We start from the raw sequence: 72089 nt of genomic DNA, 5'->3' as shown, positions 1-72089 counted from the left end.
GGTTGTAGATTTCTGTCCAGACCCAGATCCCAGTGCTTCTTAATCCCAAAATAACTCACCCAAGATCAAGAACACAGTCACTCTTGTCACCTGTTTCATACTCTAAGTGTAAACAAGGATCCAAGGTGTAGGTTCTGTTGCTGTGACTGAGCCCGAACCACGATATGAACCATGGGACAGGCACCGCAGCAACAGCCAGAGTCCACACTAGCAGCTTTCACCCAGAGCTGTCCCCAGGAGGAAGGCAATAACAGAGCAACAGCTCCTCCGAATGGGCTTCCCCTCAAGTTTCAAATGAGCACTCAGGAAGAATAGGAGGTAAATACTTAGAGCATAACAGCATAGCAGGCTGGATTTCCTTTTAGATCTCTGCTAAGGTCTAACCACTTACAGATTTTGTCTGAATGAAGCAAATACCTCAGCGGGTAGATTCCATCAGACTCCTTATTCCCCATTAATTTTCTACAGTTCCAGAAAGTGGTCATTGACTGTAATGTCTGACACTCACGGAGTTCTGAGAATAACCCCTCCAACCTAATACTTTGTGCCCAGAAATCTCCCATTGATCCTTAAACAATCATATTAAACAAATCTTCATTTTATTTGACAAAAGAACAAACGCAGTCTGAACTAGGCCTTTAATCTCCTGACACCCTGGTGTCTTCTGACAATCTCACCAAGTCCACATCTATCATTTGCTTCCCAGGTCTCACTTACCAAATGTTAAACAAGGAAGCAGACTCATTTTTCACTAGTCCCTACAGACAAGCTAGTGTAGAACATTGGATGTGGATTATTCACCTAACCAGAAAGGAAGTGAAGTAAAATAGAAGAAAATGCACAAGTTCGGGGTCAGACAGACCTAAATCCAAGCCCCAGCTCTGCCACGTTATGACCTTGGGCAACTCACACCTCCAAACTTCAATTTCTTCATCTGTAAAATAGAGGCAATAATACCTACTTCAAAGTTAGCCTATGGCAAATAGTCAACTATAAATTATAGTTACTTCTCATCCCCTTCCTTCTCATGTAAATGACATGCAAAGTACCATGGCCAATAGAAAGCATTGTATAGGATCATACATGTGATTACATATATACATATATGTAAAGCGCTCTTCCATTAAAAAATACCCAATATAAATTTAATAACAGTAACACAAGTTTTTTTAAAAACAGCCATTCAAGAAGAGTCATAATGTTAATTGAATCAGCCAATTTCAGTAATCGAAACATGTTACACACTCACATTAATATGGAAAAGACAGTGGTGTGTTGAGTTCTTTGCTCATGTAATATATGAAAAAAAAATATTTGGATCCCTGGCTAGTGTGGCTCAGTAGATTACACACCAGTCTGTGAATTGAAAAGTCTCTGGTTCAAATCCTAGCCAGGGCACATACCTGGGTTGTGGGCCAGGTCCCCAGTAGGGGGCATATGAGTGTCAACTGATTGATGGAAACATCAGTATTTCTTTTTCTCCCTCCTTTGCCCTCCATCTAAAAATAAATAAATAAAATCATTTTTTCAACAAAAAGAAAATACTTGGCAGGTGTCCCTTCTAGGCCTAGAAGTTTCAATGTATTCTGCGTGAGCATTTTTTCCATTTTCCCATGTAAAAAAATCAGCGAATGCTGATAACTTCTAGTAATATTTTGACAGAGTAGATATCACAAAGCATGGAATAAATAACCAACTTACTCATAGTATAAAGTAGAGGAGGAAAGGAAGTATTTATGAGGAAGCTAAAGAGATACAAAGATAAAACATAAATGGTTTATACTTCAGAGTCAATTCATTGTAACAGTGATTCTGTGGGGTAAATATACTTACATAGAAGGAATATTTTACAAAAGTCAGTAAGTTTCAGACCTGTGCAACTTATAAAGCATCACATTCCTTTGTTAAGCTCAGTAGGCAGTAGCTTGGCTTGATCAGGTGATCTATTTTTTGCATAGAATCTATTTTTGCAATAGAAGAAACACTAATTGAGGAGTTACAATTCTCTGGACTTGTTAGTTATGCAATTTTGTGCAAATCCCTTATCCTCTGAGAGGCACCGTTTCATTATAAGGAAGATTATAGGGATCAGTTAAACGAGCATAAGAAAGTCTTTCTGAACTATAGTATTCTATACAAATACAAACTACATTTAACATATGTTCAACATAAAGAGCTATATTAATCACAATACCAATATGATCCAACCTTTTTAGGCCAACAAATAAAACTTAATGTTTCTGTGTTACCATATATTACTTAGGAATTATATTACTGGATATCAACAAATAGAGGAAGAAATTCTAGAAATTCTTCTATGTCGCAACCTTTGGAATAAAAATTAACATTAATTGTTCTGGTCTGTGTGGGTTGAATTTTGTTCATCCCCCTCCAAACCAAGAACAAAAAAAAGAAACATAAAAAATTCGAGTCCTAATTCCTAGTACCTCAGAAGATGACCTTACTTAGAAATAGGTCTTTACAGAAGGAATCAAGTTAAAATGAGGTTATTTGGGTGGATTCTAATCTAAAAAGACTGCTGTCCTTTTTTTTTAAAAAAAAAAAAAAGGAGGGGGAGATAGAATTTGGACAGACACAGAAACAGAAATGAATAAAGTAAAACAATGTTTAGGCACACAGAGAATAAGTGGACATCCTCTAGCCAAGGAGAGAGGCCTGGAATAGGTTCTTCCCTCATAGCCCTCAGAAGGAACCAATCCTTCTGACACCTTCATTTTGGACTTTGAGCTTTGAGAACTGTGAGACAATAAATTTGTTGTTTAAGCTACCCATTACAGTATTAGAAAAAAAACACATGGTGCTAATAACTATGTTATATATCATATATACTCCTCTGAAAAATTTTTTTGTGTTTAAAAAGCCTGTATAAACACAGGAGTATATCAATGCATAAATGTTGTTTATATATATTATAATGAAATTAAAATCACTGTTTAAGCAAATTTTAGAAAGTTCTTGAAGTTATAAAATAAACCATGCTCTACAGCAAGAGCTGCCAACCAGAGGAATATTTTAATTTTTTTAAAGTATTTTTTTCTGGTTATTAAAATAATGAATTCTAAATACAGAACTTGGAAAATATGGAAAAGTATAAAAAATAAAAATCATGGGCAATGCCATATCCCAGAAATATCACTGATAATATCTGGGTATATTTCCTGTCAGTCTTTTGCCTATGAACAAATATTTTTAACAAAATTAGATTGCATGTGCACATACACACTGTGGGGGACAAATTTTCTCTCCCCTCAAGGTTCTTTTGGCTGCTCTAATAATAAAATAAATATAAGATGGATCAGCAGGACAAAATAACCAAATTTAGTATATACATATGTATGGGAACCCTGCATACACGGGAGAGTCAGAGACCCTATATGCAGGAAAGGTTCAGAAAAGTGTGACGAGATATATAAGACATGCTGACAATGTCAGAGAAATGGTGGCATAGAGGTTCTCTTGGTCTCTCTCCTGGAAATTTTAACAATTTAAACAGCTCTAACTCAACAAAGGATTCCCTGCTCAACACAAATATCACCTGAGAGAGCCATTCATGGAGACATTTAAAGTTGAGCAAGTAGGACCAAAAGGTGAAGGCAAGTGCAGAGAAGGGCTCAGAGGAGCTACAGGTGCAGTCCTGCAACCAGGAGCTCAGGGTGGCTCAGCCCGAACAAAGGAGGAATCTGATTGTGGCTGGCACTCCCTTCAGCTGGGAGGAGAGAAGAGATTTGGTGTGCATTCCTGCAGCAGTGAGCAGTACAAGCTGTGGCTGAGCCCAGAGACTTAAGAAGGACCCAGCATTGGGGGTGCAGCCACAAATGTTGGGCAATTGGCATTCCAGGCAGAGAAACAAAGCCATTGGATTTCACAGTTACAAAAAAGAAAAAAGAAAAAAAGAAAAACAACTTGTGATTCAGCGCCATCTACTGGAAAGTAAAAGAAAGATTTCTATGCTACAGAAGTGCCTCTCATAAATAGATGCCTAAACAGAAGGAATCCATCAAATACAATGAATAACCAAGGTAGTGAGTCAGCTCAGAAAGAAAATTAAAAATATCCAGAAAACAAGCTTAAGGACATAGAAATATATAATGCAAATGACAGAGAATTCAAGATTGCAGTTCTGAAAATACTCGATGAGATGCAAAAAATACAGACATGCAATTCAATGTGCTCAGAAAACAAATCAACAAACAAAACAAGTACTCTAGCAAAGAGATTGAAACTTTTTAAAAGAACCAAACAGAAACTCTGTAGATGAAGAACTCAATAACAGAGATTAAGAATGAATTGGCAAGCATAGAAAATAGAGTGAACCAGGTTGAAGAAAGGATTAGTGATATCAAAGATAGAAACCTAGAAATGACACAGAAGGAAGAAGAGAAAGACTTGAACATAAAAAGAAATGAAAGAACTCTACAAGAACTATCTGCTCCATCAGAAAGAGGAACATAAGAACAATAGGCATACCAGAAGAAGAGAGAGAGAAGGGAACGAAGAGCCTATTCAAACAAAAAGTTGATGAAAACTTCCCAAACTTAGGGAGAGAGCTAGATCCTTGAATCCAAGTAGCAAACAGAACACCTAGTTACCTCAATCCAAACAGGTCTTCTCCAAGGTACATTATGTTAAAACTGTCAAAAATTAATGACAAAGAAAGACTACTCAAAGTAGCCATGGAAAAGAAGAAAGGAACCTATAAAGCCCATTAGGTTATCACCAGACTCTCAGTAGAAACTCTACAAGCCAGAAGAAAACAGAACCAAATATGCAATCTACTAAAAGAGAGAAATTACCAGCCCAGAAAAATATATCCAGCAAAGTTATCCTTTAAATATGAAGGAGAAATAAAGACTTCTCCAGACATATAGAAGCTGAAGGATTTATCACCAGAAAACCTCCATTCCAGGATATACTCAAGGGGGTTATTCTACTTGCAACAAAGAACAAAAGTTCACAAAACTATGAGTAAGATCACTAACAAATGTACAGAATAAATATGGATAATTTGTGACAACAAAAACACAAAAGGGGAGGAAGTAAAGGTATGAATTTGCAGAGGAGGATGGAGATCAGATGCATTCAAAAGAAAAAGGACTACTGTATACATGAAATTTTCTTTTCCATAAACCTAAAGCTAACCACAAAAAAACAAAATTGGAACATATAGCTCTTTTAAAAAAAGGGGGGAAACAGAGAAAAGAAGTATGGATACCACCAAACAAAACCAACAGACAGAAATACAAAGGAAAAGAACCAATGATAGCATAGAGATACCAGAAAACAAAAGATAAAATGGCTATAAAAAATCATTACATCAATCATTAACCTAAATGTAAATGAATTAACACCAATAAAAAGGCACAGAGTAGCATATTGAATCAAAAATAAAACCTAACTATGTGCTGTGTTCAGGAGACACATGTAAGCTGCAAACACAAAGTTAGACTCAAAATGAATAGGTAAAAAATGATTCTACAAGCAAATAACATCCACAGCAGGCATAGGCATACTTATACCTGACAAAACATTTCAAGATAGCAGAGGTAACAAGAGACAAAGATGGATATTTTATAATGATAAAGGGGGCACTACATCAAGATGACAGAACACTTCTTAATATATATGCATCCAACCAGGGAGCACCAAAATATATAAAGCAACTCCTAACAGAATTAAATGAAGAAACAGACAAAGACACAATCATAGTTGGGGACTTTAATATTCCACTGACAGCTCTAAATAGATCTAATTAGTCTTAAATGACACTTTAGACCAAATGAGCATAATTGACATTTACAGAGCCTTTTATCCCAGAACATCAGATTATACATTCATCCCCAGTGGATATGGAACATTCTCGAGGATAGCCCATATGTTAGGTCACAAAACTAGCCTCAACAAATTCGAAAAGATTGAAATTATACCAAGGACATTCTCTGACCATAATGCTTTGAAATTAGAAATCAACTGCAAAAAGAAAAAGGTAAAAAAAAAACCAACTAATATGTGGAGATTAAAAAACACACCACTAAAAAGTGACTGGCTCAAAGAAAAAATAAACGGTGAGATAAAAAATATACAGAGAGACAAACAAAAATCACAATACAACATTTCAAAACTCCTGGGATGAAGGAAAAGCAGTAATAAGAGGAATTTTAGAAGCTTATCTTAAGAAATAAGAGGTATCTTAGGTAAACAACTTAACATCATATCTTAAGGAACTAGAAAAATGAGAACAAAAGCAATCCAAAGTCAGCAGAAGAAAAGAAATAATAAAAATTAGAGCTGAACTGAATGAAATACAGAACAAAAAGAACACACATAAAAATAATGCAATGAAGAGGTATTTCTTTGAAAAGATTTAAAAATTGACTAACCTAAGGGTAGCCTCACTAAGGAAAAAGAGACAAAAAAACTCATATAAACAAAATCAGAAATGAAAGAGGAGAAATTACCACAGTCATCACAGATATACAAAGGATTATACTAGAATACTACACAACTATATGCCACCAAATTCAGTAACCTAGAAGAAATAGATATGTTCATAAACAAAATACTAGCAAATCAAATACAACAATATATTTCAAAAGTAACGCTTCACAATCAAGTGTGGTTTATTCAAGGGGCACAAGTAGATTCAACATATGCAAATTAATCAATGTAATACACCACATTAACAGAACAAAGAATCAAAATCATATGATCTTATCAATAGACTCAAAAAAAAGCATTTGATAAGATACAATATCCATTTATGATTAAACACTCAATAAAATAGGTACAGAAGGAAAGTACCTCAACATAATAAAGGCTATATATGACAAGCTCTCAGCCAATATCATACTCAATGGTGAAAAACTGAAAGCTTTTCCTCTAAAATATGGAACAAGACAAGGATGCCCACTCTCACCACTCCCCTTCAACATAATCCTGAAGTCCTCACCAGAACAATCAGGCAAAAGAAAGAAATAAAAAGCATCCAAACTGTACAGGAAGAAGTGTCACTTTTTGCAGATGACATAAGGCTGTATATAGAAAACTCTAAAGACTCCACCCAAAAAATACTATTAGAAACAAATACATTAAAGTTTCTAAATACAAAATCAATGTACAAAAATCCACTGCTTTTCTATACACTAGCAATGAAACATAAGAAATAAAAACAATAAAACCATTCATTTTGCAATTACAACCAAAGGAATAAAATACCTAGAAATAAACTAAACAAAGGATGAGAAGGATCTATACACTGAAATCTGCAAGACATGATTGAAAGAAATTGAAGAAGTGTCCTGGCTGGTGTGGCTCAGGGGCTTGAGCACTGGCCTGTGAACCAGAAGGTTGTCTGTGTGATTCCCTCTCAGGGTTCATGCCTGGCAGTCCAGGTGGTGCCTGAGGCAACCAACCAATGTTTCTCTCGCACATTGGTGTTTCTCTCCCTTTCTTTCTCCCTTCCTTTCCCGCTCTCTAAAAATAAATAAATAAAATCTTTTAAAAAAAGAAAAGAAAGTGAAGATGTTACAAAGAAATAGAAAGATATTTCATATCCGTGCAATGGAAGAATCAACAAAGTTAAAATGACCATATTACCCAAAGCAATATGTAGATTTAATGCAATCTCCAGCAAAAGCCCAAAGACATTTTTTTAAAGAAAGAGAACAAAAAGCCATACAATTTGTATGGGACCACGATATGCCCTGAATAGCCAAAGCAGTCCTGAGGAAAAAGAGCAAACCAGAGGTATCACACTACCTGGCTCCAAATTATACTAGAGTTATGATAATCAAAATAGTGTGCTTTGTTGGAAAAACAGACACACAGCCCAATAGAACAGAATTGAGAACCCACAGAATCCCACAGAATTGAGAAATAAAACCACATATATATGAGCAAGTAACTTTTGACAAAGGAGTCAAAAAACACACAATGGAAAAAAGAAAGCCTCTTCCACAAATGATGGTGGGAAAATTGGAAAGTGACATGCAAAAGAATGAAACTAGACTATTTGTCACCAGTTACAAAAAAATTAATTTTAAATAGATCAAAGACCTAAATATAAGATTTGAAACAATAAATTACATGGAAGAAAACATAGGTACTAAATTTATGGACCTTGGTTCTAGAAAACATTTTATAAATTTGACTTCAAATGCAAGAGAAGTAAAGGCAAAAATAAATGAATGTGACTATATCAAACTAAAAAGCTTCTGCTCAGCAAAAGAAACCAACAACAACAAAAAGAAAGACAACCAACTATAGAGGAGAAGATATTTGCAAACAACACCTCCAACAAGGGGTTAATATCCAAAATGTACAAAGAAATTATACAACTCAACACCAAATAAACAATCCAATTTTAAAATGGGCAGAAGACCTGAACAGACACTTCTCCTCAGAAGATATACAAATGACTAACAGATATATGGAAACACATTCAACCTCACTAGCTATTAGAGAAAAATGCATTCATATAATGAAAACTACATTCATGTAAAAAAATGCACTCATATAATGAAAACTACATGAGATACCACCTCACTCCTGTTAGAATGGCTATTATCAACAAGACAAGTAATAACAGTGTTGGAGAGGTTGTGGAGAAAAAGGAACCCTCATTTACTGCTGGTGGAAATGTAAACTAGTACAGCCACTATGGAAAGCAGTATGGAGGTTTCTCAAAAAGTTAGTAGAATTACCATATGACCCAACAATCCTTCTTCTGGGTAGCTACCAAAAAAACTTGAAAATATTTATTCACAAAGATATATGCACTCCTATGTTCATTGCAACATTATTTATGGTGGCCAAGACATGGAGAAAACCCAAGAGTCCTTTGATAGGGAATTGGATAAAGAAGATGTGGTACACATATACTGTGGAATATTACTTAGCCAAAAGAGAAGATGAAAGAAATACTGCCATTTGCACATCATGGATAAACCTTAAGAATATTATGCTAACCAAAATAAGTCAGTCAGAAAAAGCTAAGAACCATATGACTTTACTCACATGTGGGATATACAACTAAAACTCACAGTAGAATGGTTGTTACCAAGGGGGAAGGGGTAGTGGGAAGTAAAGGGAGCCAAAAGTATAGTGACAGATGATTTGACTTTGGGTGGTGGGCATGCCATGCCATATACAGATCATGTATCATAGAAATGTACACTCAAAACCCATATGATCCTATTAACTGTCACTCCAATAAATTTAATTTTTATAAAATCTACATGAATGATTTCACAAATAAACTTTAAAATAGTAAAACATACTAAACACAGAGGCACTCAAACATTAATATCCCTCTCAGTTTTTGAAATTGTAAACACATCATGCAAGCAACTATAAATATTTATGCCAAGACTGGATGTCCCTTGCATTTTCAAAATTTTCAACAATAAATTCCTTTTGCTTTTATTGTAAAAAATAAAAATAAAAATAAAACATCCTGAGCTGGGAATGAGGTAATGCATTTTGAGAGTTTCTTAGGGTCATCACAGGATGATAAAAAGAACAGACTTTTAATAAATAGAATTGTCCTTAGCTCAAAGTAGTCTGCATACTACTGAGGCACGTCATGGGTGGCTCGTTCTGAACTGCTACAACACAAATACATACGCACACATATTGCACATATTTGGGTATCCCAGGTGTTTTTAACTTATGTTATTTCCCAAGTATTTTTGCTTGTTAGTAAATATACATAGAATTTCTATCATAATGGCCTTAAAACATTCCACGATAGGAATATACTATAATTTATTGATCAAGTTATCTAGTATTAAATGTTTGGATTTTAGAAAATATGCTATGATAAACACCTGTGTACATAATCTTTAAACTTCCAATTATTTTTTAATTTATTTTTATTTTATTATTTTTTATTGTTGACACTATTACAGCTATGCCCTGTTTCCCCCCTCTGCCCTCCTCTACCCGGCCCCTTCCTCCGACCTCAGCCTGTCACCACGTTGTTTTCTGTGTCCATGGGCTATGCATATATGTTCTTTGGCTAATCTTTTCCAGTTTCCCCCACGCCTCTCCCAAGATCTGTCAATCTATACCATGTATCCATACCTCTCAATCTCTTTTGTTCATCAGTTTACTTTGTTGGTTAGATTCCACATACAAGTGAGATTATATGTTATTTGTCTTTCTCTGACTGCTTAGTTCACATAGCATAATACTCTCCTGGTCCATCCATGCTGTTGCAAAGAGTGAGAGTACATTTTTACAATTATGTAGTATCCCAGTGTGTAAATGTACCACTTTTTTTATCCATTCATCTACAGATGGGCACTTGGACTGTTTCCAGGTTTTATCTATGGTAAATTATGCAGTGATGAACATAGGGGTGCATATATTCTTTCTGATTGGTGTTTCAGGATTCTTAGGATATATTTCCAGAAGTGGGATCACTGGGTTAAACAGCAGTTCCATTTTTAATTTTGTCAAAAAATTGATTACAGTTTACATTCGATATTATTTTGTTTTAGTTTCAGGTGTACAACATAGTAGTTAGACAATCATATATTTTACAAAATGTTCCCCTGGATATTTCCAGTACCCAGCTGGCACCATGCATAGTTATTACAATATGCAATTATTTCTTTTTTCTTTTTATTTTATTGATTATGCTATCACAGTTGTCCCAATTTTTCCTCTTTTGCACCCCTTCCCCAGCACCCTTCCTCCCTCCAGCAATCCCTCCTCCTTTGTTCATGTCCATGGATCATGCATGTAAGTTCTGTGGAACTCCATTTCCTACATTTGCTCTTAACATCCCCCTGCCTATTCAGTAATTACCAATTTGTACTTCTTCTCCACGTCACCTTTTTCCCTATTGTCCCAGACAACCACTCCTAACTGACTACCATCCTAATGTTCTCCATATCTATGACTTTCTTTCTGTCTGCTTATTTGCTTAGTGTGTTTTTTAGATTCAGTTGTTAATAGTTATGTATGTATTGCCATTCTAATATTCATAGTTTTGATCTTCTTTTTCTTCAATAAGTCCCTTTGGAATTTCATATAATAATGGTTTGGTGATGATGAACTCCTTTAGCTTCACCTTATCTGGGAAGCACCTTATCTGCCCTTCAATTCTAAATGGTAGCTTTGCTGGATAAAGTAACCTAAGTTGTAGGCCTTTGCTTTTCATCACTTTGATTTCATCACTTCTTGCCAATCTCTTCTAGCCTGCAAAGTTTCTTTTGAGAAATCAACTTACAGTCTTATAGGAACTCTTTTTTAGGTAATTATCTGCTTTTCTTTTGTTGCTTTTAAGGTTCTTTCTTTATCTTTAACCTTTGGCATTTTAATTATGATGTGTCTTGGTGTGGTCCTCTTTGCATCCATCTTGTTTGAGATTCCCTGTGCTTCCTGGACTTGTATGGCTATTTCCTTCATTAAATTAGGGAAGTTTTTGTCATTATTTTTTTCAAATAGTTTTCCAATTTCTTGCTCTTTCTCTTGCCTTATGGCACCCCTATGATGTGAATGTTGGGACGCTTGAGGTTGTCCCATAGACTCCTCACACTGTCCTTGATTCTTTGGATTAGGTATCTTCTTTTTCCTTATGTTCCAAACTGTTGACTTGATTCTCACATTTATACACTCTGCTGTTGATTCCCTAAAAACTGTTCTTTATTTCAATTAGTCTATCCTTCATTTCTGATTGGATCATTTTTATGCTGTTGAAGTACCTGCTGAGTTCCTTGAGCATCCTTTTATCTAGTGTTAACTCTGCATCTGATAGATTGTTTTTCTCCATTTTGTTTAGTTCTTTTTCTGGAGTTTTGTTCCATTCTTTCATTTGGGCCATATTTCTTTGTCTCCTCATTTTGGCAAACTCTCTGCATTGGTTTCTATGTATTAGGTAGAGTTGCTAGGACTCTCTGTCTTGGTAGTGTGGCCTATTGTAGCAGGTGTCCTGCAAGGTGCAGTGGCACAACCTCCCTTCCCTTAAACTGGGTACTTGAGGTGTGTTCTCTATGTAGGCTGAGTACTCCCTTCTCAAGTAGTTGAGTCTTGATTTCTGCCAGTAGGTCAATAGGAGAGATTTACCCAGGCCAGACAGCTGGTAGGACTGGTTGTGACTATTGGCTTCCCTCCATGGCCTGTGGAGGTGGCTGGGTAGCAGTGCTCCAACACAGTCTGTGACTATCCACTGTTTGCACAAGCTCTGGGATTTCCTGGGAGATGCAGGTCATGGTCAGCCACCACCTGTGTTCTGTCTGGGGCTCCTTGGCGTAAATTATAAAGCCACCTGCAGATATCTGCTGTAAGTGCCAAGCCTAGGCCACTCAACAAGAGGTATGGGGGACTGGTCTCAGCTGTTGCTTTTGAGAGTCTTTAGGAAATTCTGCTGCCTACACCTGGCCCAGACATTCACATGGAAAAGCCACTGTTACCAGCTTGAGTGGGCCCGTAAGTTCGATGGGGCAGAGCCTTAGGTAATTATCAGGGTGGGGCTAACCATGTGAGCAGCGATGATGGAGACTCAGATTTGGTGCCACTGTACTGTGGTTCTGTGTGGGGGATAGCTCAGAAAAGGAACAATGGCACCTGTCTGCAGCTCTGTCTGAGGGGATGCTGTCCCCCAGCTTTCACCCTGGTACCAGATACTTCAGTTCCTCCCTGTATGCCACTGGTGTCCTTCAATGTGCTGCCCCATTGCTGGAGCCCAGAGATAGTGAGTCTGAGTAAGTCCATGTGTGAGGCCCTTGATGAGGAGAGGGCTCAGAATCCCATGCTTTCTGCTACTAACCCAAACCCCACAAGTTTTTGCAGGCAGAAATTATGGGGACTTATCTTCCTGGCACTGGAACCATTGACAGGGTGTCTGGTGTGGGGCTGGGATCTCTCGCTCCCCCAATATACCTCCATTTTATATCCACCACATGAGGGTTGGGACCAGTACATTCTGCATCCGTGTCTCCGCCCCTCTGCCCCTCCTACCCAGCAGGGTTAATGTGGTTTCCTTAATTCCTTAGTTGTCAGATTTCCATACAGCTTGATTTTCTGATGGTTCTGAGTGGCATTTGTTCTATATTTCAGCTGTAATTTTGCTGTTGCTGTGCCAGGTGAGCTACATTTACCTATGGCTCCCTCTTGACCAAAAGTCCAAATTATTTTTTTAGACCAGCTTCAACTAAAGGGATTTCTTGGATTAAAGAGTAACAATATATTAAGATTCATAGTAAGCATTAATTTTCTCAGTCAAATAATATTTTTGGAATCCCTACTTGTGTTGAAACCCAGCAGGTTCCCCTCTGCAAGTTCCCCTACCCCAGCTCCTCAACAAAGAAGCATGACTTGAGCCCTTAAGGCAGGCAACAAGCTCCACGGGTACTAAATAAAAAATGGGAATGTGCAGAAACACAACAAAGAAACCAATTACACCGGCAGTGTCCAACCTTTTGGCATCTCTGTACCACACTGGAAGAAGAACTGTCTTGGGCCATACATTAAATACACTGCGACATGTAATCACAAAAAAATCTCATAATGTTTGAAGTAAATCTACAATTTTGCGTTGGGCTGCATTCATAGACATCCTGGGCTGCATGTGGCCTGAGGGCCACAGGTTAGACACCCCTGAATTAAACAGTAATTAATGATAGCTTAAGCGCTAATCTGAGACGTGATACAGGGTCACAAACCTTGTAGCTCTTCCTTAGACAGAGGCTATGAATAGTGTCTTAACACATGCCTGGAGTTGTGTCTCAGGAACTAAGAGCCTCACCAGAGGAAAGCTGCTGACAACAAAGCACAGAACATTTTTATGAGCAGATTCAGATGTATCTTTTAGTTTTTCTGTAGTAAGAAGTCAAAATTAGAATCACTTACATTTATGTAACAATGTTTTAGTATTTTATTTTGTATGGTAATGATTTAGGTACTCAATTAATTTAATTAAAACACTAGCTATACTTAAATTCAGCTTTTAGTTAAACTTGTTAAATTAGCTCTCCTAAGAGTGGAAGCAGAGTTGGCCACCCCAAGATAGGCCTTTTGGGATACTGATTTTAAGCTGGTCGTTAAGGACCAAAAGACAGGAAAAGCCTTTGACTTGCTCCCTTTATCCGCCTAAAAGGAATTTAGATGAAGGACCTGCTCCAGAAGGGGAGAGATCACCACAAATAACTATAGTTTAATGTACACTAGTGTGTGACAGAGAGGAACCTAGCAAGGCCTTTTTGATCAAAGTCCTCTCTCTGTCCCATTGTTAAAGATCGCCCACTGTGCATTTGTTTACCAAACATTTGCTTCTATCTCCATGTGACAGCCTCCCTGCCCTTTCATGTCCCAAACCACAACCTCCTTTTTCTCCTTAGCTTCAGAATGGCATACAAACCTCAATTGCCCAATACTCCTCTGAGTCTCTATTGTTACAGCACCAGCAAGCATGCATTCATATAATAAACTTTGTGTATTTTCTCCTGTTAACCTCTCTCCGTGAAACTGATTATCAGCCCAGCCAGAAGAATTTAAAGGGTGGTAGGAAAAAAAAAATACTTTTTTAGTCCCCACAGCTGTCTCATTATTTCTAGTTAAAGATTAGGAAGGCATGTAGCCATGTCCGGAAACCTGCAGACGTTCCTGTAAGGCACGTTTCAGGGAACATATTGCTTGAAATAATGGAGAAATGTAATCTGTTGTGTACAAGATGGATAGACCTGTTTTTCGGCTCTTAAAGTAACATCACCGATTCACATTCCCAAGGTGTGTTGCTAACCTTTGGTTTGTTTGCAAGCAGGAAGACCTGTTGACCCCAGTAACAAAGAGCCAGCATAGGATGACATCGGGGGTAAATCACATTAAGGAAACCATTGAAGAGTGCACAGAACTAACCAGTCAACGTAGCCCACAACGCTGAACCCCTTATTCATGCTTTTTACATTTAAAAGACCCCATCTGTAAGCCACCAAGGAGTTCGAGTCTTTCAGCATTAGCTGCCTTCTTTGGCACCTTTAAAATAGACGCCTACTTTCTCTCACTGTCATCAAGGCAAGGGCAAGTTCCCCCACGCTCGTGTCAGTATAACTGACTGTCCACGCCTTGGGCAAACGACACCACTTCATGTTCTACAACAGGATCGGGAATTAAGCTAAACCCTCAGTATTCAATGATAAGACCCAGTGGCCTAATGAGAAGGAAGAGAATTTTAAAAGCACTGGTAGTCCTCGTGATAATTGCTATGGTAGGGAAAGTCCAGAGTGTCACTGGAAAGGGGCTGGGCCTCGAGCAGGTCTGCCTGAGGCCAGCCTGTACTGCGTGGGCTCTTGACTTCATGCAGAAGGGATTTCACAACACAAGTCCAGGGGACTTTGAGAGTACATTTATTAAAGCTGGGGACAGCGAAACAATGGAAGGGCTTAGAATAGAAGAAGCAATGGCAGAGAGCCTGGGAGGTGTTCTGCTTTGGCTCTCCATGCTGAGCCGCATGGACTCACTGCGAAGTAAAAGTCACAGTGACAGAAGTGAGCCACGGCAGGGCTGCTGTCGACTCACTGAAAAGTCAGAGAAAAGGGGGCTTTGGAGACAGATTCGAGGGATTAGCCTGGGATGAGTGGCTGCTGCCCACTGCTCCCCTTGTTCAAGTCTCTTTGGGACCCTCCAAGCTTAGGATAAAAAGTGGCAAAAAAAAAAAAAAAAAAAAAATAGACACACCTAAAAGACGAAGGCACGGACAGCTTTAGAGAGAGAGTAGGTATCTGCCCTTCATCTAGAGGGTTTTAAAGGTGGGGATTTCAGGGGAGGTCTCAAGGAAGGATCTCAATAAAATATTCACCAACTTTCAAGTCCTCTCATGTCCATGATTTATCAGATTGGTCGGCACTAGGGAGAGGGGGGTCCTTAGTCATTGCGTCTGGCCCTGATGTCAGCCATGGCATCACTCCACCTGGTTTTGTTGCTTTTCTGGGTGTGCAGCTGAAATTCAACTGAGGCTTAAATGTCATCTCTAGTTTGACCAAAACTCTGTCTCTATGGTCAACAGACCTGAGATTCTGTTCCTAAGATTATTTGATGTGAGCCAGTACCCCATTGTCCTGAGCGCCCAATGCTTAAGGGAGTGGTTGTGCAAAGGTTTGTACGGAAGTCCTAGGAGGCTACCCTCCGGACCCTTGTTCCTCCTCTAAGGGAGTCTACAATTACATGACTAGCAATATGCCAGGGGAGGAAAGGTCAGAGGAAGGTCCAAACAATACAACCAGCTATATGAAAGGTCTGGGGGTTTAAACTGCATGACTAGTGATATGCTAGGGGACAAAAGGTCACCCTGGGGGCAATGTCCTTGTTATCCCAGTTTTGCCTGTTGCTAGGCACAAGGGGCTTTCTTTCCTGGCGGCCTTCTGTACCTGACCCATTGTCCTTGCTTTGCTCAGTCTGTCTAACTGCCTACCACATAGAATACTGCAGGAACATACAGGAAGTGAAACTGCTTTGGTTGTGGGCCTCCAGGAGGACTTCCAAGCATGAGTGACACTTGAATAAAAGCCAAGGGGAAGAAGAAGAATGACCCAAGTAAAGACTGGACCAAGTAAGAAGAGGCAGAAGGAACAGCATCTGGACAGACCTGGAAGCAAGAGAAGATGGCACTTGGGTAGATGGGGGTAACTTTCCTCCTCAAAGTAAAACAGAAACAAATGACAAAACAGAACTTCTAAGGAAACATAGTTTCTCTGCCCAAGCCTCCTGGAAAAAATGGGGAAAATATAGATTCCCATTTCCTACATGACTCTCCTCCCACCAACCATCACTGATCACCACCACATGACAAAAACAAATTCCAGAGGGCTAGTCTTACCTTGGAGAGTCTTCCTGGGAAGGAAATATTCTTGAGAGATGTGTGTCTTTGAGTAAGAAATAGTTCCATTTGGGTAAAGAAATGGTATCAACACCTTTCAAGTCTGAGCAATTACTGGATGGGAAGATTTTGTTCATCATTGTATTCCCAATGACTAGAACAATGCCTGGTGCATAGTAGGAATACTACAAGTAAGTGTTAAATGAATTGGTAATTGAATGAATGAGTTATAATTGCATAACCTTCCTTCCCTTGTCAGACTTGCATAAAACCCATTTTAAAGTATGCAGAGACAAAACCAGGTCTGTGTTGTTGTGTGCTGAGAATATTCTCTGGGTATAAACTCCTTTTGGAGAGGAGTGGTGATAGAGGCTAAGGACTTACCTAGAGGTATGGCAAGTATATATTTAAATCTGAAATAAGGGTCATGGTTTTATGAACACACATGTTTTTCAGGCAGTAAAGCTACACAGCACTTGTCACTCACTGAGCCAGCAATGTTCCTGCTCTATTCCTGAACCCTAAAAGGTTCCACCTCAGGCAACCTCCAGCTGCTCCCACCCTACACCCTATGAGAAGTCCCCAGTGTCAAGAGGACACGATCCCCTGGACTCTAAGTGCCTCTTCTGGACCATGCTCTGGGTACCCGGGAGCCCAGAATTCCCCGCACACATGAGTCCAGATCCACTTCCAAGTTCTCCGTGGTCTTCTTTCAAGGACCAGCTCCCCAGATGCAGGCATCCCACCAGTGTATACCAGCCTAGGCCCCAGGATCAAGGAATGGCTGTTTGCAGGGGTTGTAGACATGTGAGCTGAGGGGTCCACATCCTTGTGTGTAAAGCCCCTCAGGTATGCAATGGAGTTAGGGATCAAAAAGAAGGGGAAGATCACAAGATATAAGCCAGAGGCCGGATGGTGACACTCCTTGAAGCAGTACATTCTGTCACAGAACTACAAGAATAGAAAGCTCAAAAATAGATCTGGTTATAAATGTGAATTTAGTATATTATAAATGTAGTATTCCAAATCTACAGGGTAAGGGTAAATTTTTTGGTAAGTGGTATTCTTACTATTGGCTATTCATTTGGAAAAAATAAACAAATGTAATTACCTATGTAAAAATGTATTTCTTTTAGGACATACTCCTTTGAATGAAAATAGAGCTGCTAACTTTTTGCAGGATCATCCCCTAGATATCATTAATTGTCCAAATGTGCAAGCCAAGCTGGGTTAATCTTAGGAGGCCACACCCACAGCCACCACTGGTTAGTCCTGGCATGAGCACCTGACTCACACTGAGTCAACCAGAGCTCTTCCCAGGATGTTCTGAATGGGTGAGGGGCAGAGGGGGGAGGAGAAAGAGATATCAAGTCCAGTCCCTCCTAAAGGTATGCATAAGAAGATATGAGCATAAACGATATAACCAGCCTAGATGTTTAAACTCTCTCTTGATTCATATTCTCCTCCTATTATTCTCTGTCTCTGTCTTTCTCTATGTCTCTGTCTCTCTCAAATACACACACACATACCCTGTCTCCCTTCCTCCTCCCTCTCTCCTTCCTTCACAGCTAAGTTACTCTACTCCCTCATCTCACATAGCGTTTTGTACAATTCTCTCTCTTAGCACTTACCAAACTGTTTCTGAGTTGCTAGTTTACTGTTTATTCCTATAGCCAATACTTTTTTAACAGGGACCATTTTGGAAATTGGGGTCACCCCATTGCTGAAATTACAGTCTCATACCTCAAGGATCCTACAGGCTGGCAACGAAATGGAGGGTTGAGACCATGCACCCCAGAGACTGACTGCCTGGATTTCAATTTGCCACTTAATGGTTTTGTTACTTGAGTGAGATACTTATATTCTCAGTGCCTTCATTTCTTCCTCTGTAAATTGAAGCTCATGGTAATAGTTGTGAGAACCAAATGGGCTCATAAATGTGTGGGACCATACCTAGCACATAGGGGTCAAGGATAACTTTTGTCACCTCTGTGATCAGTGCTTAGCACAGTACCTGGCACATAGGAATTAATAAATATTTGTCGAATGAACAAATTCTCTGGCTTTAAATTGTAATTCAGTTCTAATAAGTGACATAACCTGGAACCATACCACCCTCTTATGGAGGGATCAAAGGCTTCAGGGAAATGATGTTGACTGTACTCGGATTTGCGTTTAGCTCTCCCTGCGGCCCCCCATCACTGTGTCTCTCCCAGCACAGAAGTACACAGCAGAGTCACTCCCAAGAACAGATGATTTCTTCAGGTTGAAAAAGTTTGGCTCTTATTAAGTTCAGCCTCAAAACCAAAGCTTCCTTTAACAAGGTTCTCCCCCATGATGTATTTCAGAAGGAACTGGAGACCTTGGTTGGGACATACCCAAAAAGAGAAGGGCTCCCAGGAAGTGAATAGGTGCATTTCACAGTCTGTGGACCACCTTCGGTAACAGTGACCTCGTTATCTGGCTGACTCATCGACTGGGCTCTCACTCCACCTGTAAATTAATCCACATGGCATCAATAAAACTGCTGAAAAGAATGTAAGTGGATAATCAAGTGAAAAATGGGAAGGGAATATTACTCAGTGTGAATAGAATTTCAAGCACAGAGATGCATGCAGAGGCCATGGCTTCAGCTGAGTGGACTGGAGGCTCCTTTCCAGCCCACCTCAGCTCGAGACTGGACTCTTGGAGAGGGACCGGCACACCTGTGCCAGCACGGCGTTGTTAGAAGTGGGTCTTCTTCAGGGAACCTGGTGCTTCCTGGCACCTGTGTCTTTTCTCTGTTGAACAAGCTCTTGGTTTAGGCTCCTCAAAGCTCTGTGGGGGAAAAGACTGCTGCACTTCTTGCACCCAGAAAAAGCCTCACACTGCAGCACCTCCTAGAGCTCACTCACAGAGCTGAGCAGGGGACTACTGCCAAATAGCCAGTGTTTCTAAGTCTTATCACAGGGCCAGACCTCTGGATATTTACACATTCCATGAGGGACAAAAGGGAGAGTTTGATACTCTAGGAGAAGAACAGAAGTTTGTGAATCAAAGTGAAAAAAAAAATGCATGCTAAGAGGATCAAGCTTTAAATGATTTGTGCTCTCTTAAGATAATGTTGATACAGAAAAAAAGGAATGAAAATTTTAATGAGGAAACAGAAAGAAAAACAAAATGTACCTTTGGGTGAAGAGGGAAGAAAAATGAAAGATAAGAAAAGGCAAAATAGGAAAACAAGTAAGGCAAGAGGAGATAAAAAAAAAATGAGAATCTTGTTATTCTCCTTAAAAATAATTTAGAGCTGGCTTCTGCATAAGCCTCTTTGACCAACAGATAACTCAGGTTTTCCTCAAAATTGGACCTATTGGAGTCCCGCTCCATGATAATCTTTAGTTACAGATTTATACAGAAAATACTTGAACCTTCTCTTGAAACATCTTTAGAGAGAGAGAAGGAAGGAATGGTCAAGTGAGCATTTGTCCTATTAAACAGTACATTACAAAGCAAAAAAAAAAAAAACCATCTCTGTGAAAGAATTGAAAAATAGAGGTTCTCCATATGGAGAGGTTTCTTAAAACATTAGTGTTTGAATAAAGTGCACAGGGAGCCTGGCTTACCCACACTTGCAGTGCATCGCCCCCCGACTGCCATGTCTTCCTGGCCCATGTGAATGCCCTGCAACGCCTGGTGGAGCAGCTCAAGCTAGAGGCTGGTGTGGAGAGGATCAAGGTCTCTCAGGTGGCTCAAAGTTTCAAGAGTACTACATGCAGAATGTCTGTAAGGACGCCCTGCTGGTCGGTGTTCCAGAGGGAAGCCACTCCTTCCAGAAGCCCAGACATGTATGTTTTACTCACTAAGAAATTCATTAAGGAACGCCTTTGGGCACAAAGTAATGAATGACTGCCTCCAACTCTCAGACACATTTTTCTCTAACCAAATGACTTTTAGATATTTCAGACTGTGTTTGTAACTTAGTCTTATAGCCAAAATTCTACAGAAATTGATGAGTTTCAACTTAAATAAAGGAGTGAAGGAGTAGACATTTAAGAGCAGACATTTACATAATAATGGCCTGGTTTGTTTGGTGAAGTGCGTTATACTTAAGACAAACATACCACCAATTATATCAAAATGCCCTCTTTCATAAGTGAATCACTAGTGTTTCTATACTTGGAATATTATGTGTTTTATTTACTGGATGTTTACCTTTTGGGAAGGAAAACATTTTATTTAATAAAAAAATTGAATTTTTAACTTTGTTGTTCTACTACTGTTACACATAACAAAATTTGTTCTTTTCTCATGAATTTACAATTTCTAAATGGAAGTAAGCCAATGTAAAATTGGGAAAAAGTAGATTTTATTAATCAAATTCTTGATTTTTCTAGGTGAAAAAAGTGTTTTGTTTTGTTTTTTTATTATGCATTATGGTTAATGGGTTTATTTATTTTTTCTTTTTTTAATTTTTTTTATTGTTGTTCAAGTACAGTTGTCTCCATTTTCCCACCACCACTTTCCCCTGCTCCACCCACCCCCACCTCCCACCCTCAATCCTTCCCCACTTTGGCTTTGTCAATGGGTCCTTTATACATGTTCTTTGACTTGACCCTTCCCCTTCTTTTCCCCCATTAGGCCCCTCCATCCTCCCCTCTCATTACTGACAATTTATTGTTTATTTCACTGTTGCTCATTATATTTTGCTTGCTTTTTTGTTTTGTTGATTAGTTTCCACTTATAGGTGAGATCATATGGTATTTATATTTTGCCACCTGGCTTATTTCACTTACCATAATGCTCTCCAGTTCCATCCATGCTGTTGCAAAGGGTGGTAGCTCTCTTTTTCTTTCTGCTGCATAGAATTCCATTGTGTAAATGTACCATAGTTTTTTTATCCACTCATTTACTGTTGAGCACTTAGGTTGCTTCCAATACTTTGCTATTATAAAGTGTGCTGCTATGAACATTGGGGTGCATAATTTCTTTTGAATTGGTGTTTTGGGATTCTAAGGGCATAATCCCAGCACTGGAATCGCTGGGTCAAAAGGCAGTTCCATTTTTAGCTTTTTGAGGAAATTCCAAACTGTTTTCCACAGTGGCTGCACCAGCCTGCATTCCCACCAACAGTGTATTAGGGTTTCTTTTCTCCAAAACCTCGCCAGCACTTGTTGTTTGTTGATTTCTTTGTGGTGGCCATTCTGACTGGTGTGAAGTGGTATCTTATTGTGGTTTTAATTTGCATCTCGCTAAGGGGTAGTGATGCTGAGCATCCTTTTATATGTCTCTGTGTCCTCTGTGTATCCTCCTTGGAGAAGTGTCTGTTCAGGTCCTTTGCCCATTTTTTAACTGGATTATTTGTCTTCCTGGAGTAGAGCTATGTGAGTTCTTTACATATTTTAGAGATCAACCCTTGTCTAAGATATCATTGGCAAATATGTTTTCCCATATGATGGATTCCCTTTTCATTTTGCTGATGTTTTCTTTAGCCACGCAGAAGCTTCTTATTTTGATGAAGACCAATTTGTTTATTCTTTCCTTTATGTCCCTTGCTCTAGGGGACATATCAGTGAAAATATTGCTGCATGGAATATCTGAGAAATTCCTGCCTATGTTCTCCTCTAGGACTCTTATAGGGTCATGACTTATATTTAAGTCTTTTACCCATCTTGAGTTTATTTTTGTGTGTGGTGTAAATTCATTGTTCAATTTCATTTTTTTTGCATGTAGTTGTCCAGGTCTCCCAACACCATTTGTTCAAGAGGCTATTTTTACTCCGTTTTATGCATCTGCTCCCTTTGTTGAATATTAATTGACCATAGAGACATGGGTTTACTTCTGGGCTCTCTATCCTATTCCATTGATTGATGTGTCTGTTCTTTTGCCAGTACCAGAATGTTTTGATTATAGTGGCCTTGTAATATAATTTGATGTCAGGTATTGTGATCCTTCTTATTTTGTTCTTCTTTCTCAAAATTGCTGCAGCTATTAGGGTCGTTTATGGTTCCACATAAATTTTTGAAATGTTTCTTCAATACCTGGGAAATAGGTCATAGGTGTTTTAATAGGGATTGCATTGAATCTATAAATTGCTTTGGGTAGTATGTACATTTTGACGATGTTAATTCTTCCAATCCATGAACATGGTATATGCTTCCATTTATTTGTGTCTTCCTCGTTTCTTTCTTCGGTGTTGTGTAGTCTTCTGCATACAGGTCTTTTACCTCCTTGGTTAAGTTTATTCCTAGGTACTTTATTTTTATTGTTGCTATAACAAATGGGATCTTTTTTTCTGATTTCTGATTCTGATATTTCGTTGTTGGTGTACAAAAATGTCTTTGATTTCTGAATATTGACTTTGTGTCCTGCGGTTTTCCCAAATTCACTTAATAGGTCAAGTAGTTTTTTGGTGGAGACTATAGAGTTTTCTTTGTACACTATCATGTCATCTGCAAAGAGTGACCATTTTACTTCCTCTTTTCCAATTTTGATGCCTTTTATTTCTTATTTCTCCAAAGAGAAATATTTATTTCTTTCTTATTTATTTATTTATTTCTTATTTATTTCTTATTATCACTGTGGCTAGGACTTCCAATACTATGTTGAATAGAAATCGTGAAAGTGGACATCCTTGTCTTGTTCCCTATCTTAGTCGGAAAAATTTTAGTTTTTGCCCCTTGAGTATGAAGTTGGCTGTAGGTTTTTTATATATGGCCTCTACTATGTTGAGGTGTGCCCCCTTTCTCCCACTTTGCTGAGTGTTCTTATCATAAATGGATGCTGTACCTTATCAAATCCTTTTTCCGCATTTATTGATATGATCATGTGGTTTTTGTCTTTCCTTTTGTTTATGTGGTGTATTACATTTACTGATTTGTGAATATTGAACCATCCTTACATCCCTGGGATGAATCCCACTTGATGGGGGTAGATGATCTTTATAATGTATTGCTGGATGCGGTTTGCCAATATTTTGTTGAGGATTTCAGCGTCTATGTTCATCAGGGATATTGGCCTGTAGTTTTCTTTCTCTGTTGGGTGTTTATCTGGTTTTGCAATTAAGATGATGCTGACCTCATAAAAAGAGTTTGGGAGTCTTCCCTCTTTTTTTTGGAATAGTCTGAGAAGGACAGGGGTTAGCTCTTCACTCAATGTTTTGTAAAATGCTCTTGTGAAACCATCCACTCCTAAGCTTTTGTGTGCTGGGGGTTTTTTGATTACTCCTTCAATTACACCAGCTGTTATCAGTCTGTTCAGGCTTCCTGCTTCTTCTTAATTCAGTGTTGGAAGGTTATATTTTTCTAGAAATTTATCCATTTCACCCAGGTTTTAAAATTTCGTAGCATATAGTTGTTCATAGTAATTTCTTACAATCCTTTGTATTTCTGTGGTATCAGTTGTTATTTCTCCTCCTTCATTTCTGATATTATTTATTTGGGTCCTCTCCCTTTTTTTCTTGATGAATCTGTTTAAAGGCTTCTCAATTTTGTTTATCTTTTCAAAGAACCAGCTTCTGGATTGGTTGATTCTTTGAATTGTTCTTTTAGTCTCTCTGTCATTCAATTCTGCTCTAATATTGATTATTTCCTTTCTTCTACTCACTCTGGGCTTTGTTTGTTGTTGTTTCTCCAGTTCTTGAAGCTGGACAGTTAGGTCATTTATTTGAAATGTTTCTATCTTTTTAAGGTAGGCCTGTATTGCTATGAACTTCCCTCCTAGGACTGCCCTCGCTGTGTCCCATAGGTTTTGGACTGCTGTGTGTTCATTTTCATTTGTTTCCAGTGTTGGGAAATGCCCTGTTTGGTTTCAGGAACTGTAACCCCGCCAACAGGCTAGAGGGCCCCAAGGCTGGAAATAAACAGGGAGGCCTTGGAGAAACAGGCTCCTGAGGAGACATAACCTGTCCCCTCTGGTGGGGCCTAGCTCCTGCCTCTGTTTTGCCATGGGATGATCGGTGATCCATGAAGGGTAAGTTATCTTGAGCTGAGATACACAACCTAAGACAGATGCCGATCAAGTATTGGCAGCAGACAAGAAATTGGGGGATATGGAGAAAGGGCAAAAAGGCCCTCACCCCTTGGATTGGCTTGGACATGGCCAGAGTCCTCATTCTATCCAAAAGAAGTCTCCTTGTCTCTTGGAGGCTCCCTCCTCCCACCTGGCTCAGGCTCGAAACAATACTGGAGTGAATTCTAAACCAGATCGGCTGTTCCCAGGGAAATGAGGCCTAAAAGTAAATTCTTTAAAGTGTGCTTTGTTTTTCCCTCAGTAGCCCTAGCCAGCTCATGCTGGGAAGGAAATTTACATTATTCACAGACCCTAACCCTATACCTTTAGACACTCATGTTTACTACGCTCTCATGTTTAGTCGTCTCTCTTGTTTACTAGTCTCCTCTCAGACCCATGTAAATCAGTGTGTTCCTGCCATTTGTTTTCTTCAAACATCACTCATTCTCTGTGAACATTAACATACCGATGTAATGAGATAACCTGTGCATTCCTGTTACCTAGCCCCACTGATAACCTTTTCAATAAAAGCCTCTGAACAAAGAGACTCTAGGCCTTCCCCACTAGAGGGATGCACCACGTCCTCTCTCCTGACAAACAGAGAAGTGTTTGCAACCACTCGTGTTTATTCCCCCCATCTGTGACAACACCAAGATGGGCTCTGTGGAATTCAGAGCCCTGCTCCCACCTCACCTGGCCCTGGACTGTAACCCTCAGATCCAGGAGGGTCACACTCCCCACCACATGCTCTGTACTCAGCCCCGACCACTGCTTCATGGCAGTTGCTGCTGGGGGCCAGGGACAAGCAGCACTCCCCGCAGTGGTGCACCCCGTCTCGACGCAGCATTGCATTCCAGAAACATTTTGACTTCTTCTTTGATCTTATTATTGACCCACTCATTGTTTAAAGGTGTGCTATTTAATCTCCATGAGTTTGAATGTTTTTTAGTTTTTTTCCTTGAGGTTGGTTTCTAGTTTCAAATCCTTGTGGTCCGAGAAAATGCTTGTTATGATTTCAATTTTCCTGAGTTTGTTGAGGTTTGTTTTGTGTCCTGTCATGTGGTCTACCTTTGAAAATGTTCCATGTGCATTTGAAAAGAATGTGTATTTTGCTTTTTTGGGATGGAAGGTTCTATATATGTCAGTAAGTCCATTTGATCTAATGTGTCATTCAGTTCCATGGTATCCTTGTTGATATTTTGTTTGGAAGCTCTATCCACTGTTGACAGTGCGGTGTTAAAATCCCCTACTATCAGCGTGTTGCTGTCGATATCGTTCTTGAAGTCCTCCAAGATTTTCCTTATATATTGGGGTGCTCCTATGTTGGGCGCATATAGGTTTACAATGTTTATGTCTTCTTGATAGATTCTTCCTTTGAGTATTAAGACATGTCCTTCTGGGTCTCTATTTATGGCCTTTGTTTTGAAGTCTATTTTGTCTGGTATAAGTATTCCAACCCTGGCTTTTTTTCTTCCTATTGATTTGCTTGAAATTTTATTTTCCATCCCTTTATTTGCAGTCTGTGTAGGTCTTTTGTTCTGAGGTGGGTCCCTTGTAGGCAGCATATGTGCAGGTCATGTTTTATTATCCATTCAACTGCCATTCCTCTTTTGGAGCACTTAATCCATTTACATTTAAAGTTATTATTGATAGGTACTTATTCATTTTTTTCACTTTGTACTAGTGTTCCTCTCTCACACTCTTTTTCTTCATCTTCTTAAAGCAGTCCCTTCAGCATATCTTGCAATGCTGGCTTAGTGGAAGTGTATTCTTTTAGCCTTCTTTTGTCTGGGAAACTCCTTATTTCACCTTCCATTTTAATTGAGAGTCTTGCTGGGTAGAACAGTCTTGGTTGCAGGCCTTTGCTTTTCATGACTTGGAATATTTCTTGCCATTCCCTTCGGGCTTGTGTGTTTCTGTTGAAAAGTCAGAAGCTAGCCTTATCAGGGCTCCCTTGTATGTTATTCCTGTTTCTCCCTTGCTACCTTTAGGATTCTCTGTTTGTCTTTGATATTTACCATTTTAATTATGATGTGTCTTGGAGTGGGCCTCATTGGGTTCCTCTTGAATAGGGCTCTCTGTGCTTCCTGGACTTGTGTGACTTTTTCTCTCCTCCAGTTAAGGAAGTTTTCCATCATTAGTTTTTCAAACAGGTTTTCTATCCCTTGCTCCTCTTCTTCTCCTTCTGGTATCCCTATTATAAGAATATTATTATGTTTCAGGTTGTCCTGCATTTCCCTAAATGCTTCTTTATTCGTTTTGAGTCTTTTTCATTTTCTTGCTCTTCCTGGAAGCTTTTTTCTACCTTGTTCTCCAGCTCACTTATTTGATCTTCTGCTTCATCTGGCTGCTTTTGGTTCCTTCTACTGTGTTCTTCAATTCAGAAATTGTATTCTTCATTTTCTCTTGTCTCTTGTTGATAGTTTCTATGTCCTATTTCATGGTGATATAGTTTACAGTAAGTTCGTGATAGTTTCCCTGTAGTTTTTTGTAGTTTTCTCTGAGCACACTGAGCTCATTGAGCTTCCTTATAGCAGTTGTTTTGAACTCAATATCTGATAGTTTACTTGCTTCTGTTTCATTTAGTACTCCCTCTGAGGATTCCTTCTTTCCTTTCAATTGGGGGTTGTTTCTTTGTCTTCCCTTTATTTGTGAGACTCTTCTTTCTTACTTCTGCTTCTTAAATTGATCTGCCTTGACTTCCTGACTTTGCAGTGTGCACTTCTATGGTAGGAGACCTGTGAGATTCAGTGGTGCAGTCTCCTTGATCTGTTGAACTTGATGCTCTTTGGATGCATTTTATGCTATTTATGTTGGCTCTCTGGGAGTAATTGGGTTTTGATTATTGTTTGGTCATTCTTTGGTGGGTCGTTCCCTCCAGCTGGTTGACTGAGGGTCACTCTGCCCACCATGTCTTGTGTGTTTTTATGCAGGTGCTGCCAGGACAAAACCACAAAGCCCAGGGAACAAACCTACATTTACAAAAATAACTCCCCTGCAATCCCACTATCAACAGCAAACGAACCAGTATTAATAAGGCTGTAAAGAGATTAAGACTATTATAAGAAGAGAAATAAACTATAGTATAAAATCTAATGACTGAATATGCACAGACTTGATGGACAAGAAATGAACATTAAGAAGCTACATAGTAGAGAAAATATCACAAAACGTGGAGAAGACCACAGTGGATTTTGTCTCAGTATCCTCTAGTATTTATTGCTGTTTTTTCTTTCTGTATTTACCTCTGGTGATGACAGATGTTGACCCCGTGTGACCTTAGGCAGTCTGTTGGAGACGTCCATGGATCTACTGTCTGTACCTATCTCCTTCAGTTTTTAATCTAGTCATGTCTCACACAGCAGTCAGGCTTAAGCACCATAGGGTGGGGCAGTATCCGTTCTGGGTTTGGAAATATTGTTTCCCCTCAGGCTGCTGCTGCTGCTCCTAGGGGAATGGTCTGCCTCAACACGATGGCTGCTGCCATCTGGGCAATGAGTCGGCACCAGGATCCTGCTGACTACTCTCTCAGTTCTCTCCCCAAAGTCCCCTTCCCCAGTCTCTCCTAAGGCATCTCTAGCCCACTCTGCCCCACCTTTGCCAGAGACCAGGGTAAATGGCTGCAAACAAAAATTATGTGTTGGCCCTTTAAACAGCTCTTTGCATCTCCAGCCACCTGTCTCTGATGGAGAGCAATCCTGCCGCTTTTCACAGCTGGCTGTTATCTGTGTACTTTTCAGGCTCTGGTGCTATAGGCTGGGGAGCCTTGCTTTTTGTTTAGACTCCATTCTTCTCAGGGGGATCCAGTTGGTAGTTTAAATATCCCTCTGATGCTGCTGCCTGTGGCACCCAACCAGCCTTCTTGAGTCTCTACCGCACTCCTTACCAGTCAGGTTGTACTGAAGCTGATTCTTCTGTTTGAGGTTATAACGCTTCTCTCTTATTGTTCAGTTGTGTGTTCCAGGTAATTTCTCCACAATTTAGCTGTAATTCCAGGTTGGTCCTGGGAGAAGGTAAGTGTGACTTCCATTCACTCCTCCACCCTGAAAGCATTTCTTAGGAAACTTATTTGGAAAGATTAATGTGTCATCTATCAGAGTCCACCATTTTGTGTATGAAGCAGATGTGACCTTTGTCTTGAGTTGCTCTACTTTATAGTTGTGGTTGTATTACTAGTGGAAGTGGGGTTCTTCCAGAGTCACAAGAAATGCATTCCAGGAGACTCACAAGGGACAATGAGGTCTGGTAATAACATTTATTTGTGGCACCAGATGCAAAATCACAGGAGTTCCCCTGGGTTCCCAGTGTCTGATCTCTGTCTAGCTGGCCATGGAAAAAGTCCAATCTTGTCTTCATCAAGGCCATAACAAAGGCCAGTGTCCAGAGTTCCTGTTTCCTATTAAATATTAGTCCTTTGGAGCCTACACAGTCTGCCACAGGCCCCAGGAGGCTATTAGATCCACATGGTTGCTATGGAAAGAACACATATGCAAACAAAGCCAGTGTATATCACTGGACAAGAGAGCGGGAAAGATTTCATTGGCTGGGATTATATATTATCTCCCACTTGGGAAGGACCAGACACTGTTTTTAAACTGACCAGTCAACCTCCCAAGCTTTTACAGGCTTGTGATGGGTCCACCTCCTAACCAATCTATTCCCTTCCCAGGTTAGACTGACAGGCTTCTATGGTCACCATCTTGGCTCCTATTGAGCATGTGCTTACCTCCCCCCAAAGGCTGGGCCAGTGGACGAGGAAGATTGAAAAACTGGTCCTTCCTCCCTATGTGGTTGAGTGACGGATGTTAATTACCTTGGCGGAGAAATGCTGCCATCCCCTGAGTGTGTGAAGTTTAGTCCCCTGGTGAGGCAAGCTGGCTTCTTAATATCTAATTTCCTTTGCCCCCTCCTTTTATTAATATCTAGCTACCTACGCTAACTCTTGCACTTTTAAAAATACTACATTATTTCATGTTTTTAAACAATGTTTAAAATTTGCCCTGTCTGGTGTGGCTCAGTTGGTTGGGCATCATTCTGCAAAAATGAAAGGTCATCAGTTTGACTTCTGGTCAGAACACGTGACTATTATGTGGGTTCAGTCCCCAGTCAAGGCAAATATGAGAGGCAACCAACTGATGTTTCTCTCTCACATCAGTGTTTCTCTCTCTCTCTTTCTCTCTCCTTTTCCCTCTCTCTCTTAAAAAAAATTAACCCAATTTTTAAACACAGAAATTTTTTAAATGTTTAAAATGTGACTTATAGAAGAACATCACACATGATTAAAAACTGAGTCATGTGAAAATTTCACAACCTAAATAAATTCTTAATGTTACAAGTGTTTTACTTTCTTTGTCTTTTAATCATATATTATTTTTTTAATTACAGTGATATACAATACTATACTAGTTTTGAGTGTATACCCCAGTGACCAGATAGCGCATAACTCACCAAGTGATTATCCCAATAAATCCCGCACCCATCTGACACCACGCATAGCTGCGAAAATACCACTGACTCTATTCCCTATGCTGCACTCCACATCCCAATGACCATTCCACAACAACCAATTTGTACTTTTCAATCCCTTTACCTATCCCCCTGCCCCCTCCCATCTGGCAACCATCAAAATGTTCTCTGTACCCATGAGCCTGTTTCTGTTCTGCTTGTCTGTTTTGTTTTGTAGATTCAATTATAGATAAATATATATTTATTGCCATTTTATTGTTCATATTTTTTCTTTTTATTTTTATTTAAATTTATTTTTTATTGTTCAAGTGCAGTTGGATTGTTCAAGAACAATAAATACATATTTATTGCCATTTTATTGTTCATATTTTTTATCTTTTTTCTTTCTCTAACAGAAGACCCTCTAAAATTACATATAATACTGGTTTGGTGGTTGTGAGCTGCTTTAGCTTTTTCTTGTCTGGGGAGCTCTTTTTCCATCCTTCAATTTTAAATAATAGCTTTGCTGGGTAGAGTAATCTTGGTTATAGGTCCTTGTTTTTCATCACTTTGAATATTTCTTGCCAATCCATTCCAGCCTGCAAAGTTTCTGTTGAGAAATCAGCTATCTAGCTAACTTCTACTAATTAGGTAACTAACAGCTTTTTTTTTTTCTTTTTTTTCTTTTGCTGCTGTTGAGATTCTTAATCTTTAAACTTTGTCATGTTAATTATGATGTGTCTTGGTGTGGGCCTGTTTGGGTCCGTACTGTTTGGGACTCTCTGTGCTTCTTGGGCTTGTACACCCATTTCCTTCTCCAGGTTGGAGAAGTTTTCTGTCATTATTTCTTTCAAATAGGTTTTCAATTTCTTGCTCTCTCTGCTCTCCTTCTGGCACCTCCATGATGTAAATGTTCGTACCTTTGATGTTGTCCCAGAGGCTCCCTACAGTATATTCATTTGGGGTGGTAGAAAGGGGGGAGTCCTTTTTCTTATTGCTGTTCTGACTGGGTGGTGTTTGGGGGGTTTTTTTGCTTCTTTATATTTTAAATTGCTGAGCTGATTCTCAGCTTCATCTACTCTATTGTTGAAGCCCTATTAATTATTCTTTATTTCAGTTAATGTATTCTTCAGTTCTGACTTGTTCTTTTCTATGGTCTCTATGTCCTTTTTCATGCTGCTGAACTTCTCACTAAGATTCTTTAGCATCATTTTTTACCATTGTTTTGAGCTCTGTATCTGGTAGTTTTCTTGCCTCCATGCCATTTAGATCTTTTTCTGGAGATTTCTCCTTTTTTCCATTTAGGACCTGTTTCTCTGTCTCTTAATTTTGGCTGCTTCCCTAAGTTTTTTCTATGTATTAGGTAGAGCTGCTACACCTCCCAGGCTTGGCAGTGGCCTTATGTAGTAGGTGCCCTGTAAGGCCCAGTAGAGCATCCGCCCCATTCACCTGAACTGGGCACTTCACATGCACCTATGTGTGGCACTGTGTGCACTGTCATGTTGTAGTTGAGCCTTGATTTTTGTTGGCATCACTGGGAGGGGTTGACCCCCAGGCTGATCAGCAATGAGCACCAGCTGGGACTGCAGCAGAGGCGCTGCTGTGGAAGAGCCAACCCTACAGAGAAGGCCTTGCTTCATTAAGGCTTAGTTGCTCACCAAATCCTCCCCTTGAGTGTGTCACTCACAGAGGTAGTTAGATTGTAATCAGTGTGCTATAAAACTGTCCATCAGGTACACTGACAGTGGGTCCTCCCGGGATGTGCAAGATTAGCCACTCCCTGTGCCCTGACTGGGGACATGCAGCATGAGTTACAGAGCTATTTGCACATGGCTGTTGCTTATGCTGGGCTTGGAGGTGCCCAGGAGAGGCCAAGCTGCGAACCAAAGCTGGCTGCCACAGTTGCTGAGCCTGGGCCCACTTACCAAGAGATATGGGACATGCCAAGTCTAAATGTTGCTGGTTTGGAGTTTGTGAGTGTTTAAGACATTTTAGGAAAGTCTGCAGAAGGAACCAACACAGGCAGTTTATATGGAAAAGCCCCTGGAAATGACATGGTGAGTCCACAAGTTGAGTGGGATGGGGTCTCAGGGACTCACTAGGGTGGGGCCAATTGTATGAGCCAGGTTGACAGAGACACAGATAATAGCACTGATCTTCTGCTGAGGGGTGGTCTCAGAAAAGAAACAGTAGTCCCTGCCATCATTTTTGTCTGGCAGAAAGGTAGCCCTCCAGCTCTTGCCCTGATGCCAGATAATTCAGTTCCTCCCTGTATGACTATGCCTTCTGAGCTGCTGCCCCAGTGCCAAAAATCAGAGGAAGTGAGTCTGAGTAAGTCTGTGTTTGGGTCCTTTAAGAGGAACACCTGGGACTCTAGAAGCCCTCCCTTTCACTCAGCCACACTCCCCTCTAGTTTTTACAGCCAGAAATAATGGGGCCTGTTCTTCCTGGTACTATAACCCTGGGCTGGGGCCTAATGTAGGGCTGAGACTTCTTGCTCCTCAGGGGATATCTCCACAATTGAGATACCCCTCACAATTTTTATCCAACACACATGGGCATGGAGCCAGCCAATTCCATGTCTCTGCCCCTCCTATCAGTCTTGATATGGCTTCTTCTTTAAATCCCTAGTGGTAGGACTTCCATTTAGCCAGGTTTCAGGAAGTTGTAAATGATAGTTCAGTTGTAATTCTAATGTCGTTGTGGGAGGATTCAAGTACCACATTTACCTATGCCACAACTTTGACTGAAAGTCTTATAAGAGTTTTACTTTGATGATGAGTCTTTGATTTAATTAGATACATTTTTAAAAGGATATTTTATTTATGTTTGTAATAATCTTTGAAGACCTAGGAAATAAAATTTCTGCTTAATTCATCATTTTCTATAACAGAAAAAATAATATAAAATAAAATAAAGTTCATATGGAGAAAATAATTTATGGCACCTAAGCTTGAGGTATTTTGATGATGATAAAGGGCTTACTTTAAAGGGAAAACAGGCCAAGTTTTGTACCAAACAATGCCACAAGAGTGACAGAATGATTTTTCAATAGATTTGGTTTAAAGAAAAAAAAACAAGTATCAATATAAAGACATTGTTCTTCTGGTTTGCCTTATTTTTTTTCTTTAAATGATATCCTAATAAACCATATATTTTGGAAAGTGGAAAGAAAATCTCTTTGCTTGAAATCAGAAAAAGAAGTGCAACATAGTGGTTTCTCAAAGCCTTGCTAAGGATCTCATACTTTGATAGTTGAAACCTTGACTCTATGATAATGTCTTTCTTTGGAATATGTAAATTATCTTTAAATATTAATGTTCAAGTCCTAAAGAGACTTGTGGTGAATGGGAACATATAATAAATTTCTTCTTTTGCCATCTAGAGCCTAAGATAAGTGTTCTTATTATATCTTTGAGGGTTCTGGCAACCATCTCAAGAGTATGATTTGGGGGAAACCTTAATGAAAGGATTATTTTGTGTGTGTGTGTGTGTGTGTGTAATTTATTTATTTATTTATTTTTTCAAATACATTTGTCTCTGCCTACCCCCCACCACTTTCCCTCCCTCAACTCTTCCCCTTTGGTTTTTTCCATGAGTCCTTGCTATATGTTCCTTGACTTTCCCCTTCCCTCCCTTTTCCCCCCCGGCTCCCCTCCCTCCTTCCCTCTTGTCTCTGTTGGTTTCTTTTCCTTTCAGTGTTGCTGGTCTTATTTTCCTTGCATCTTTGTATTGTTGGTTAGGTTCCACTTACAGGTGAGATCATATGATATTTGTCTTTCGCCCCCTGGCTTATTTCACTTAGCATAATGCTCTCGAGTTCCATCCATGCTGTCGCGAAGAGATTATTTTTAAATGTATGTGCAGAATCAAGGGAACCTACAAGAGAAGCAGAAGCACTCTGGGGCTAACAACAGACAGAGGCTTCATCAATCCTAGGCCTGAAAGGACAAAGAAGGAACAAATTACCCTAGCCTGGGGAGACTTGTAACTGAGGGAGAATACCACCCAATAGGACCTGTGGACTTCAGTACAGGGACGAAAAGATATTAGAATATAAATATCCCAACTGCTCTCTCCTTCAGATGCCTCCCAAACCCACTCAGAAGCAAGAGGACAAGAAAAACCATTCAATGCAGTTCATGGAAGTCAGCCTCCTGGGCATAGAGCATGATGGTGAATAGACCTGGAGAAGAAAACAGGACATCCAGCCCTCTGATATCGGGGTTTACTGCTGCCCTACCACACAGGCAAAGATGTACATATGTCCTAAATGTATGTATGGCCATATTTATACTGCATTTTGATTAACGTAAAAAGACAAATAAATCAAATTGAAACAAATAGTTCAAATTGATTAATAATAGTTCAATATAGGTAATTGCCAAATCTCTACTTCTATGGTTCTCTATGACACACTAGTACACACACATGCACAAAATTATGTCTTGAGGTGCAGATGGCTCAGATATTGCTTGCCTTCAACCATTTAACAAACCCAAGAGACACAAGTGAACTAAATCTTTAGGAGACTTAAATTTTTTATTTTGTACTAGAAATGACTGTTTAGTGGTTCCCCACAATGGGTACTTATGGAAGAACTCACCATATTTTTTAAGTGTGCTCTGTGTTACAAGGAGGATAGTTTTCCTCTGCATTTATGCTATGGTTAGAACTTATGGGTATCTATTTACAGTGGAAGAACTGATATAGAACCCTTATTCTTCACCTTCTTGGAAAGCAGAAAAGTCTAATCTTCATGCTAGCTTCCAATCATAGAAATGCTTTTACCAGTAAGGAGATAGGAAAAATTCAGAGACCTTCATATAATACCCTGCACACACAAAGGATTCCTAGGTAATCAACCGAGCTTTCAGAATTGAATAGCACAGCCTCAATAGCTATTCTGCTTATGTGATTCGATTTATGACATAAATGAGGAAACTATTCATCAAACACCTACTGTGGGCAAATGTTAAACTCTACGTTTTTTGACACATTTACTCTTCCTAATATTCCACATTTTAGAAATAAGGGCACTGAAGTTTAGGAAAATTACATAATTTATTCATTACCCTTAAAGAAATGCAGTGAAGATTTTAACCCATATTTTTCTGACTTCAAAGACATTCTTTCAACTAACTTACACTGAGAATATAAATTTTGATCCTTTGTTTTTTAAAACTTTACAATATTGGAAAGTAGCCCATTATTATAATAAAATTATAAAATCATAGACTTAAATGGGCTCAATAGAACTTTGGAGTCATTTTGTTACTTGAATATATATATCAAATGCTGACCCCACATGTATGTGCCACTTAACTAAAACACCCCTATTAATTGCTTCTAAACCACCTCTAACACACAATCATCCCCCTTCTCAGCACCTGTTGCTCATCACTATGCCTTTACAGATTTATATGCACATAAATTTTTTTTCTGATCAATTTACCACATGCACCCCATGTGGACCACATTCTGACTATTCCGCTCAACTCTCCAATTTATATTGAAATAACCTTCAAGTTCCCAGAATATAAACATAAACTGGTTCCCAAAACAATTGTAAACTAGGCTCAATGATGTCTCTTTGGAGATCTGCCAAATGTGAAACATGTGAGCCAATGAGGAATGTTCCCAAAATGGTGCAGGTGGAGGTCTCTACTCTCCTACAGGGTTTCTGTCCTCCAAGAAGTACCGCTCTTCACTCTGCCTTATTTGACTACCATTGAGTCATGCACATCACAACACAAGCGCACCGAAGGAGCTTCAATCTGAGACTCCAGGTGCTCCTCTAAGACGGCCTACTGTCTTTCCAAGAAATGATTTATGAACATCAAAACTCTGTAAATATCAATCATTTCCCAGTAAACAAGGAATAATTCATTTAAAATAATGAGAAAGCCCTTTGCAAACATTGACTCTGAAATGTAGATTATATTCATTTTAGAAGCATCAGAGAAAATTCAGCACAAAATAAAGTTGTGGGAGCAAGGAGGAAATCAATGTTTTTTATATGAAACTTTAACAAAGAAACAGTCCAACTAAGAAAAATCAGACCTTTTTCACACAAAAGTCTCAAAAAAGTGGGGAAATCCATGATTTGACCCTCTGCTCTGCTAACTTCAAATAAAAGCTACCATAAGTCAATAACCCTCATACCTCAGAGAACTGAAGAGCTTGTTTAGTTTTTCAGGGTTTAATACCTTTCCTCACCCAGACCTAGTTTTCTCACTGTTTCCTTGTAGTGTAATAATGGGTCAAGCTGCACTGAGGTGTGTTGTTATATTCTATAAATTATATTTTTAGAGAAATATAAGCCAATTGGAAACTGTTCTAAGTGTACAATAGAGAGGATTCTCTATATAAAAACTCCTGGATTTGAGTGTAAAGGGATTTTACTCTCCTTGGATTCTTCTCGCCCTGTCACCACTGAACTGAGAGCTTCATGATATAGAGTGTGTCTGAACTCAAAATTTTTTATAGTAGTGCCAAATGGAAAAGCTTGGGAAATACTGAATTGGGGGGAAGTAATTATTGTTGCTTTCTTGTCTACTTCCTGCAAAGGCTGCGCTCTCTCCCCGTTTCTGTTCAGCTTTTCATAGGTTCTCTGCCTCTGTGTCACCCAGGGCACAGTAGTAAATGGCAGCATCTGCCACCTGCACCTGGAAGATGATCAGTGAAGAAGAGAATCGCTCATATGTCATTTTGTAGCGTCCCTGCTGAGAAGGCCTTGAGCCCTTTACAAGGAGTCTTGGCGCACATCCTGGGAAGTGAAGGTACCAGAAGAAGTCGTAAGCATTGGATATAGAGTGATTACAGGAGATTTCCACCACAGCTCCCTCTGGAGATACCACAGAAGAAGGCTGAAATACTTGGTCCTTGCTCTCTGCAACTGCACAAAACAAATAAAGAAGAGTGAGCTTTATGCTGCTATATGCTTGTCAATGGCTTTTTAGGTCCAGTGAGTATTAATAAATATGGCTTCTTCATTGTTTTTTTAATTAATCCAAAATTTAAAATAATGGCATACACTTTTCCAAGACCAGACAGTGAAGGAGCTTACTTACCCTTCCAGAGAGAGTTGAGGAGGACCCCCAACCACACCACTTCCAGGGTGCTCCGCAAAGCGATAGCCATACTACAGCTGGTCCCAGGCCTCAGCTGAATGTGTGGTGCTCGCCAGCGGCTGATTTAAGGCCTCCTGTTTTGCATTTTCTTCTTTGTGTCAGTGACATCATCAGCCAGAATCTGTGAACTGTAGAAGTGACTACAGTTGCGAGGCTGCTTAAGAGTGACTTCAACAGTGCTTTGTTCTGAGCAGGCAGTCTTAAAAAGGAATGTAGCCCTTCAGAGGTCACCTGAGTTGTGCAAATTTAATTGCTGAAGAAGCTTGCTTCCTTTTCCAAGGGTGACAAGAGAAGTCACCTAATTGATTAAGGACTACTTCATCATTCATAGTAAAGTGATGTATTCACACAGAAAGTATATTGAACTTATAACATGTGATACGATGACATATTAACATGTTAAAAATAATGTTTATGAAATCTTAGTAACTGATAGATGAAAGATGGATTTTTTTTTTGAGGCACCAAAACTGCTATGTAAACACACTCATCAAAACGTGTCTCCTTGCATTCAAGGTGGCCTCTGGAATAAGTATAGAAAAAAATCTCAGTTACAATTTTCGGTAACCAGAAGAACCTGGGTCAAGGAAGACCCAAAAGCTGCATTTAGAGATGATCTCTTTTGCATGGTACTTATCCTCATTTTGTAGCCTAAAACTGTCCCTGTTTGTTGTTAATGCAGGGCTCGATCGTTCTTTCTCTGGATTTTATTGTTTTATACAGATTTTCTTGGTGTTTTATTTGCAAAAGTAGAGTAAAAATGTTTGGTGGCAATTCAAAGTTTATATAGTAAAGAGTTTTTAATGTGCACCACCACCTAGTGGACTACATGGAAACTGATAGAAAATCATTTCCCCAAGCAGCCTGGGTGAGTCTTAGCTTTGCACAGCTTGAAGAGATTTCATTCCCTTTGCTTTTTTCAAACTCTCATTCTTATTCAACTTCCATGGGATATAAAGGTTGTACACAGGAAATAACTGCCTTCTTAGAAAGCTTCTGGTTACCAAAAGATGTTCTTCATTTGGGTGAGTGGCTATTTAAACACATACTACCATGGAATAAAATATTTCTTTCTCATCCTAAGATAGTTACTTGATTCATTTCCTTTCCGTTTTCTTCATTTTTTTTTTAAATAGTCTAACAAGTCAGGAGAAATTAGTTTCTTCCCTAATGTTTTCTCTTTTTTCACTGGGCTATTCCTTAGTTATGATAAGATGGTTGTTTAGGTCCAACAGAGACTTTTGTTTATATTTATAATCCCAAAAGTTTCCAAAACATACAAAACTCCAATATGGCTGTAAAATGAGGATGAAAAAAATCAAAGACAAATGGATACAGATTTCTTTAGTGAAAAGACTAATGTCGAAACTGTAACTAAATTGAACTCTGAAATTTCTGACAACTGAAGCATAAAAGGAAACACAGTTATACAAATAAGCTCATTATGTGAGCAAGCAGCTTCTTCCAGAAGCCAAGTGGTATATAGCTATAGACAACTTAAAACCCTCTTTAGATTACTGGTCATGTGTCCCTGGTTTGAAGTTTCTAACTATTGCAAAATATTTTAGCCTATGCTTCCTCCGCATTAACTTATGCAGTCCCCTTGTGGTGCACTCATAGGCTGCCTCTAACCCCACCTACACAGCAGTGAACAAAGTTTTATATTTCCCCATATTAAATATGTGAGAACTTCTTTGAGGTATGTGTCCAGCAAGAATTGTCTAATCATAGTATATATTCAATTTCACTGACTAAACATTCAAACTAGTGATAGCCATTTACACTTCTACTAGCAGTGAAGGAGCATTCCAGTCTCATCAATCCTCAACATTTATATTAAAAAAATTACAAAGTGGCCTAAATTTTACCAATATGCTGAGTGTAGAGTCTCATTTTAATTTCTATTACTCTGAATATTAGTGAAATTGAGCCATGTGTTTTCCTTTCCAACATTATCTATTCAAAATGATTTGCCCAGCTAAGAGTGCCCTAATATTTCACCTAGGGCTGGCCTGGAAGCTGTGAATGAAGAATTGAAAACTAAGGCAGAGTTGTAAACTTCCTGGCTAAATATTGAAGGAGTGCCCAAACCTGGGCACGAAGCCTATAGGTTCCAGGCTTAATCTCTGTCCAATCATTAGCTGACCTCTAAGCTAATCAAGTAGAAATGCCCAGAGCCACATGACAAAAATGCAGACTTCACAAATTAATTCAGGAAAGTCACTAAACAAACTGACAGAAGACACAACAAAAAACAGCAATAACAGCATACCTCAAGGGGATGGAAGTGGTGGTTTCTATGTTATATTATTTTAAATGTTTAGTTTTCAACCAGAAAAATGATAATACATGCAACAAAACAGGAGGATATGGTCCACACAGAGAAAGTGTCAATTTAAAAATAAACTTGAAGAGCCTACATACTGAGCTTAATAGGCAAAGATTTTAAATGAGCTAGTTTCAATATGTTCAAAGAACTACAGTAAATCACATATAAAGAAATAAAGAAAAGTATAAGAATTATGCCACAGCAAATAGAGAATATCAATAAAAGATAGAAATTATTACAAAAAAAACAAAAAAATACACTTAAAAGGACTGAAATTATAAAAACAATTTTCTCTTACCACAATGGAATGAAATTAGAAATCAATAAAAGAAGAAAATTTGGGAAAGTCACAGATATGTGGAAATCAACACAGTTCTAAATTAAATAATGAATCAAAGAAGAAATTACAAGTAAAACTTGAGAATAACTTGAGAGGAATGAAAACAAAATCTCACAACAAAACTTAGGCAATACAGCTAAAACTTATGCAATATTTATGCAATAGAGCAGAATTTACAGCTGTAAATACCTAACTAATAAAAAGAGAAAATCTCAAACCAATAACCTAAGTTTACATCATAAGAAACTAGAAAAACAAGAGCACACTAAACTCAAAACAAGGATAAGGAAGGAAATAGTAAAGATTAAAATAGAAATAAATAAAATAGAGACTATGAAAGAAATAGAGAATAACAAATGAAGCCAAAAATGGGTTCTTTGAAAACATGAATACAAGGGACAAACCTTTAGCATATGGACCAAGAAAAAAAAGAGAACACTAAAATTATTAAAATCAGGAATTTTATATTAAATTTTTAATATATATTAATATATAATAAATATATATTAATATATAAAATATATAATTTAAATATAAAATAATATATATTTTATATTTAAATTTTTAAAATACTTAAATTTTAAATTTTAATAATTTTAATAATTTGGAGCACTACTACAAAACCTTACAGAAATGAAAAAGACTATAAATGGAATACTGTAATCAATTATACAGCAGCAAATTTGGTAACCTAGTTGAAATGAAGAAATTTCCAAAAACATAGATTACCAAAATAAAAAAAATTAAAGGAAAATGTGTAAAGGACCCATGGACAAAGCCAAAGTGAGGAAGGATTGAGGGAGGGAGGTGGGGGAGGGGAGCAGGGAAAAGTGGTGACAGGAAGGTAGAGACAAATGTATTTGAACAAAAAATAAAAATTAAAAAAAGAAAAAGAAAATTTTGCACTACAACTTTATAAGCTCAGTAAAGCCAGTTATAACTAAATACAATGAAACATAGTAAAAAAGTCTTTTTAAAAATAAATGCATAGCTAAAAATGAAAAAAAAGAATAAAATTAAAAGCGATATTTAAACAAGAAATTGTAAATTAATATGGTTCATGTTTTTCCTAACACAAGTGTTTCTTTTTATTATTGTGTATATGTGTGTGCACAAGCCATGTCATACCTTGGTTACATATAAGATAAACTATTTTCTTATATCACACAATATGTTGGAAAAAATATTAATTATATTGCCTTTATAACAAAGATATATGCCATTTGAGACACAAGATTTTTTTCTACCAAATTCATTGTTATCTTGGTTCAAAGAAAACATTAAAACTAGCACACAAACTATATTTAGCACGTTTGAAAACTATACACTAACAGTATAGATTCCCACTTCCATTCCATGTGAAAAGGTAGCAGCATAAAGTTCACCAGCAGATGGGAGAAGCCTGTCTGGGTTATCTGTTCTTCTCCTCCAGAACCATGAAACTTATTTAGAAATTGTAAAGGCGACAATGATTTATGACTTATGCTTTATTAACAGATGTATAAGGGAATAATTTAATAAAATATTAATAAGTAGGATGAATTAAAATGATATAAACTATCATAACTGATTCAAGAAGAAATAGAAAATCTGAATAGACTTGTAACAAATAAAAAAATTAATTTAGTAATTTTAAAAGTATCTCACAAATAATCCAATGTGGTGGTAGAGTAGGTAGAAGTTACACTCCCCTCCTCCCAGGACCAAATCAGAATTACAATTACGTTATAGAACAATCAACCTGAATAACCAACTGAGGACTAGAAGAATACAAGTCTTACAACTAAGGACAAAAAGAAGCCACACTGAGACTAGCAGGAAGGGCAGAGACATGAAAAGGGCTCACCCCACACCCACATGTGGCAGCTGAGACCTGGGAAGGATATCTCAGCTGCAAAGATCCCCATGAAGAACGAGGGTCTCAACCCCATGCAAGGTCCCCTGCCTGGAGCGCCAGAGCCAAGAAGCGGAGTCCATATATCATCTGGGTGTATAAATCAGTGGGGATTGCATCCACCTGGGAGAGACAGAAGTTTACTAGAAATTCAGGCACCCTCTTAAAAGGTCACTTGTAGGCACTCCCCATGGGTTCCAGCAGAGAATTGGTAGACCTGAGAAAATTGGAGTCATACAGGGGAAGATTAGGTTATGTGGCTTTGGGGAGTAGGCTAGAGGGAGAACCACCATTGTCCCTGTGCTTAGCCCCTCTCCTACACCACACACAGAAGCCATCTTTTCTGGGCCAAGTATTTTCCTCCACACTGGCCTGTGGATATTCATTGTCCTCACCCTGCTGACTTTCTGTGGCCCCCAAAGTGCCAAGAAAAGATGCTCAACATTGCTAATCATCAGAGAGATGTAAGTTAAAACCACAATAAGATACCACCTCACACCTGCCAAAATGGCTATCATCAATAAATCAACAAACGACAAGTGTTGGTGAGGGTGAGAAGAAAAGGGAACCCTCGTGTACTGTTGGTGGGAATGCAGGTTGGTGCAGCCACTGTGGAAAACAATTTTGAGATTCCTAAAAATTTAAAAATGGAACTGCCTAATGACCCAGCAACTTTACTTCTGGGTATACGTCCTAAGAAACCCAAAACACTAATTTGAAAGAATATATCCACCCTATGTTCATTGCAGCATTTGTTTACATAAGCCAAGAAATGGAAGCAACCTAAGTGCTTATCGATAGAGAGTGGATAAAAAAAAGCTGTGGTACATATGCGCAATGGAATATTACTTGGGCATAAAAAAGAATGAAATGTTACCATTTGTGACAGTATGGATGGACCTAAAGGTGTTATGCTAAATGAAATAAGTCAGACAGAGAAAGAAAAATGCCATATAATTTCACTTACATGTGGACTCCAAAGAGCAAAAAAAGAAAACAGAAACAGACTCACAGATACAGAAATCAGACTAGTGGTAGCCAGGATAGAGGGGGGTCAAGGGCTAGGTGAAAAGGGTGAAGGGATTAAGAAGTACAAATTGATACTCACAAAATAGTCACAGGGATGTAAATACACCATAGACCATATAGTCAATAATATTGTGATAACTATGTCTGCTGCTGGGTGGGTACCTGAAATATCCAGGGAGACCACTTTGTAAAGTATATGATGGTCTAACCACTGTGCTGTGCACCTGAAACTAATACAAAATAATACTGAATGTAAACTGTAATTGAAAAAAAATACTTTTGAATCTCACAAAGAAAAGCCCAGGCCCAGATGGTTCCATTGGTAAATAGCACTGAATGCCTAAAGAATGAACCCCAATCCTACACAAACTTCCAAAACACAAAACAGGAGGGGGCGTTTCCTATCTTACAATTATAAGAGAACAATGCTGAGAACTTTAAGAATTCTTCCCAAGACTAATTGTCCTAAAACTTCTTAAACTACTCCTTTGCATTTTTCTCTCCTGACTTTTCTCCCTTTATTTGGGCATTCCATAAGTTTCCATTTCCAGGCTTCTACCTCCTACTCTTTATCTTTCAGCAGTACCTGTCATTTCAAAGACAAAACTTTGGGGAAGTAGGTGAAGCATTTATTTTTAAGTAACTAATCTGACAGGGATCTGAAATCAAAACCATAATTCTCAGAGGTTTTTTTTTTTTTATTATTCTCCCAAAAGTCACCTTTAAGCACTAAACAGGTCTCTGGGGTATAACTAGATTTTGCAATTCTCCCCCCCGCCACCTCCCAGATGTGTTCTGTATGCATAGCTTGGTTCATTGCCACACTTAGTCACTATGTAAGTTAATCACCTTATAACCACAACAGTTTTAATAAGGTCCACTGGGGAACCCAGCTCTCTTTGTTAACTGCTATTCTTACCACAGAGAAGCATTTAGAGACCAGAGAGTAATCAGTGAGAGCAACCGTTATAATGAATGGCTAGAGGTATCCTCTGGTCTTATCTGTGATGTTGGCATGGGCCAGAGGAACACAGGAGATTAATTTAAAAGTTGAATTTTCCTCTGGGTCATCTTAATATGCAGTCCTTAATGACCTGTAATTTGTCAAAAGTAACCAAACTCTAAGCTTCTTCCTTTCCTGAATTTTATATGTGTTTCAGTTATAAACACCTAACCTCTTGAGTGCCATTTGACCCAACAAAGCAAAAGCAAATTACTACACCACAATCCTACTCCTTTGTGCATAGCTCCATTCATCATTAAGAGAAAGCACAGTATGCAGAGAGGATAGACTATGGTTAACTACTTCACCAGGGCCCTGTGTGGGTAGTTGGTCCATACAATTCACTTACTATTTTCATTTCCAGCTGAATTTGTTTGTCACCTCAGGCCCAACTAGGGATGTAATTCAAGATACTAAATTCTCATCATTTGAGAAATTTGGAATTGGAGGAAGTTTTAGATTAGAGTCTGCCTGCTGCAGCCCATTCATTTCATCTGGAAAAAAAAAATAAGAGATTGCTTTAATTGAATTTTGATTAAAACAATATTATGCCCTATTATTTCTCCCTTTGAAATTTTGAAATCTCTAATAGTTTTCATTTCCTCTCCATTCTCATTGCTATTGGTCTCATTAACTCATGCTCTTAATGCTTCCACAGCTTTCTTGCTTTGGCTTCCATATACCAGTCATTCTTATTTCTAACCTATGTTGCATATCATTAACAAATAATCTTCCTTAAAAAATATCATTTCCCTGGGCAACAGGAAATTGCTCAGTTGGTTGAAGCATCCTCTCGTAAACTGAAAGGTCACAGGTTCTATTCCCAGTCAGGAAACATAGAACATGCCTGGGTTGCTGGGTCAGTCCCCAGTCAGGGCGTATATGAGAGGCAACCAATCGATGTTCTTCTCTCACATCAATGTTTCTCTCCCTCTCTCCTTTCCTTCCCCTCTCTCTAAAATCAATAGACATGTCCTCAGGTGAGCATTAAAAAAATATGTTGTTTATTATATGATAGTTGCATCTCAGTAAGGTTGTTATGAAAAAGAGAAAAGGCTTTCTTAACTAACCATTATGAGATCACTGGTACCTTTAAGGGAAAAGGTTCCATAGATAGGTGTTATGAACTGAAAGTTTGTGTCCTCCTGCACCCCAATTTATATGATAAAATCTTAACCATCAATGTGATGGTATGTGGGGGTAGTAATCAAGTTAGATTAGATCATGAGGTGGAACCCACATGATGTGATTAATGCCTCTATAAAAGGTGAAGGAGACACAGGATATATATATTTGAGATCTCTCCTCTCTACCATGTAAAGATACAAGAAGAAACTTCTTACCAGACACCAAATATGCCAGCACCTTCATCTTGGACATCCCAGCCTCTGAAACAGTGAGAAATAAATGTTTTTTTTTTAATCACTTGGGCTATGGTATTTTTGTTATACCAACCCAACAGACTAAGACAGATATACATCAGAACCCAGAGAATGTGAATCAAGAGGGCAGAGGAGTGAGTGGAAGTCACACTGACCTCCTCCCAAGACCAAGCTGGAATTATAACTAAATTGTGGAGAAATCACCTGGAACAAACAACTGAACAATAGTGAGGCTTAAAACCTTGGGGGGGGGGGGGGGGGGGCGGGGAAAAGGAAGGGAAGAGGAAAGTCAAGGAATATATAACAAGGACTCATGGACAAAACCAAAGGGGAAGAGCTAAGAGAGGGAAGGAGGGAGGGGGCAAGGGAAAGTGGTGGGGGGTAGGCAGAGACAAATGTATTTGAAAAAATAAATTAAAATAAAACTAGAAAAAAAAAACAAACCTCAGAGACAAAAGAATCAGCTTTAGCACAATCTAACTGGTAAGGAGTGTGGTAGAGACTCAAGAAGGCCAGTGGGGTGCCCATGGGTGGCAGCACCAGAAGGATATTGAAAGAGCCAGTTGGATCCCCCTGAGAATAGTGGGGTCTAAACCAAAAGCTGGGATCTCCAGCCTACAGCACCAGAGCTGAAAAAGTACACAGAAAACAGCCAGCTGTGAAAAACAGCCAGCTGTGAAAAACAGCCAACTGTGAAAAACAGCAGGGTTGCTCTCTGCCAGAGACAGGCAGCTAGAGATTCAAAAAGCCTTTTAAAGGGCCAATGAATAAATTTTCATTTGTAGCCACTTACCCTGGTCTCTGGCAAAGGCAGGGGGCAGAGTAAACTAGAGACGCCTGAGGGGAGACTGGGGAAGGAGGCTTCCGGGACCGAAATGAGAGAATAGCTGGAGGGATCTCGGTGCTGACTCATCCCCCATAGGGCAGCAGCCATCTTGCTCAGGCAGAGACCACTCCCCCTGAGCGGCAGCAGCATCAGAGGACCCAATAGCCCCATCACCAGGTGGGATTCCGCCCCATCCTGTGCAGTCTAAGCTGCCTGCTGAGTGCAGAGTGTCAGCCACAGATAGTAGATCCCTGGCTAAAGGGGGCACAGAGTGGTCGGGGGACACTTGAGGAGAGACTGGGGACAGAGGCTTTGGGGAGAAAACAGAGAGAGTAGCTGGCAGGATCCCAGTGCTGACTCCTACCCCATAGGCCAGCAGCCATCTTGCTCAGGCAGAGACTACTCCCCTGAGCAGCAGCAGCATGAGAGGACCCAATAACTCCACCCCCAGGAGGGACTCCGACCTGCCCGGACCTGACTAATCCAGTCTGCTGAGTGCAGAGTGACTAGATTAACAGCTGAAGGATTCAGCCACAAACAGTAGATTCCTGGAAGTCTCTAACAGACTGCCTAATGTCAGACAGGATCAACATCTGACATCATCAGAGGCAGATCCAGAAAGAAAACACAATGGTCCCCTACCATAGAAGTTCACACCACAAAGTCAGGAAATCAAGACAAATCAATTTAAGAAGCAGAAGCAAAAACAGAAGAGTGTCACAAATAATGGAAAGACAATAAATACTCCCCAGTTGAAGGGAATGGAGGAATCTCCACAAAGAGAACTAAATGAAATAAAGGCAAGAAAACTATTACATATTGAGTTCCCAACAATGGCTCTAAGGAAGCTCAATGAGCTCAGTGATCTCAGAGAGAACTACAAAATACTACAGGGAAACTACAAGGAACTTACTGTAAACTATATCACCATGAAAAAGGACATATAAACTATTAATAAGACACAAGAGGAAATGAAGAATACAATTTCTGAATTGAAGAACACAGTAGAAGGAACGAAAAGCAGGCTAGATGAAGCTGAGGATCAAATCAGTGAGCTGGAGGACAAGGTAGGAAAAAAACTCCCAGAAGGAGCAATAAAATGAAAACAAAAAGTCAAAAAGAATGAAGAGGTATTTAGGGAAATGCAAGACAACCTGAAATGTAATAATAGCCGTATAATAGGGATATCAGAAGGAGAAGAGGATGAGGAAGGGATAGAGAACCTGTTTGAAAAGTAATGATGGAAAACTTCCCTAACTGGAGAGAAAAAGTCACACAAATCCAGGAAGCACAGAGGGGCCCATTCAAGAGGAACCCAACGAGGCCCACTCCAAGACACATCATCATTAAAATGGCAAATATCAAAGACAAACAGAGAATCCTAAAGGCAGCAAGGGAGAAAGAGGTAGTAACATTTAAGGGAACCCTGATATGGCCAGCAGCTGACTTTACGCAGAAACACTGCAAACCAGGAGAGAGTGACAAGAAATATTCCAAGTAAAGAAAAGCAAAGGCCTGAAATCAAGACTGCTCTACCCATTAAGGCTCTCTTAAAATGAAAGGTGAAATAAGGAGTTTCCCAGACAAAAGAAGGCTGAAAGAATATACCTCCACCAAATGAGCTCTGCAAAATATAAGGGGACTGCTTTAAGATGAAGAAAAAGAGTCTATGAATACCCAGTTCCTTTCACAGTTGCCAATACTTGATATACCAACATTTTTAAATATGTATTAATCTGATTGTGACAATGATGTGTTATTTAATTGTTCCTTTATCATTTGTTGACATTAAACCTGATTTTATATATTTCTTGCCTATTTCTATTATTTTTAAAAAGCTTTAAATGATTTTTGGTATACTTTATCAATTTATCGATTAAAGATTTGTAAAAATTTTTCCCCTAAAAAAAATTAAAAAACAACTATTAACCCTTTTTTAGATGTGTGGCAAATACTTTCCCATTCTATTCCTTGTCCTTTAACTTTTTTATATGTATATTACTATATAGTCTTAAATGTTTAATATAGTCATATTGTCAATATTTTACTTATAGCTTCTAGGTTGGAATATTTTACTTCAGGGTAAAAAAAAATTATATTGTATTTTCTCCTAAAACTCCTTAGATTCTACATATTTATTTGTAACTCACCTGAATATTTATTGTATAATGTGTGAAATAGGGCTCTATATTTGTTTTATTACAAGTAATAGTGGTCCATGCGCCTTATTTGCTGAATAAGCCTTATTTTCCCCATTGATTTGAAATGTCAGTTGAATCATATATTACATTGTTTGGCAGATATATATGTTTGTTTCTAGAATGCTCATTATATTTCATCGATCTACTTGAGTATTTCTGTGCTGGTTTCATGTTGTTTTAATTGCTGAGAATTTATAATGGTTTTAAATTTTTTAATATTTTATCATTGACTTTGACATTTAAAAAATAAATAAAATCAATATGAGTTTAAGAAAGAGAGAGAGAAGGAAGGAAAGAAGGAAGGAAGGAAGGAAGGAAGGAAGGAAGGAAGGAAGGAAGGAAGGAAGGAAGGAAGGAAGGAAGGTAGAATTCCTACCATTCGCAACAACATGGATGGAATTGGAGAATATTATGCTAAGTGAAATAAGCCAGTTGGTGAAAGACAAATACCATATGATCTCACCTATAAGTGGAATCTATTCAACAAAATAAACTAATCAACAAAATAAACCACAGGCATGGAAACATGGAGCAGACTGAAAGTGACCAGAGGAGATGGGGGAAAGAGGACAGTGGTGGAAAGAAGGGGAAGGGACTAGACAAAGAACATGTATGAATGACCCATGGACATGGACGACAACAGAGTGGGAATTGACTGTGGGAGCAGGGGGTGGGGGTGAGATAGGTGGAGGGGGGTAAAGGGAGGAAAATTGAGACAACTGTAATAGAATAAACATGATTTTTTTTAAATTTTTTAAAAGAATAGAAAAAGTAGCTAAAACTGCTTTTGCTTTATATCAAGCTGCAACTGCCTTTATGATAATGCATGTTTCTGTGTCAGATAAATAAATGTACCTCTATCTTTAAAAAAAGAAAAAAGAAACCCAATTGCAAGCTGTAAAGAATGAATGGATAGTCGGATACTGGAAACAAATAATTTGTTGGTGAAATAAAGAATAAATAGAATAGTATCCCAATCAAGCAACAAGGCCAAGATTAAAATTTTTTAAGTATAGGTAAGTTCTGAGCCTGTTTATAGGCTCAAGGAATCGAAACAGTGAGAACAAAATTAAAGATGTGAATGAGTGGAGCAGTAAATGACAGATTAAAGTCCCAAGGGAGAATGAAGGATATTTACTGCAAAAATTTAGAACCTTCCCCCCAAAACAAAAAATCTGGGAGATGAACGCTGATAGATGGGACACAGATATGTCTCTGAAAGTCCCCTTAACAACTTTGAAATCTATATTCATTTGCCCAGTGGTCTTTAACACCATTTCTACTTCGGGTGCTTTCCGAAAGTACGGCTACTTTTCACAAAGTTCACTTTAAAATGCCATCTTGAAAACAGACTTACTCTCTCCATTTTAATCACATATTACAGTCTTACATATAACAGCATTTATTTCTGGGATTTTGTTGTAGATGTTCCATGCATCTTCAGTTAATTATGTATGTTCCACCTTTCTATGACATCCATATCTGCATGAATTGAAAAAATAAATTGTGGTGTATTCAAATACTACTCATCACTAGAAAGGAATAAACCATTGATACAAGAAAAGATATATATGGATCCCAAAATAATATTATGCTAAGCACAAGAACCCAGACCAAAAAAACAATGCATAATGTCCATTCACATAAAATTGCAGCAGTTCTGGAAAGGACACAGTGATGGTAAATTCAGTTTATTTTTTAATTATATTTTATTGATGATGCTATTACAGTTGTCCCAATTTTTTCCCCTTTGCCCTCCTCTACCCAGCCCACCACCCTACTCTCTCAGGCAATCCCCAACTCATTGCCCCTGTTTATGTGTCATGCATATATATTCTTTGGCTACTCTATTTCCTATGCTTGTACTTTACATCCCCATGACTATTCTGTAATTACCAATTTGTACTTCTTAATCCCTTCACCTTTTCACCCAACCACCCATCCCCTTCCCATCTGGCAAGCATTAAAGTGTTCTCTGTATCTATGATTCTGCTTCTGTTCTGTTTGTTTGTTTATTTTGCTTTTTTGTATTTAATTGTTTTTTATTTTCTTTCTGAAATGTTTTAATAAAAAGTGGCCATTTCCAAGAAGAACCCACTGTGTGTCCATTGATAAAAGAGAATCATTAACAAAACAGAAAATTTACCATATGACTATGATTTAAGGAAAAAGATTAGCACCTTCAAGCACATCAGGAAAGTCCAGTACTAAAATCAAATTTCTTCTTATGGCCTGATTAGAATTCTGAGGATACTAAAATAAAATGCAAACTATTTAAGTCAAAGGAACTCTGTCCTCAAAGACATTCCAATTTGAGACTCATTTTCAGGATAAGGCATAGCAAATGAACAGAAGACACACAACTTGAAAAGAGGGACTCTACAATTCCCAACACACTCTGAAGCAGAAAAAAAATCTAGACTTTTTAAAATTATTTTTCTTTAAACAATTACAAAGGTTGAAATCAAAGATAAATAGAACACACAACAGTTTTTCTCTGGTTTTGTGTTTTCAGATTGTGTGAGTGGTTTTGGTATTTTGTTTGTTTGTTTTTACAAATACAATTTAAACATAAAAAAAAAACCTCTACTTAAAAAAACCTAACAATTCAAGAAAAGCATATCAGTAGCATTGTAGACATTTAAAACCTATCTCGCAATTTAAATTTCAAAGTAAAAACCATGGACTTTAGAACTGTTTTGTGATCTTATATCAAAAGAAAAAATTTCACTAACACTTTTTCAATTTTTAACTATTCCAGCGAGAACCAAAATTGTCCGTTTTTCCAGTGGCAGTTTCTCCACACCAGAAAGTAGTAATGACTCTCCAGAGAATAAACAATTTGGGTTTTTCCTGCCTTCAAAATGTTTAACATATCTTGTATTTCTCAAAGGCTTTGAAACATGTAGAAAATAAGAAATATCCCAATGAATAAAACTTACCAAATGTCGGTAATAAGCAAGACACATTACTTTGGGAAAATGGCTATCTAAAAAAAATTCAGCCTGTACATGCAAAGTAAAGCAAGGAAATTCAGTCTTTTCTTTTTTATAATCTATTGTTTCTAAAATATTATTCCACAAAATTGGAAGTGAAGGACTAAAAGGTGAAGAGAGGGGAAGGGAAGGGAGGGAACATACACCATTAACACAAAAAGTAAAATTGTACGGACTTAAACAGTTTATAAGAGACCAGGATCATAGTGCAAGATACCAAAGGGTGGTTGAAGAAGTTCACCATTCTGCAGGAACAGGAATTTGTACTGCTGCAGTGAGGATCAGGGTTCACAGCCATTGAGCAATTCCCCTTGCCACCCCAATTACTGATTACTGCATCATACCTCCACTAAGAGGGCCTCTCTTTCTACCAGCCAGTCCACTTGGACGGCCTCTGCGTCCCCACAGTCAGTTTTCTTGCTGGCCCCCTTCCCAGGAAGCTCAAGTCTTCTCTTCCATATTCATTTGGACCTCACCTCTGAACATGATGGGCCTGTTGCTGAGGACTTTTAAAAGGACTCAGAATAATTAAACACAACAAAACCAAAATTGGGTCATTTGTAACCACCATTGATGCACAGCTCGACTACATTCCCATAATTTTGAAAGAAATCTTTAAGCTCTGGGTTGTCCACCTCATGAAGCAGATTGCCAATGAAGAGTTGGTGACTGTCAGGGTGTCTCACAATTCTTCAGGGTTCACATCACCTCGCTCACCAGCCTCACTGATTGGTCTAGGTCCCCTCTGGGGGGGAATAGTTATTTGTTGTTCTCAAACTCTTTGATTCCTCTGAAGCCCCTGTGATGGAATCCTCAGATTCAGGGTTAGACTCCAGGCAAGGCTGGGAAGCTGGTGCTTTAACAACATGAGATGGTATCCCAGTAAATGGAAAAGCTCCACTAGGCAAAAAGTTCTTGCTGGTCACAGATGCCCAGAAAAATGTCCTCAAGTCTTCCTGCACTGTCTGAGGTATGCCTGTAGGTGCTCGAGAAGAACTCTTCTGAGCATCCTCAGGAGCAATTTCTTCCAATACTGGCTCACAATTTGACTCTTGAATTTCAGATACACGTTCTTGCTCTGGTTCCAGTTGAGGATCAGGCTCTGGTTCAGCAACAGATTCCTCTAAATGTTCTTCCAAGTCATTGCTGACAGTCTGATCATAGGAAGCTCCAGAATCATCAGGTACCACCTCAGGTGTCTGCTGTATTTCTTCAGGTTCCTCTACTTCTACCTCAGATTCCTCCTGAGGCTTAGTGACAAAGCCACCAAAGACCTCATCTTGGTATCTGAATATATCATTGTGAACATAGAACTTATTTGCAACAAAGCCCTCAGGAACAAGAACAAATGTCTGCATGAATCTTCTCAAAGTCTCGTTGGTATTAGAAAGCAACCCCATCACCAGGACCAGCGTTCAGAGCAACATGAGCATCAACTTGGTGAATCTTAGTGTGACAATTGGTAAAGTTCTGTGACATCACTTTCCTATGGATTTATTTCTGTTCATAGACCTCATCTGCTGATTTTCCATTTTAAACCAATCCCCCATGGACATAAGAAGAATTCTTTCCATAAAATCTGTGTAGCATCTCTGGGGCCTGGTTCAGTAGTATGTAATACTGTCTCACAAGTTCCTGCCCAACCAGCAGGCGTCTAGGTTTCTCCATAACCATGCTTTGGTCAATTCAACCTGCACAGCAGAGTAGGAGAGCTCAATTGTGGATAGATATGTATTTGTTGCTATTTTATTGTTCATATTTTTTTATTTTCATCTTCTTCTCCATCTTAAAGAAGAGCCTTTAACATTTCATATAAAGCTGGTTTGGTGATGATGAGCTCCTTTAGCTTTTTCTTGCCAGGGAAGCTCTTTATCTGTCCTTTGATTCTGAATGATAGTTCTGCTGGGTAGAGCAATCTTCATTGTAGGTCTTTGCTTTTCATCACTTTGAATATTTATTGCCACTCCATTATAGCCTGCAAATTGTCTTTTGAGAAATCAGCTGGCAGTCTTATGGGAACACCTTTATAGTTACTATTTTTCTGTTGCTGCTCTTAAGAGTTTCTCTTTGTCTTTAACCTTTGGCATTTTAATTATGATGTGCCATGAGGTGGACCTCTCTGAGTTCATCTTCTTTGTGACTCTCTGCACTGGATTCTTATGTCTATTTCTTTCACCAAGTTAAGGATGTTTTCTCTCATTATTTTTCTAAATAGGCCTCCCATTTCTTGCTCTCTCTCTTCTCCTCCCAGCACCCCTGTGATGCAAATGTTGGTACATTTGAAGTTGTCATAGAGGCTCCTTATGTTATCCACATTTTTTAAATTCTTTTTTCTTCTTGCTGTTCCAATTGGTGTTTTTTGCTTCATTATGTTCCAAATTGCTGATTTGATTCTCAGCTTCATTCTATGTACTATTGATTCCCTGTAATTTATTCTTCATTTCAGTTAGTGTATCCTTCATTTCTAACTGACTCTTTTTTATAGTTTCCACATCCTTTTTTATGCTGTTAAAAGTTCTCACTGAAGTTATCTATTCTTTTCCTAAGTTCATTGACCATCCTTATAACCAGTGTTTTGAACTCTGAATCTAGTAGCTTGCTTGTCTCCATTTCATTTAGTTCTTTTTCTGGAGTCTTGTTCTGCTCTTTCATTTGGGCCATGCTTCTTTGTCTCCTCATTTTGGCAGCCTCCTTATGTTTGTTTCTATGTGTTAGGTATAGCTGCTACATCTCCCAAGCTTAGTAGAGTGGCCTAATATAGTAGGTATCCTGTAGGGCCCAGTGGCACAGCCTCCCTTATTACTCAAGCTGGGTACCCATTGTGTGGGCTGTGTACACTCTCCAACTGTAGTTGAACTTTGATTGCTCTTGGCATGTCAAATGTCAGCCACTGTCTGTGTTCTGTCCAGGGTCACAAAACATAAGCTACAAAGCAACATGCAAATTGCTGCTACTTATGCTGTCTTGGAGGTGCCCAGGCAAGGCAGAGCTGTGAACCAAGGTCAGCTGCTGCTAGTGCTGGGCCTGGGGCACCTTAGCAAGAAGTATGGAGCTCACTGAAGCCAGATACTGTTTGTTGGAGAAAATTTAGGAAAATCTGAAGCATGGGTCAAGACAAGCCATTCATATGAAAAAGCCACTGGAAACAGCTTGGGTTGACCCACAAGCTGGGTAGGGCAGAGCCTCAGGGAATCACTGGAATGGAGCAAACAGTGTAAACCAGGTTGTTAGAGTCTCTGGTATGGAGCCTGCCTGCCAAATCTGGCTTTGTTCTCTGAGGGCTCAGAAAAGGAACAATGGCTTCTGCCAGCACTTCTGTCTGGGAGAAAGCCACCCCCCAGCTCTCACCCTGGTGATAGACAAATCAGTTTCTTCCCGTATGTCTCTGGTGCCTTCCAATCTGCTGTCCTTGCACTGGAGCTCAGAGCGAATGAATCTGACTAAGTCTGTGCATGGGCCCTTTATGAGGAACTTCCATGAATTCCAGCAGTTTCTGTCTTCCAAAGTCTCAGTCCCCACTGTGTCTTATAGCCAGAAGTTATGGAGACTTATCTTCCTGGCACTGGAACCCTGGGCTGATGGGTTTGTTGTGGGGCTGGGACCCTTCACTCCTGAGATACCCCTGCTTATTTTTATCTGCCATATGTGGATGTGGGACCAGGCCATCATCTCCACCCCTTCTACCAGTCACAATGTAGTTTGTTCTTTAATTCTGTAGTTGTAGGACTTCCATTCAGCTTGATTTCTGATGGTTCTGAATGATAGTTGTTCTATAGTTCAGTTGTAATTTTGATATGGTTGTGTGAAGAGTGAGCTATGTTTACCTACACCACCATCATGACAGGAAGTTGATCATAAATTTAATTTAAAACCATGTCAAATTTGTCTCAGATATAAGACCTGATTTGTTGATTGCACTTTATTTTGCTGTGCACTCTGAAGCAAAGGGTTTTGGTGTACATTGATCTCTGAGCTCTTCTCATAATATCTGTTACAGCACAGAAACATATACCATTCTGACTCTAGTCTGCCCCTCCTAGAAGAGATTAGATATCTAGGGAAAATTCCAGTTGTGATGAGAAAAATTCCAGCTACTACACTCCATCAGTCGAGGTCCTTAGAAGGTGGAGCTATGTCCCCCAACTTTCCTTGGATGGCTGGTATTAAAACATGGTGTCATTGATAATGGAATAGTGACTTCAGGAGATTGAGACTTTTTCCTGTTTTTGAGGTATCATCAGGGAAGACTGTAGAACTTGAAAGATAACAGGTCTACACAACACTGATGGAAGAGAAAACTAAGATTTATGGAATAATGGAAAGATTTGCATGTGATTTTCATACAAAATAATTCTCATGAGTTGAAAAATAGCCAAATTAATTGTAAGAATTCTAACATATTTAATTCTGGACATCTAACAACTGAACTCATTTAGCACCAACATCTCCACAAAAATTTGAATTCTCTCAAATCTAGCTCTCATCCATTTCATTCTGGAGTGATGTACACTCCTTCATCTTAGGGATCCAGCTACAGAGAGTGATTCTACAGAGACAAAAGCTTTTTTATTTATATTAGGAAAGGAGAGAAATGATTCCCTCCCCAGGCTCATTGTTCACTCTATCCATCAATAGGGGAAAAAAATTCCAAATTTAACCAGTTCCTGCAGAGCTAACACAAAGGTTTCTTCAAGTACATACTGAATCTGTGGTTTTTTGAAATTGATCATGGTTTTGTATAATGAGGCTATTCTTTCTATTCTATTGCTGTGAAGAGAGAAAAAAATAGAGATATATCTAAGTATGTTTGTATTTTTTCTGAAGCCCATTTTTTGAAAGCTTAAAACAGATCTCTAGTGCACACTTTGGAAACACATATACTAAAATTGGAACAATACAGAGAAGATTAGCATGACCCCTGTGCAAAGATGACACACAAATTCTTGAAGCATTCCATATTTTTTAAGAACACCTACATAGATCAATGGAACATAAAAGAGTGCCCAGAAATAAACCCATGTCTCTATGGTCAATACGTATTCGACAAAGGGGGCAGAAGCATAAAATCGAATAAAAATAGCCTCTCCAACAAATGGTGTTGGGAGAGCTGGACAGCTACATGCAAAAAATTGAAATTTGACCACCAACTTAAACCACACACAAAAATAAACTCAAGATGGATAAAAGACTTAAATATAAGTCACAGTACCATAAAAGTCCTAGAGGAGAACATAGAAAGGAAACTCTCAGATATTGCATGCAGCAATATTTTCACTGATAAGTCCCCAAAAGCAAGGGTCATAAATGAAAGAAGAAACAAATGGGACTTCATCAAAATAAGAAGCTTCTGCACAGCTAAAGAAAACATCAGCAAAATAAAAAGGGAATCAACCATATGGAAAATATATTTTCCAATGATACCTTGGACAAGTATTTGATCTCCAAAATATATAAAGAACTTATACACTCTAAGAAGACAAACAATCCACTCTAGGAAGACAAACAATCCAATTAAAAAATGGGCAAATGACCTAAACAGACACTTCTCCAAGGAGGACATAAACAGGACCCAGAGACATATGAAAGGATGTTCAGCATCACTAACCATAAGAGAAATGCAAATTAAAACCACAATGAGATACCACTTCACACCAGTCAGAATGGCCATCACAAGCAAATCAACAAGCAACAAGTGCTGGCAAGGATGTGGAGAAAGGGAATATTAGAGCACTATTGGTGGGAATGCAGACTGGTGCAGCCACTGTGGAAAACAGTTTGGAATTTCCTCAAAAGCTAAAAATGGAACTCCCTTTTGACCCAGCAGTTCCACTGCTAGGATTATACCCTTAGAATCCCGAAACACCAATTCAAAAGATCCTATGCACTTCGATGTTCAGAGCAGCACACTTTACAATAGCCAAGTGCTAGAAGCAACCTAAGTACCCACCAATAAATGAGTGAATCAAAAAACTATGGTACGTGTACACAATTGAATACTATGCAACAGAAAGAAAGAAAGAAAGAAAGAAAGAAAGAAAGAAAGAAAGAAAGAAAGAAAGAAAGAAAGAAAGAGAAAGAAAGAAAGAAAGAAAGAAAGAAAGAAAGAAAGAAAGAAAGAAAGAAAGAAAGAAAGAAAGAAAGAAAGAAAGAAAGAAAGAAAGAAAGAAAGAGAAAGAAAGAGCTACTACACTTTGAGACAGCATGGATGGAACTGGAGAGCATTATGCTAAGTGAAACAGGCCAGGGACTGAAAGACAAATACCATATGATCTCACCTATAAGTGGAACCTAATCAATAAAACAAACAAGCAAGGAAAATATAACCAGCAACATTTAAAGAAAAAAGAAACCGACAGTAACGAGAAGAAAGGAGAGAGGGGGATATCAGGGAAAAGAAGGGGCAGGGTCAAATCAAGGAACACGTATAAAGTACCTATGGACAAAGCCAAAGTGGAGAAGAATTGAGGGTAGGAAGTGGGGGTGGGTGAGGTAGGGGAAAATAGTGGCGGGGAAATGGAGACAAATGTTTTCGAACAATAAAAAAAAAATTTAAACATGAAATGAAATCCATAGTTTAAAATCATCAGTAATCTTTATGTGGTTCAAAACCCCAAAAGGATAAAAGAATATAAGTTCTCCCTCTTACTCTTGTCTCCCAGGTAGCCAGTTTCTACCCTCCTTATTAGTACATAAAGGTCTTAAATGGGTGATCCAATACCAATTCCAGTGGGAAGATGAGGGAGTTAGTGCATGACACTAACAAGCAATGGTCAGAACACTGGTTAGGTATCCTATGATTCAGGTCAATTCTGACACTATCTGGAGATAGTGTCAGATTCCACAGGTTAAGGGTTCAGTTCTACAAGGCTGTCCCTTCTCCCCATCTATACCACTTAGGATGCCAGTCATGAGCCCAAGCCCAGATTATAACTTGTGCTTCTGAACCACCAGCTATAGATTGGAAGTTTCTCCAACATTTTCCCTGCACTTCAGGCACCAGTGCAAGTCCTGGTTGTTACCTATACTTCTGACTAACTGGCTATAAATCAGAGGTTCCCATGACTGCTCTCCCTCACACACACACAATTTGGCCTTGATTAATTTGGTAGAGAAGCTCACAAAACACAGGAAACATTTTACTTACTAAATTACTGTTTATTATAAGGAAATGACTCAAGAACAGTGATATGGGAAAGATACACAAAGCAAGCTATGAAGAAAGGGCATGGAGTATAGGCTATTCTGAAAAATTTTGTTCTAAGAAAGAACAAAGAAATTAAATTATGTGTTGCTTGGAGAGAAATGTGGAATCAAAGAAGAGTTTTTCAAGTATTGGAATTATTACTGAATGTTTCTGTACTGGAAGGAATTATTCAACACTGGCAGAAAACTGATGATGCAAAAGGCAGAAAATTGCAGAAGCAAATTCCTTGAGAGACAAGAAAGAATGACACCTGCAAAAAAGAAATGATGGCATCCAAAGTACAAATGGAAGAGTTGGCCATAGATAGAGGAGGATGTTCATTATAAAAAAGAGCAGAGGAAAATCAAGATGGTGGAGGAGTGAATGGAAGTCACACTAACCTCCTCCCAGGATCAATCTGGAATTATAACTAAACTGTGGAGAAATTACCTGGAACGAACAACTGAACAATAGCAACATAGGAGTCTTGTAACCTTGGACAAACAGAAGAATCAGCTTTAGCACAACCTAACTCGTAAGGAGTGTGGTAGAAACTCGAGAAGGCAGGCAGGGTCCCCATAGGGCAGCAGCCATCTTGCTCAGACAGACCACTCCCCTGAGTGGCAACAAAGTGAGAGCACACAAAAGCCCCACCCCAAGGAAGGACTCTGCCCTGACACGGTGGTGCTAAAGCCTGACTGCTGAGTACAAAGTGGCATCCACAGATAATAGATCCCTGGCTAAAGGGGGTGCAGAATGATCTAGAGGCACTTAAGGAGAAACTGGAGATGGAGGCTTTGGGGAGAGAACAGGGAGAGTACCCAGCAGGAACCCAGTGTTGACTCCTCCCCCATATGGCAGCAGCCATCTGGCTCAGGCAGACCACTCCCCTGAGTGGCAGCAGCATGGGAGGACCCAATAACATGCCCCCCGCCAGGAGGGACTCTGTCCTGCACTGTGCTGTTTAAGCCTGACTGCTGAGTGCAGTGAGTAGACTAATGTCTGAAGGAGACAGCTACAAACAGTAGATTATTGGAAGTCTCGATCAGACTGCCTAAGGTCAGACAGGGTCAACATCTGACGTCATCAGAGGCAGATCCAGAAAGAAAACAATGGTCTCCTACCATAGAAGTTCACACCACAAAGTCAGGAAGTCAAGACAGATCAATTGAAGAAGTAGAAGCAAAAAAAAAAAAAAGAGTCTCACGAATAATGGGAAGACAAAGAAACAGCCCCCGTTGAAGGGAAAAGAGGAATCCCCACAGAGAACTAAGTGAAACAGAGGCATCTAAACTGTCAGATATTGAGTTCCAAACAACAGTTCTAAGGAAGCTCAATGAGCTCAATGAGCTCAGAGAGAACTACAAAATACTACAGGGAAACTACAAGGAACTTACTGTAAACTATATCACCATGAAAAAGGACATATAAACAATTAATAAGACACAAGAGGAAATGAAGAATACAATTTCTGAATTGAAGAACAAAGTAGAAGGAATGAAAAGCAGGCTAGATGAAGCAGAGGATCGAATCAGCGAGCTGAAGGATAAAGTAGAAAAAAGTTTCCAGAAAGAACAAGAAAATGAAAAAAGACTCAGAAAGAATAAAGAAGCATTTAGGGAAATACAGGACAAACTGAAATGTAATGATATCCATATAACAGGGGTACCAGAATGAGAAGAAGAGGAAGGGATAGAGAACCTGTGTGAAAAAGTAATGGTGGAAAACTTCCCTAATTTGAGGAGAGAAAAAGTCACACAAGTACAGGAAGCACAGAGGGTCCCATTCAATGAGGCCCACTCCAAGACACATCATCATTAAAATGGCAAATATCAAAAACAAACAGAGAATCCTAAAGGCAGCAAGGGAGAAAGAGGTAGTAACATTTAAGGGAGCCCCAGTACAGCTTGCAGCTGACTTCTCCACAGAAACACTGAAAGCCAGAAGGGAAAGGCAAGAAATATTCCAAGTCATGAAAAGCAAAGGCCTGTAACCAAGACTGTTCTACCCAGCAAGGCTCTCAATTAAAATGGAAGGCAAAATAAGGAGTTTCCCAGACAAAAGAAGGCTGAAAGATTAAACCTCCACCAAACCAGCATTGCAAGATATGCTAAAGGGACTGCTTTAAGATGAAGAAAGAGTCTATGAATACCCAGTTCCTTTCACAGTCTCCAATACTTGATATCACCAATATTTTTAATACTTATTAATCTGATTGTTACAAGGATGTGTTATTTTAATAGTTACTTTATTATATGTGAAAAACCCATTTTGTATATTTCTTGCCTGTTTCTATTCTTTTTAAAGAGCTTTAAATGACTTTTTGGTATTCTTTATCCATTTTTTGATCAAATATTTGTAGAATTTTGTCCCTAAAAAAGAAAAACTATTAACCTTTTTTTAGATGTGTTGCAAATACTTTCCTATTCTATCACTTGTCCTTTAACTTTTTTAATATGTATATTACTGTATAGTCTTAATTGTTTAATATAGTCACATTGTCAATATTTTACTTTATAGCTTCTAGGTTGGAATATTTTACATCAGGGTAAGAAAAATATTATTTTGTATTTTCTCCTAAAACTCCTTAGATTCTACATATTGATTTTTAACTCACCTGAATATTTATTGTATAATGTGTGAAATAGGGCTCTATATTTGTTTCATTTCAAGTAATAGTGGTCCAGGCGCCCTATTTGCTGAATAAGCCTTATTTTCCCCATTGATTTGAAGTATCAATTGAATCATATATTACATTGTTAGGCAGATATATATATTCGTTCCTAGAATGCTCATTTTATTTCACTGATCTACTTGATTATTTCTGTGCTGGTGTCATGTTATTTTAATTGCTGAGACTTTATAATGGTTTTAAATTTTTTAATATTTTGTAATGGATCTTGACATTTAAAAAATAAATAAATAAATAAAATCTGCATTTTTTAAAAAAGGAATAAAAGTTTACCATTTGCTATAGCATGGATTGAACTAAAGGACATTATGCAGAGAAAGCCAAATACCTATTATTTCACTTATATGTGGAAACTAATGAACGAACTGAACTAACAAGCAAAATAGAGACAGATTCATAGAGAGAAAGCTGATAGCTTTTGGGGAGGGGTTAGGAGGTGGAGGGGTTAAGCAAAAAGGAAAAAGTACTTATGGACAGGAACAACAGTGGTGATTGCAGGGAAGAGTGAAATCATATGGCAAAGGAGGACAAATGGTAATGGAAAAATATAAAAATAAGAAAGATTAAAAAGATAAAAAAGAAATATTTCGCTGATTGCAGAGTGATTACTATGATCATTGTCATTGGCAAGATGCAACGTTGAAAAATTAATCTTTGACCTCCTTATACATTGATCCTATCGCCTTCTTGTTATTTATTATTCCCCTCATGTCCTTATTTTTTCATCCCCATCCAATTTAGATTCCAAAGTCAAAGTTTATAATCATTGTTCTGCATTGTGTGTTGCACACATCTTCTACTCATTTGTTCCTCTGTCCTTCCATTGATGGTTTTTCCAGGAAAACTCCAATCCTGGAGTCCAATGCTATGCTCATTTTGGGTATCTACTTAGTAGATGAAGGGAAACACACAATTGTGTAGATGGTGTCATGTTAAATTTTTTTTAATTTAATCTTTATTGTATTTTTTTCCATTACCATTTCATCGCCTTATATCTCCCTCCCCCAAGCAATCAGCATGCTTATCCATGTCCGTGAGTCCTTTTTCCTTTTTGCTTAATCACTCCACCCTGTAACCTACCTCTCCAACCGTCATCCTCCTCTCCATCTATGAGTCTTTCCCCATCTTCCTCATTAGTTCAGTTTGTTCATTAGATTTAACATATGAGTGAAATCATATGGCATTTTGCTTTCTCTGACTGGCTAAATTCATTTAGCATAATATTCTCCAGGTCCATCCATAATGTTGCAATGTGTAAAATTTCCTTATTTTTTTAATGGCTGAGTAGCATTCCATTGTGTGAATGTCCCATAATTATTTTATCCACTCTTTTACTGATAGACACTTGGGCTGCCTCCATATCTTGAGATTGTAAATAATGCTACAATGAACATAGGTGTGCTTATGTTCTTTAAAATTAGTATTTTGGGTTCCTTCAGATATATTCCCAAAAGTGGGATAGCTGGGTTGAAAGACAAATCTACTTTTAATATTTTGAGGTATCTCCATACTGCTTTCCACAGTGGCAGCACCAGTCTGCTTTCCCACCAACAATGCCAAAGAGTTCCCCTTTCCCCACATCTTGGCCTGTACTTGTTGTTTGTTGATTTATTGATGATAGCCATTCTGACAGGTGTGACATGATATCTTATTGTCATTTGAATTTGAATTTCTCTGATGATTGGTGATGTTGAACATCTTTTCATCTATCTATTGGCCATCTGTGTGTCCTCTTTGGAGAAGTGTCTATTCAGGTCCTTTTCCCATTTTTTAATTGGATTGTTTGTTATTTTCATGTTGATTTTTGTAATTCTTTTATAAATTTTGGATATTAACCCCTTATCATATGTATCCTTGGTGAATATGTTCTCCCATTCAGTGGGTTGTCTTTTTATTTTGTTGATGATTTCTTTTTTTTTTAAGAGTTGTGAATTTATAAGTCGCTTTGGGCAGTATGGACATTTTAAAGATATTGATTCTTCCAATCTATGAACATGGTATATGCTTCCATTTATTTGTGTCTTCCTTAATGTCCTTTCTCAGTGTTCTATAGTTTTCCAAGTACAGGTCTTTTACTGCCTTGGTTAAGTTTATTCCTGGGTACTTTATTTTTCTTGTTGCTATAGTAAATGAGATTTTTTTTCCTAGTTTCTGTTTCTGATATTTCATTGTTGGTGTACAAAAATGCCTTTGATTTCTGAATATTGACTTTGTATCCTACTGTTTTGCCAAATTCACTTATTAGGATGAGCAGTATTCTGGTGGAGCCTACAGGGTTTTCTATGTACACTATCATGTCATCTACAAACAATGACAGTTTTACTTCCTCCTTTCTAATTTGAACGCCTTTTATTTCTTTATCTTGTCTGATTGCTGTGGCTAGAAGTTCCAATATTATGTTGAATAGAAGCAGTGAAAGTGGAAACCGTTGTGTTGCTCCTGATCTTAGAGGGAAAGCTCTTAGTATTTACCCATTGAGTATGAAGTTGGCTGTAGGTTTCTTGTATACGACCTTTATTGTGTTGAGGTATGCTCCCTCTACTCCCACTTTACTGAGTGTTTTTTTCATAAATGGGTGCTGTACCTTATCAAATGATTTTCCAGCACCTATTAATATAATCATTTGAATTTTGTATTTTATTTATGAGATGGATTACACTTATTGACTTGCAAATATTGTAACAGCCTTGCATCCTTGGGATGAATCCCACTTGATCATTGTGTATGATCGTTTTAATCCATTGCTTAATGCCATTTCCCAATGTTTTGTAGAGGATTTTAGCATCTATATTCATCAGCAATATGGCCTGTAGTTTTCTTTCTTTGTTGTGTCTTTACCTGGTTTTGGAATTATGATAAGACTGACTTCATAAAAAGAGCTTGGGAATCTTCCCACTTTTTGAATTTTCTGAAATAGTTTGAGCAGGATAGGAGTCAGCTCTTCCCTATATGATTGATAAAGTGTGTCTGTGAAGCCATCCAGTACCAGGCTTTTGTGAGCCAGGAGTTTTTATGTTACAGCTTCAATTTCACTAGCTCTGTATTCAAGCTTTCTGCTTCTCCTTCATTCAGTTCAGGATGATTTTCTGTCTAGAAATGTATCCATTTCACCCAGGTTGTCCCACTTCTTGGCACGTAGTTGTTTGTAGTAATGTCTGACAATCCTTAGTATTTCTGTGACATCAGTTGTAATTTCTCCACTTTCACTTCTGATTTTATTATTTATTTGAGTCTTCTACCTTTGTTTTCTTCCTTTAAATTTTTTTTTGGTTATTCATTAATCAATATTTATGTTTTTTTTAATTAATTAATTAATTATTTTTTCAAATACATTTGTCTCCACCTTCCCCCCACCACTGTCCTCTGCCCCCCTCTCCCCTCTCCCACCCTCAATCCTTCCCCACTTTGGCTTTGTCCATGAGTCCTTGCTATATGTTCCTTGACTTTCCCCTTCCCTTCCTTTTCCCCCTCCCACCTCTCCCTCCTTCTCTCTTGTCTCTATTGGTTTCTTTTTTCTTTCAGTGTTGCAGGTCTTCTTTTCCTTGCATCTTTGTATTGTTGGTTAGGTTCCGCTTGTAAGTGAGATCATATGATATTTGTCTTTCGACCCCTGGCTTATTTCGCTTAGCATAATGCTCTCCAGTTCCATCCATGCTGTCGCGAAGTGTAGTAGTTCTTTCTTTTCTTTCTGCTGAGTAGTATTCCATTGTGTAAGTGTACCATAATTTTTTGATCCAATCATCTCCTGATGAGCATTTAGGTTGCTTCCAACACTTGGCTATTGTAAATTGTGCTGCTATGAACATTGGGGTAGATAAGTTCTTTTGAATTGGCGTTTTGGGATTCATAGGGTACAGTCCCAGCAGAGGAATCACTGGATCAAAAGGCAGTTCCATTTTCAGCTTTTGGAGGAAATTCCACACTGCTTTCCACAGTGGCTGCACCAGTCTGCATTCCCACCAACAGTGGACTAGTGTTTACTTTTCTCCACAGCCTGGCCAGCACCTGTTGTTTGTTGTACTGTTTATGATGGCCATTATGACCGGTGTGAGGTGGTATCTCATTGTGGTTTTGATCTGCATTTCTCTGATGGCTAGTGATGCTGAGCATCCTTTCAAATGTCTCTGGGCCCTCTGTATCTCCTCCGTGGAAAAGTGCCTGGCCAGGTCCTTTGCTAATTTTTCGATTGGATCGTTTGTCTTCTTGGAGTGGAGTTGAGTGAGTTCTTCATATATCTTGGAAATCAAACCTCTATCTGATGTATCATTAGCAAATATATTTTCCCATATAGTTAGCTCCCTTTTCATTTTGCTGATGTGTTCTTTAGCCGTGCAGAAGCTTCTTATTTTGATGAGGTCCCACTTGTTTATTCTTTCCTTTATGTCCCTTGCTTTAGGAGACGTATCAGTGAAAAAATTGCTGCATGAGATATCTGAGAGTTTCCTGCCAATGTTCTCCTCTAGGACTTTTATGGTGTTGCGACTTATATTTAAGTCTTTTATCCATCCTGAGTTTATTTTTGTGTATGGTGTCAGCTGATGATCCAATTTCAATTTTTTGCATGTAGCCATCCAGCTCTCCCAACACCATTTGTTGAAGAGGATATTATTACTCCACTTTATGCTTCTGCCTCTTTTGTCAAATATTAGATGCCCATAGAGACCTGGGCTGATTTCTGGGCTTTCTATTCTGTTCCACTGGTCTATGGGTCTGTTCTTGTGCCAGTACCAGATTGTTTTGAGTATAGTGCCTTTGTAATATAGTTTGATGCCCAGTATTGTGATCCCTCCTACTTTGTTTTTCTTTCTCAAAATTGCTGTGGTTATTCGGGGTCATTTATGGTTCCATATAAATTTTTGAAATGTCTGTTCTATTTCTGTGAAATACGTCATTGGTATCTTAATAGAGATTGCATTGAATCTATAAATTGCTTTGGGTAGTATGGTCATTTTGATGATATTAATTCTTCCAGTCCGTGAGCATGGTATATGCTTTCACGTATGTGTGCCTTCCTTAATTTCTTTCTTCAATGTTGTATAGTTTTCTGTGTACAGGTCTTTTACCTCTTTAGTTAAATTTATTCTTAGGTACTTTATTTTTCTTGTTGCTATATTGAATTGGGTTTTTTTTTCTGATTTCTTCTTCTATTTCATTGCTGGTGTACAAAAATGCCTTTGACTTCTGAATATTGACTTTTTATCCCGCTGTTTTGCCAAATGCAGTTATTAGGTTGAGCAGTTTTTTGACGGAGTCTAGAGGGTTTTCTATGTACACTATCGTGTCATCTGCAAACAATGATAGTTTTACTTCCTCCTTTCCTATTTGGATACCTTTTATTTATTTTTCTTGTCTGACCGCTGTGGCTAGGACTTCCAATATTATATTGAATAGAGGTAGTGAAAGCGGACATCCTTGTCGTGTTACCAATCTTAGCGGGAAAGATTTTAGTTTTTGCCCATTGAGTATGAGATGATGATTTCTTTTGCTGTGCAAAAACTTTTTAGTCTGATGTAGACCCATTTGTTTATTTTTTCCTTTTGCTTCCCTTGCCTGAGGACATATATAAGGTAAAATATTGCTACAAGAAATGTCTGAGAATTTACTGCCATCATTTTCTATATTGCCGTTGGTATAATATGCCTATGATAAAGTATCTCAATTCCGAGTGTAGAGAGAATTAGTATGGCCAGCATATCTCTCTTCCTATTCCTAATGTGTTCCCTGATTGCCAAAGTAATAATACAATACAAGTAACAATATCTGTAAGTTCTGGAAGCTCCAAGTTTCTCAGTGCAGTCAAATCTGGCCTCTAATCAATGACAGTAAAACCAAAAAGAAAACTAAAGGAAAAGGAACCTAGAGCAAAGTACTTGGGAGTAAGAACTTTTGGTAACTTCTGATACTTTTTATCTATTACCATCTTCTAGTCTACACACTGTCGCATGGAGAAGAATCAGCTATGAGACTTGTTTCTAGCTCTATACCCTCTGTTTAGAATATCCTAACCTTTCCACAGAACCATTTGATCTTGAAATTCAAACTCGAAGTATAACCTTCAGCTCTCTTCTTTGAGTTCTTTCACCGACTTAAATCACCAATCTCATATAACTAAACAGAGAAAGTAAATGGGGAATTAAAGCATGAGGTTCTAATTTTTCTCTGTTATCCAAAATAATGAATAAGTGATACCAAAAAAGTCAGCTGATAGTTGATGGTGGCTTTTTTGTTTGTTTTTTGTTTGTTTGTTTATTTGTTTGGACTGCATATTACAAAATTATATTAATGTAGTTAACACTTTACTAAGTGCCACATGCTTTGCAAAGGGTTCTAAAACTTTTTACCATTTTTATTCATATCCTTTAAGAGGCCCAAAGAGGTTAATTAAGTTGTTTAAATTTATACATCTAAGACACTCAAATTCCCACTCAGATAATCTAACTCTGAAATCCAAACATTTGACCTCTCTGGCAGGAAACTGATTAATATCTTAACTCCATTATACTTCTTTCATCTCTGTGTTCTTATATGAATTTAAATAAAAAAACATGAAAGTCCCTTACCTAATACTTAGTACATAGTCAACAATCACTAAACTGTAACTCATCTAATCATATATAAACATATCCTGAAGATTTCGATGTCTAAGTCTTGCTTTTTTATTACATTCCCGTAGTGATATTTGCAAACTCTATCACTTCAGTCCCCATAGAATTTACTTTTTCTAACTAGTTACTAGAGCAAGCTGATGTCATTGCTTGAAAGTTCCCAAGGACACAAAGGCTATATAATTTGGTAGAAAAACACCAGTGCTGCAGCTGCATTGGTCCTAAACAATTTGTTGAAGTTCAGCATTTGAAGTATCCTGGCAAACTAGCATGGCCTGCATAAGTGGCTGGTAGTGGCATTTTTAATCCTTTCTACTCATCACATTTTCAATTCACTGGAAACTAATTGTAGAAAAGCTTAGTGGAGGGTTATATATTCTACATATTGAAAAAATGTGACAATAATATAGGTACAAAGGTGTGACTTTTGCAGAAATTCTGAAGTATCTCTGGTAAAATATCACCAAATATAGCTACAATGACTTATTACCAAAAATTGTGAACAAGACCAAAAGAAACTTCAAGGACTTTGAACTTCTTTATAGAAAAATCAAGGTAAATTGGGTAATTTGATTTGTCCAACTTCAAATAAATTGTTAGTTCTACTGGAAAAAAAAAATACTCGATATTGAAGCTACAAGACTGTGACAGTTTACTTTCCTTTGGAGGTGCTGGAGCATCAGGAACAACCCACAGTGAGTTTTAAAGACATTTTAGTTTTATTTTGTTTTTGCTCCTGTTTTCCCCTCATTTTCTGACATATAGGCAATAGACACTAGGTTTTCTTTCTGTGCACCATATTCTTGATATAAACTAACATCAAATTTCTACTGCAGTTGGACACATCTCCATTTTTCAAAGCACTTTTTCTGTGGCTCCACAGAAATAGAAAAATAAATTAAGATGATAGAATAAAAATCTTCATTTGACCTACCTCTCACTCTTCATACCCTTTCCTATCTGTGCAAGTAGAATTTCTCATATTGAATTTAAAATAAATCCATGGCTCCATTCTTGGTCAGTTTTTCAGCTTTCAATTTTGTAATCATTCTTATTAGAACTTAACAAATTACAAAGATAACAGATATAAATCATTAAATACTTAAAACTGTTTTTTGGAGCAACAGCTTTAAGTGGATGCACTAAGAAAAATTTCTAAATAATAAAATTAATCCATGGCTACATTAAGTGTTACTGTAAATATGAATCTAAACACTAGACACTATGAGTTTAATTTGTTAACTAAAACAGTTCTCCTGCCCCTAAAATTTCTTCTCTGTCAAGATCTCCTTTTGTAGTTCCCTGATATTACACTACCATTAGTCTTTCCTCTGGTATGGGTAACAACAGCCATTGTCCACAGAAGTTCAGCATGATGAGATATAGGGAATATTTGACAAGAAAGGGAGAACTAGGAGCAGAAGAGAAAAGTGTTTAATCTTTTTTCATAAGCAATGTGGATTTGATTTATTTTTATGCAGAGTTGATATGTATATCTCAAGAGAAGATATAAAACATAAAACGTGATCAATCATGGGAAGATGGTAGCATCAGATGATAGGGCCCAAGGAACCAAGAGAGGCGCCTGCTTAAGTGGGCCACCCCTGAAAGACCACACATGAAGGCAGCAGCATGAAGGAGGCAAGCTAAACAAGAGAGGCTCCCCGCAGATGCCCACCCAAGCTGGCCCAGAACATCTAGGAAAGAAAGTGGGAGGTCACAGGCCCATTCTACTTAATGCCCCAATTATGCCTATCACAACCAAAAGGCAGGTCAGAGTGGTGGTAAAGCCTCAACTAGGAATTAGGAGACATGAGCTTTAGACCCAGCTGTTACTCCAATTCTCTGTGAACTTGGGCCAGTCACTTTACCTCTCTGTGACTCATTTTCTCTGTTTGTAAAATTAAAAAAAAAAAAACAGAATAGGTAAACTCTCAAGTCCCTTTAAGGGCTAAGGTCTTGTGATCTATATAATATATGCATTTCTTATTAAAAATAATGGGACTCGGGTCAAAGTTAGGCTAATTTAAAAGAAAATAAAACAACTACTTTTGTTTTACTTGTGGCCAGACAACAGAACTAGACTTTTCTTAAGCTGGAGGTCAAGGTTCAGGTCTAATAGCATCACTGTCTTGATCAAGAGACTGATCCTATTAGGCTTTAACCTTGACCTCCAGCTTAAGAATGAGCAAGTCAACCCCCATGTGGGGAGTGGAGGAGAAGCAAGCTTCCCTCACCCTCTCCAGACTTCCCAAGGTTTCCAGGGTTTTATCCGAGTTCCTCCAAGTAATTGTTTTAAAAAATGCCCAGCCACATTGTCAGTTGTCCAGTAGCTTGGTGAAAAGCTTCTGTCTTCTGAAAACCTGGTCACTGAAATTACTCAGGGTATCATGACAGAACCAAGAGGGTAGCAAGTAATTTGGAATAGTACAAAATGCAGTCAACAGGACTGCCAAGAAAATTGTGTTCAAAGCCAGGATTTATGTGACATTGGACAAATTACTTACTAGGAGTAAAGATCATTTTAATTTCTTCACCTGTAAAAATTTATAACCTAAATCTAAGCACTGATATCTTACCACAATAAAGGAAAAATAACTTGTTTCATCTCTTCCTATCCAAGGTTGTTTCATATCTATGTGAATCAAGATTCTCTATTCTGTTATTCAAAAAAAATGTGCATTTAGCACTTACTCTATGTCCAGCATGATTTAAAATGTTGAATGGAGATTTTAAAATAAGATATTTTACCATAAATTCTAGATGCAGAGGAAAGTCATGGGCACAGAAGAAATTAAGTGACCAAATAATTGATTCAGATCTTTTTTTTTTTCCTAATTCTTGACAGGAGTGTCCCACAAAGAAAATGGAAGAGGCTGGCCCACTCAATCAAACTACTTTAGTGACATATTTTCAGCTTCAAGGTTTATCTGTAAATCAGAAGGTGAAGGTGGCTGTGTTTGTCATGTTCCTCATTCTTTATACCCTGACACTGATTGGGAACATCCTCATTGTCATAACTATTATCTATGACTACCAGCTCCATACCCCCATGTATTTCTTCCTCAGCAACCTGTCCTTTATTGATGTGTGCCACTCCACGGTCACTGTCCCCAAGATGCTGATAGATACCTGGTCAGAGGAGAGGCTCATCTCCTTTGGTGCCTGTGTAACTCAGATGTTCTTCCTGCACCTATTTGCCTGTACAGAGATCTTTCTCCTCACTGTCATGGCCTATGATCGCTATGTGGCCATTTGCAAACCCCTGCAATACATGACAGTTATAAACTGGAAAGTATGTGTGCTGCTTGCAGCAACCCTCTGGACAGGGGGGACCATTCACTCCATAGCCCTGACTTCCCTCACCGTCAAGCTGCCCTACTGTGGTCCTAATGAGATTGACAACTTCTTCTGTGATGTACCTCAGGTGGTCAAACTGGCTTGCACTGATACCCACATCATTGAGATTCTCATCATCTCCAACAGTGGGCTTATTTCCATGGTCTGTTTTGGGGTTCTAGTGGTGTCCTACACAGTCATCCTGGTGAGTGTGAAAGAGCAAATCTACAAGGGCAAGTGGAAAGCCCTATTTACCTGTGCAGCCCACCTCACCGTAGTCACACTCTTCCTGGGACATTGCATCTTCATTTATTCTCGTCCATCCATCAGCCTCCCAGAGGACAAGGTGTTGTCTATGTTTTTCAGTGCTGTCACCCCCCTTCTGAATCCCATCATCTATACCCTAAGGAATAAAGACATGAAGAATGCCTTGAACAAGTTAATGTGTAGGAAGGAGAGAAAAGAAACAAAACAATAATGCCTATGCCCTTAATATGCTTTGTGCTCCAGATCAAAGAAATGTCTTACTAAGTTACATACCATATTCATCAGACTACAGTCATGTGCCACATACAAACATTTGGGTCAATGACGGACTGCATATATGACAGTGATCCCATAAGATTAAAATGGAGCTGAATTTCCTCTAAGAAATGGAAGGTATGTGATTCTGGGAAAATTTTTGTGTGTGTGATGGAAGCAATACTATGAGGTTTGGTAATAGATTCCCTCTCACACACAGCACCTCACTTTTGAGTGCACAAATTACATCACAATCAGTTGGCCACTGACCTGTTTCAGCACTGTCCCTGAGTGCTGCATATTCAGAGGACGCTACGGCCTCCCAGAGCTAGCCTGATGGTCTTCAG

At 38.5% G+C, this 72089-nt stretch overlaps 1 protein-coding gene, 1 non-coding gene, 1 pseudogene and 1 gene segment (V, D, J or C); 2 read left to right on the top strand and 2 right to left on the bottom strand.

The window, feature by feature from the left end:
- Nucleotides 1–36870: 36870 nt before the first annotated feature.
- Nucleotides 36871–37411, bottom strand: LOC129071909 (T cell receptor alpha variable 2-like). The segment is given in 2 exon segments: nucleotides 36871–37166; nucleotides 37342–37411. Coding segments are annotated over 2 exon segments (366 nt in total).
- Nucleotides 37412–51809: 14398 nt separating this feature from the next.
- LOC129071900 (ras GTPase-activating protein-binding protein 1-like) lies at nucleotides 51810–53075 on the bottom strand (annotated as a pseudogene).
- Nucleotides 53076–56257: 3182 nt separating this feature from the next.
- On the top strand, nucleotides 56258–56364 carry LOC129071920 (U6 spliceosomal RNA). The gene has a single exon (XR_008529317.1). It is a non-coding gene; the product is annotated as a U6 spliceosomal RNA (small nuclear RNA).
- Nucleotides 56365–70747: 14383 nt separating this feature from the next.
- Nucleotides 70748–71698, top strand: LOC129071908 (olfactory receptor 4E1). Its single transcript, XM_054575276.1, has one exon. It carries the CDS (start codon nucleotides 70748–70750, stop codon nucleotides 71696–71698), a length of 951 nt encoding a protein of 316 aa, XP_054431251.1.
- Nucleotides 71699–72089: the final 391 nt, after the last annotated feature.

The sequence above is a fragment of the Pteronotus mesoamericanus genome, unplaced genomic scaffold (genome assembly GCF_021234165.1).
Source record: "Pteronotus mesoamericanus isolate MK-2021 breed Mesoamerican mustached bat unplaced genomic scaffold, CSHL_Meso_final contig_272, whole genome shotgun sequence".
Lineage (NCBI taxonomy): Eukaryota > Metazoa > Chordata > Mammalia > Chiroptera > Mormoopidae > Pteronotus > Pteronotus mesoamericanus.
The sequence above is the reverse complement of the archived record's forward strand: the minus strand, read 5'-3'. Positions and strand labels throughout refer to the sequence as shown.

Excerpts from the sequence above, each read along its gene's own strand:
- LOC129071908 (XM_054575276.1), top strand. The coding sequence starts at position 70,748 with ATGGAAGAGGCTGGCCCACTCAATCAAACTACTTTAGTGACATATTTT.